Source organism: Xyrauchen texanus, chromosome 11 (genome assembly GCF_025860055.1).
Source record: "Xyrauchen texanus isolate HMW12.3.18 chromosome 11, RBS_HiC_50CHRs, whole genome shotgun sequence".
Classification (NCBI taxonomy): Eukaryota; Metazoa; Chordata; class Actinopteri; order Cypriniformes; family Catostomidae; genus Xyrauchen; species Xyrauchen texanus.
The window spans coordinates 33,789,706-33,861,794 of record NC_068286.1 but is presented as its reverse complement, the minus strand read 5'-3'; the positions used below and the strand labels follow the sequence as shown (position 1 = coordinate 33,861,794).

Below are 72,089 nucleotides of genomic sequence, written 5' to 3'. Positions count from 1 at the left end.
GATTACAATCATTAATATTAATTGTACATTCCCCAAACCTAAACCAAGAAACCCTACAACGTGTTCTACTGATCCTTCTTGACCACATTTACCATTCTCGTGATTCCCTATTCTGTACAAACACTTATTTAATGCTCAATGTCCAATACACATTCTAGAAACATCCTTGTAACGGGGGTAATGGACAGGAGGAGGCGAGAACCAGCTTGACAATAAATAATATTCTAATTATAAACTTAACCAAAAGACTCAAACATATGACGGACAGCTGCCCGTAAATGCTCTCTCTCACCGTCTGCAGTCTGCCTTTATCCCTCTCGGAGGCTTAATTAGCCTGATAAGGGGCCGGGTGTGTAGAATCACGACCCGGCCCGACCTCCGCCCTGTCACATTCCTCCCTCATTCTCACAGGCTGGGGAGCCCCTGGCATGACTTTTCCTGGGAGAGGGTGTGCTGGCAGGTCATCCCTGCCTTCCTGAATCTGGGAGGAGACAGGGGGAGGGAAACAATAATGATTAAAATAGGGGGTACTTCCTGAAACAGTATAGTACCCCCAACAAAAAAACACTGTAAAATTTAAAAGAGAGGGGAAAGGCCAACGCGGAGCGGCAGTGGGAGAGAGAGAGAGGAGAGAAAAAGAAACACTTACTCGCCGGTTCTCCGATACACCATAGCTTGGTCCTCGGCCTCTCCTCCACCCTCTAACGGACGATAGCCACACCTTCCTGGGCGCTTTGGAGGCAGTCCTCCGGCCCCTGGCGGACAGTCTCCTGCTCCTGGCGGTCAGCCAAGAGCCCCTCCCAGCTCGTGGTCAGCGGTTCTCTCTTAACCCTGCCGCATTTATCGGCTGGTAGGGGTCTCTCCCCGCACCTGGCAGCGGCCCTGACCGCTCCAGGCAGTCGGCTAGGAGCCCTTTCTCCCCTCGCAGTCAGCGGACATTCCTCCGCTTCCAGGCGGCCGGGCTCCTCCTCTGTCCCCTAGCAGATGGCTGCGGCTGCTCCATTGGGGTGGATGGTAGTGGCGAGAACTCCACTATGCCTGGATCCTCCTTCCTGGATTTCAGCACCAGTGTAAAGAGGGAAATGGAAAGGAGGTGGCGAGAACCAGCTTGACAATAACTAATATTTTAATTATAAACTTAACCAAAGACACAAACACATGACAGACAGCTCTCTCTCTGTCGCATCACCATCCGCAGTCAGCCTTTATCCCTCACGGGGGCTTGATTAGCCTGATAAGGGGCCAGGTGTGTAGAATCACAACCCAGCCCGCCCTACACTCTATCACAATCCTCTTTCCTGTTTCCAAATGTTTTTTCTTTCTAGACAAACTTTTTCTTGAATCTGATGCAAGTGTGTAATACTTTAATTCCATTTAATTCTGTTTTACTTAATGACACTTTTATGTAAATGTGTGAATGTTTCAAAGCCTGTTTAGCCAGATGGTCTGCCTCCTCATTACCTTTAATACCCACATATGATGGTGCCCACAAAAAGTTAACAATAAATCCAGATTGTCTTATTCTAAATAGACTCTGCGCTTCATATATCAAATCTTGTCTTGCTACAGATATTCCACTTGACAAGCTATTGATATCTGAAAGCGAGCCTGTACATATCACTGACCTTGTAGGGTGTACTTCTTCTAGCAATTGAAGTGCTAGGAATATTGCTACTAATTCTGTAGTAAATACAGAATACAAATAAATTCTTTGAAATTTTTACTTTAAAAAGATGGAAGCTACTGCTGCTGCTGTAAATCCAGAATCTGGATCCTTTAAGCCATCAAATATTTGCACTGCGCTATAGTATGTTTGATCTATTGTTGTAGGCCTACTGCTAAACTTTCTAACACATAGAAATCATATAAATTATATCTTCATATAATTGAATGTCCACTAGAGGCATAGTGAAAAGCTAAGGAGGTCTTGCTGACATAGCCACAGAGGGGGGACGCACACGATTACACACAGATTTCAGTTATTACTCCCAGTCCCCAGGCAATTCTCTCTTACGCTGAGTCATGGCAGTGACTGACAGCTGTGCTAAGCCCCGCCATTCCAACGCTCATATGTACCAAGGGTGCCAATATATTTGGCAACTACTGTATTTGTAGAACAAGTCATGGTTAATATTAGTAATGTAAGTAAATGTTATGTGCCAATGTTTAAACAAAATGACGATGTATGAACTGTAAGATTAGTGATCAAGTCTTTTAAGTCCATCTTGTATTAACTTTGGAAGTGCACGTATATGCAGTGTCCTTGATCTTTTATTATGCGAATTGAGCGGGGGACAAAAATAAAAACCCATAAATACAAAATACAGGCTTGCTGACTTTGGTTATGTGGTTTGACTTCCCCTAAAGTGCTTTAAAGTAAATAATTGTCTGTAGATTTTAAATGGGTTGTTTAAGTTTTGTGCTCTCTGCAGCGATATTGAGTGAAGGATGGATGATTCAAAACTGTCAATTCAAAACTGTGTGCACTGGTGTGCTGAGGCCTGTACAATGTAGGTCTTCTTCTTCTTTTGGCATTTTAAGGCAATTGGCAAACAAACGATAGGTGTATTCCCGCCACCTAATGGGCTGGAGGGTGGACCATTGATGGACAATTTAAAAAGTTCTACCTTTCTTAAGTATCTCATTAATGCATTATATATTTTGATTTAAGTCATAAAGCAGCAGTGTTTTAAGAGTAAGACTTCCCATCCCCATTTCTCTTATTTCTTCCAACAGAAATACTCTTTCAATTTCATAAGCAGTACAATATATTAGTATATGCTCAATAGTTTCTGCTGATCCACATAAACAATATTTCCCAGACTCATGTTTGTTTATTCAATATAGGGAATAATTTAGAGCTGTGTGCCCAAGGCGACGTCTGGTAATGATTCTTCTCTTCTACTACCAAACTGCCTATTTCACCTCCTACTTGATTTTGAATATGATAAAGATATCTTCCTCTTCCCTCCTCATTTCAAAGTTCTTGCCATTTCTCTTTTATAGCTGTTCTGATTTTGGCCTTAACTTCATTTCTATTAAATGATATTCATTTATTTATGTGATAATTTCAGTGCCTGCTTTGCTAAATGTACAAACACCTCTTTTCCATCCACTCCCACGTGTGCTGGAACCCACAGGAAACACATCTTAAATCCTAACGTATTAACTCTATACATCCTTAAAATAATTTCACCAAATATCTTGTCTTGAGAATCTCCCACGAATAAGGTTTGATAAAGCAGAGAAGGAATCTGAGCACCACATTCATTGTCCGAGTGTCCACCATCCACCTGATAGCAAATAATATCGCTACCATCTCTGTTGAATAAACTCCTACTTTGTCAGATACTCTTTTACCAGTTTTAACTTGAAAATGTGGGACATATTCAATTGCAGAAGCTTGACCTGTTTCAGGATCTTTAGATTTATCATTGAAATTTGTAAACATTGAGTAGTAATTCTGCTCTTGATACTGATTAACCATTGCATCCTTTGCTATTACTCTATTTTTAGCATTACCATTAGTAGATCTTAATCTGCAAGAAATGATTAAAGGGAATAGCCAAGGAGAAATAGGTGACACTACTACTCTGGGGCTCACTTCTACATTTATTATTCCACATGATTGGGCTTCTTCTTCTGCAATCCATCCAAAACTTCTTAGATTGGCTGACTCATATTCCCAGCATTTTACCAATACTTTTTAATTGGATGAGTTTCATAGTGTCCTTTTACTGTACTCCAGTAAGTCAATATTAACTTTAGTCTTCTAATATCAATAGGCAGTTCACTCGTTTCTACCTGTGAGGCAGGAATAGAAGAACTGAGAGCACCACAACATATACGTAATGCCTGTGACTGAATTAATTCTTCTTTCTGCCGCAGTTTTAGACGCAGACCCATATGCTATACATCCACAATCTATATAGTTAACCTAATTAATGTACAACATATTCTCGAAAATGATCAAACAATGTCGCTGCAGATCGCTGAACAAACTCAGGGTTTCAGGATTGGTTTCAGGTTGACAAATTCAAACCAATCCAATCAGGCTTAATTGGTACCATGATGCAGCTCATCAACTTTGTCAAATCAGGCTTTTTTTTTTTTAAATATTCCCATAGTTTTTTATTCAGTGACATCATTCGCAATGCTTTATTGGATTGTAGTTCGTGTCCTCGTGAAACATATATATATATATATATATATATATATATATATATATATATATATATATATATATATATATATATATATTTTTTTTTAATTAAAGGGTAACTACACACCTGCTCAGAGTCTGACTCCACCCACTAGAAATATTTGAAAATGCTGGAAAAGTGGGCAGACCCCGGCGGGGATAGAGGGAACGAACCGAGTGGGGGGTCACCTGAGACTCGTATTGACGGATTAATTGACAGCTGTTGTCAGACTCTATGTTATTATTATTCCTCAAACGGTCGCAAGACGACATGTACATGAATCTGGCGTGGTGAGCTGGAACCTGCTTACCTCATCTGTCACCGCTTACGTCACGAAGTACCGCAAACAGCCAATAGGAAAATTCAACTGCAGTAGCCACCGTTCAACCTGAAGAGGGCAGCACTCAGACGTTTTTACACCATATATTGTAGAATTAAAACACAATACACAAATGTCAAAAAAATTACTTGAATCAATGACCAGTACTAATAAAGCCCCATGCTTACATATCATTAACTAAAAAAGTTGGTTTAGGGTTTAGTTACCCTTTAATGCTTAACACAATACACAAATAAAAACAGATAACAGAATACAAAAACAACACCAAATAAATAAATAAATAAATAAAATAAAATAACAATGGGGGAATGATATAAATTAAACATATTGATACATTATAAGAATTACATGACACTGAAAAAAGGAAAAGAATTACAAACAGATAATGTTTTTAAGGCTTTTTTGTTCACTTAATTGAAAATAGATATTTTTCAAGTTCTTTAACAAATATAAGAAAGAGAGGTTTGGCATTTAGATATTTAGATTTATGAATATGGAATTTTGCTAGTAATAAGATCATATTAATTACGTAAAAATGACCTTTTTTAGATTTATCATAATCAACAAAGCCTAAGACCACATCCTTCCAATACAACACACACTCATTATAGATTTCAGACCTAATAAATCCTAAAACATCTTGCCAAAACATTTTCGTAAATGGACAATACCAAAAAAGATGAACTAGAGTTTCATCAGAGTTGTCACAGAAAGAGCAACTGGAGGAAATATCCTTTTTGAACTTTTTTAGATAGTGATTTGCAGGGTAGCTTTTATGAATTATTTTAAAAGAAATCTCTTTTACTTTATTGGTTAAAAAAAAGAAAATTTATTTAAAATATAAAAGCTTTTGTATTTATTTGAATTGAAAACTTTATATATCATTCAAAAGTATTCCAAATAAATATAGGCTACTATTGATTACAAAACTATTAGAGACTAAAGATTAATATTCTCCATAATTAGATTTTCTTTTATCAAAATCTACCACTTAGTAGTATATCAAAATGTTTAGTTTTTTAGAAAAGGGAATAAACTACTTTGTAAATATACATGGGATAATAGGAAACCTAAAATTATTCTTAAAATTCTTAAGTTGTCAAAAAGGCTCAGAGGACTAGAATTCTCAAATATAATAAATTATAAAGCTGCCCAAATTCAACCTATATTGAAGAATCTAAAGTGAAATCGAGGAAGATGGAAATTTATCAAATGGGGGAACCAATTCGTATATCATCAAACAAAGCGAAACATTTAAATCAATAGATTATATTTGTATTAATAGTACTTTTAGAATTTGTTTAGAAAAAAAAAAAAGAAAAATAGTACAATTAAAAAAAGATATAGTTAATTTACAAGAAATTGCAAAAGATCCTGATTTCATGTCAATAGATTAGATAATACATTTAGGTTGTGGGTAGACAGAGGTCTGAAAAGATATCACCAACTGTTCCCTGATATAAGAAATGGATACATTTTCAAACTTAGCAAAAAGGTATGAGCTTCAAAATTGTCTCTTATTATTTACAGGTAAGAAGATATTATTAACAGAAGTTTAAGTAAAAGAAATAAAGAGGAAATGAATCCATTAATAAATTATTAAGGCAGGCAAAGAATGGGAATGTAAGTGCAGCTTTAATGAAAAATAAACAAGGCAACTCAGAAGAGAACAAAAACGCAGGAAACCAGGCACTGAGCATAACAACATATGTGTGAACTGACAAACTAACTGGGGGAAACAAGGGCTTAAATATACAAGAGAACAAACAAGGGAATGAGGAACACCTGTGGAAACAATCAGGGGAAAACCAATCATAAAATGAAACTACAAAGGACTACAAAAACTAACAGGAATCAGGAAATAAACAAGAATTTCAACATAAAAGCACAAAAACAAAAGACAACAGGGAAAGTGACAATATAATTGATATATACAATACAACTAATCCAATAATTTTTGGGGGGAATTTTAAAGAGTGCACTTGGAAGAGATATACAGGACACTACGAATAAAAGTATATGTAGGTGGAGGATGAATTAAAAATAAATCAGCAATACTGGGAAGAAATATAATATAATACATTCCATACTACTCAATCCAGTGTTTGGAGGGAATCTGCTTGGAAGATACAAATGAGATTTCTTACAACACCTGCTGTTCAAAGTAAATAGCATGGTAAAAGGGGATTGTTGGAGAAATTGTGGAGAAAAAATAAAGTCTCTACTGATTAATTAAAAAGTGAGCAAAAAAGTTGGTATGCAATAAGATGTACTTTAAAAAAAAAATGTAAGTAAAATACTGTATCTCAAGTCCATGAAAGAAAGAAGTGGTTTGGGTGGTGCTGGGCTAAAGCACATATTTGTTAATCAGAAGGTCACTGGTTCAAGCCCCACAGCCACCACCATTGTGTCCTTGAGCAAGTCACTCAACTCCAAGTTGCTCCGGGGGGATTGTCCCTGTAATAAGTGCACTGTAAGTTGCTTTGGATAAAAGTGTCTGCCAAATGCATAAATGTAAATGTGGGTGGCATTCACCCCTTTCCATACCAATGAGCTTTTATTATTTAAATTATTATTATTATTATAATTTTTTTTGCAGGTATCATATAAATCCATTTTTCTGGCTGTTTTATAGATTGCCTAATATAATATGTTGATATATGTTTTATATATATATATATATTTGCTATGAAAAAGCAATTACATTTTAAATAAAATACAACACTATCTGCTGAAAATCTACATTTAGATTCTCAAATAAAGAAATTATCATGAAGGGTCAATTTTGTGGATTTCTCAGATTATATTTGTAAAGTGCACTTTAAGAGACACTTTAAGCGGACTGACTTGATCAAGAACGAAACCTGCTACGGAGCAGGTTAGTAGTGTAGCGTAAATTACTGTGGATGAACACCGACTTTATGGTACTTAAAATCTGGGGTTGAGGCAAACTAATCTAAAAGTTAGCTAACTAGCCATCGAAACTTGCTTTATGGTACACGCCTCTGGTGGTGTGTTTTGGTGCTTCACGCCAAAAACAAACTTAATTGTGCCACTCAGATGAACGTTTCAGTTGGAAAGCACATTGAGTGCTTATAAAATGTATCTGAGACACATACAATTAGATTTGTCAGGTAACCCTGTCAAACAATACATAAGGGGTGTTAAAGGATTGTTCCGGGTTCAATACAAGTTAAGCTCAATCTGTGGCTTATAAACGTCTCGGTTACGTACGTAACCTCGGTTCCCTGAGACGAAGGGAACGAGACATTGAGTTACTAACACATATGGGGAGTGCCTTCATACACGACCTATTTGAAACCTCTCTACAATAACGCCAATATTCTAATATTGGCTATGGTGTTTGAGCCAGCCTGTTTTGGCGCGAAACTGACCGCTCGTTTCGGCGCGAACTGACCGCTATAAAACAGGTGCACAGACACCATTTCCTCAGAATTTCTGACTGAGAACAAGGAGCGCATTGCTCGTGCCTCAAGAACTCTGAGTCTTGTGGTGCGGCTAGCGTTCGCAATGTCTCGTTCCCTTCGTCTCAGGGAATCGAGGTTACGTACGTAACCGAGACGTTCCCTTACGACTTCAGTCCACTTGACATTGCGTTAACGCATATGGGGAACAGAATCCCATCACGCCGCACTACACAACATAACTTTCTAGAGAGGAAACATGGTGGCACAGTCTTATGGGATGGCGACCGACATGTGTATGCCGCAGTGAGTGATCCTCATGATGGCCAGGAGGAGAGCACTCATAATGAATATATGAGCTATAGCCATATAGTATGAATTACTCCTTATGAACCCAGCCGGGAAGGGAGTTTATTTATAATGAAGTGCTTGTGATTTATGGCATTATAACAGCCTGAATGCAGGTGGCTGTGTAAATGATGTGGAGCCCGTATACTTAAAAGGGGCATAAGTATATATATATATATATATATATATATATATATATATATATATATATATATATATATATATATGTATATGGCCAATGAATAGCAAGGACTTGTGAAGGAAGAGATGTTACTTCTAGGTTGTAAAACCTTATGAACGTGTTTTATGAGGACCATCCTGCTGCAAAACATATGTCTTATAAGGACACACCATTCGTCCATGCCCATGAGGAGGCCATGCCTTTATTTGAGTGTGCTTAACACCAATTGGACAAGTCTGAACCTGCGATTCATAAGCCAGGGTAAGAAAGTCTTTGCTTGGAGAAGGACATCCCTTTTGCACATCCTCCATAGCATACAAAGATCTGATCAGACAGTCTGCACTGGCAAGTATGCTCAACGTATGTATGTAGCGCCCGCTCAGGGCATAACAAATGCAATGATTTTTCCTCATCAGAATTAAATGGAGGAGGGGAGAAGGCCTGAAGATGAACCACCTGCGGTTTGAAGGGTGTGGTCAGGATCTTGGGTAAATAGCCTTTCCTGGGTTTGACAGTGGCTCTTAAAAGACCAGGCCAAACTCCAGACATGAATTGTCGACTGATAATGCATGTAGGTCAACGACCCGTTTTTCTGAGTCCAGAGCCAGCAGTAGTGTGGTCTTAATAGAGAGCATACGCAAATCAACAGAGTCCAAAGGCACGAAGGGGGGGGCCCTGCGTGAGCATTTAGGACTAAAGTTAAATCCCAAGTCGGGACTGTAGCCTGCCGAGATGGGTTTAATCGTCTTGCTCCTTTAAGGAACTTTATGATTAAATCACACTTGCCTATAGAGGTGCCGGTTTCATGTGCGTGATACGCAGATCTAGTTGCCACATACACTTTGAGCTTTGACGGGGTGAGTCCTGCGTCTAATCACTCTTGAAGAAATATTACAATTTCATGTATGGAGCAGTTTACCGGGTCCTTGCTGTGTGAGAGACACCAATCAGCGAACACCTTCCATTTTAGTGCATAGAGGCGTCTAGTGGACGGTGCTCTGGCTTGTAAAACAGTGTTTATGACTGAACACGTCAGTTCTGGTGCATTTAGTATGCTCCATTCAGGAGCCACACATGCAGGTTCCACAGCTGGGGCTGGGGATGCCAAATTGTGTGCCTGAGAGAGGAGATCCCTCCTCAGTGGTATTTCCTATGGTGAGCTGTACAGCATCTCCATCATTTCCAGAAACCATGGCTGGTTGGCCATTTCGGTGCAACTAATAGAATGTTTCCTTGTCCTCTCAGACTTTGCATATGGCAGAGTGGATCAGGTATACTGGAGGAAACGCATATTTGTTTTTCACCGGCCATTTGTGTGCCATTGCATCCCTTCCCAGCAGGGCTTGAGACTTCGAAGAACAGAGGGGATAGTGGGCATTCTCAACTAAGGCAAATAGATTGATTTCTGCTTTGCTGAATATTTCCCAAATCCTCAGTATAGTTTGAGGATGAAGTCTCCATTCGCCCGGTATTGCCCCTTAGCGTAACAGTAGATGTGCACAGTAATTCAGGCAGCCTGGGACATATGTCACTCTCAGGGAGAGATGATGCTCGCTCCATAGGAGGGGGTGACGCGTCATTCTCGACAGTGGCGGTGAATGAATTCCGCCTTGGTTGTTTGTATATACCACAACTGTCATGTTGACTGAGCAAACCAGGACATGACAGCTCACTATTTCAGACTGAAAGCCTTTAAGGCTAGAATTACAGCCAATAGCCCTAAGCGGTTGATGTGCCACGCCCTCCTCACACCTGTCCAGGTGCCAAAAGTTGGGTGTCCATTGCACACCGCCCCCCCAACCTGTGTTGGAAGCATCCGTGGTCACCTCTTTTCGCCTGACAACTTGGGACTTCGAGTACCAGAGGGGACAGTGAGTATTCTCCACTGAGGCAAATAGATAGATTTCTGCTTTGCTAGATATTTCCCAAATCCTCAATACAGTTTGAGGGTGAAGTCTCCTGAATTCTGTCTTGGCGGTTTATATATGCCACAACTGTCATGTTGTCTGAGCTAACCAGGACATGACAGTTTGATATATCTGACTGAAAGCCTTTAAGGCTAGGAATACAGCCGATGGCTTTAGGCACCGCGTGACACTTGCCCCAGCGCGACACCTCGCTGGTAAAATGCAAGAGGATCTGTCCGTGGTGCTGAACAGAGGCTGGATATAGTGATGCGCATGCGTCATTGGCGCTAAGCACGTCGCGCCACACGGTGCTTCAGCCAGCACTCAAGAGGTCTCATGTGTAAGAGAACTAATGGAATGACGGATGCCGCCGCCACAAATCCCAGTGCTTTCTGAAACAAGTTTCAGTGGAAATGTTCTCCCCAGTTTTAACTGAGATGGACACTGTAAAATGGCTGAAGCAGTAAAACTGTGCTGGCATAAAAAATCTCTGATTGTGGCAGTAACAGCCAATTGTCGAGGTAGTTTAGGATGCATGCCGCTCAGTCTCAGAGGGGCGACAACTGCATCAATGCACTTTGTGAATGTGCGAGGAGCCAAAGACTGTCCGAAGGGCACACTGTAAAAAGTGATTCTGAGTTTTAGTCAGGTGGACAAATACAATCATGTCCTGTCAACTTGCAGTGGCTCACTACACAATATGATAAGTTATAACAACCTCAACTTGAAGGGAAATGGAAAACTTAAAATAACGTGTTCACATAACAACAAAACCTAGGTTCTCTCAATTTTCTGCCTCATGCGCATGTGCCAGAAACACTATGTCATGATGACGTACTATATTAACGAATTTGAACAAGACGCGCCATCGCCATTTTCTCCACGAGAACACGACACAAATTGCTGATGCGAGAAAAAGACGAAGGAGCTGTTATTTCACCAACTACAGATGGATTTTTATAGTAAGTATACCCTGATTTGTTCTTTCATGTAAAATGTGGCTTGTTTCGTTTGATTATTAGTTTTATTTTTGCTAGCTATACAGTGTGTTAGACACCGAGACGTGAGCAGAAAGATAAATCGTCTTTGACTAGTATAAGTTAATGTTGGTAAATAGATAAAAAAAACTGTACATTTAAGTTACTTTTTAGCGTCTTCTTGATCGGATCATCTTACTATCGTTAGAAACACAGAATGACCAGTAAGTTAACGTTAATATCTGAATTTTTTTCAAATGACATACCATACCATAATGTTTTTGAGCATGTGCAAACGGTGCGTCTTTTGTAGGCTTAATTATGTAACTTACCATGATTTTGTATTAATATAATGTCAACTTTTTGTAGTTCATATTCATAATCACTTGATTAAACTTTTATGTCAATTGTGTTACCTGTGAAGCCCTGAAGAATCATGAATTTCAGGATTATGTTATTTATATAAAACATTTTCACATAATAAAAGCTATATTTACAGCACTGCTCAATTTTATATTGTCAGCAACATCATTAGAGTAACATAAAATGCATCACCAGAAATATAAATGTTTCTATTAGATAGAAAAAGTTTTTTTCCTCATAATTGGTATTTGTGAAGTACGATGTTTTAGGGCTGCACGATTATGACAAAAATCACAGTATCTACTAGCACAGTATAACCACTGACAGGTGAGAGACTTTTTATTTCAGCATGCACTTAACATCACTGGTAGTTCCTATTTTGCTGCGTTCTTGTTTGAACAATTACGTTACCGTGGCATCCGCAATTATATATTTGAAAAGTTGTGCAGCCCTATGTTCAGTGAATATTTCTGTATGTAACATGTATATGTGTACTTGGATTGAGTTTTATTTTTATATTTTTTTTTTTTTTTTTTGCAGGATCAGTATAGTGGAAGCAGAAATCGATGAGGTGGTGTTGCAAGATTTGCAGATTTTCCTCGCCCAACCAGCGTGCCCTAATCACACACTACAAGCTTAAACACGGTCATCAGGCAAGTCATTGTCCACTCCCATGCATCTATAAGGATTGTGTATGCACATTTAGGAGTGAACTGTCTCTGAAGAAGCATTCTGTCGAACTCTGGTGCGTTTGTGTGCATGTTATGTCATTGCAAACATGCACGGCGCATGATAGAATACAACAGGGGTCAATATATTGTGTTCTTTATTAATTCGGTGCTATTATGCGCAGCTGAGTAAACAACACAGGTTTACTGTGTGTGTGTGTGTAATGCATAAGGTGGTTTTCCGCTGCTTGCAAACAAACTCTTTTGAGGAGACAGTGAATTTCCAAATTTGTTGTCCTGATTCCACACGCTATGCACGAAAACACTGCAGGCTCACTCTCGCTCATATCCAAGGTAAATCATCAACACTATCATCCTTTACATGTATTATATTTAACTAAATAAATCAAAATAAGCTAAAATGCATGCGCAGGTCACATTACTTCCTGAACAAGTGAGCACCCGAGTCCGTGTTGCTTTCATATTCATCCGAACCGCGGCACGGTTCGAGTGTAACCGAACAAAGACCACTTCCTCCAGGTAGTCTTGGCTTCGGTACCCCAGTGCACAGCCGAGTCCACATGACAAAATCATAATGTGAACGCTTTATGATTTTGTCCTGTGGACTCGGGTGCGCACTTGTTCAGGAAGTAATATGTTTTAGCTTATTGTGATGTATTTAGTTAAATATAATACATTTACGGGATGATAGTGTTGATGATTTACTTTGGATATGAGCGAGAGTGAGCCTGCAGTGTTTTCGCGCTTAGCGTGTGGAATCAGGACAACAAATTTGTAAATCCACTGTGTCCTCAAGAGTTAGTTTGCAAGCAGCAGAAGCCCACATTATACGACACAAACACACACACCGTAAACCTGTGTTGTTCACTCAGCTGGACATAATGGCACAGAATTAAAAAAAAACAACTATAGATTGACCCGCATTCTGTTTTCTATCATGCGTCAGGCACGTTTGTGATGAAAAATCCACTCCATAACACTCCAGGGTTCAATAGAATCCAGTTGAGTGTGAAACCAGACCAAAGCTGCGGAGGTAGCTGGGAACAATCACGCTCGGGCTCGGAGTCTAGACCGTAGCAAACGAGCCCAGTGTGAAAGCACCCTTAGACACTCCTGGTTTAAGTGACATGAGCTGGTTACATTCACTATTAAATCTTATTTTGGTGCTGAACAAAAAGGTAACAAATGACTGTTGTTGTTGTACCATATCACTGGTGATTTATTTACAACAAGTGTACATATTTGAAATGAATGTTTTTATTTTTCAAGACAGAGGGAGGGGGTGAAAGTGTAAATGAAAAGAAAAACAAAGGATTGAATCAATAAAGCAGGTACTTAAACCATCCTATATTTTACAGACAACAAACCAAAGGATGCGGACTGCAGCATTGCTTGGCCTGCCGTGGTACATGCGAGAGACTCCTTCTAAATTCATTAAGATATGCGAGGTAAGCAAAACAAGGGAAAACTGAACGTTGGATCTCTTATTTTGCAGGGGTCTGGGGACTTTAAATTTGGTTTTAAGTAATACCTTAATTTTGTTTTCATTCTACAAAGCCCAGTGACCGTGAAGAGGATGTGATCAAGGGTGTGCTGATCGGAATCCTAGTGGTTGTGGAAAATGTGATGGAACCTCTCCCAGAAGTCTACAATGACGTTGCCCTGGTGATTGAGGAAGAAGTGGTGATGCGTCACCTGAGTGACATACCAAATGCTTTTCTGAACCTGATGGGCCTGGTGTAAGCATTAAACCTTAACTACTAGGAATTAAAATTCACTTTTGAAGTGATACAGCGCCTGTTCATTGGAGTTGGATCAGACTCCTGCACCGCAAGAGTTCACTCTTTGAAGAGCAAGTTGCTGAGATAAGATAAACTATTTTATCCTTCTTGCTACTATTAGCACTTACGCTGTTACACTGTTTTAAAGTTTAAGACCATTGTTATTTTAGATCTCATTGTTTTAAGTGTAACATTGGTATTCTTGAATATTTTTCTAACAGACTGTTTTCTTGTTACCTTGTCCTGCTTCCTCTTTCCTTGTCATGTTAAACGTTTGATTGGGAATGGAAGAGACTGTTTTATTTGAAGTTGTTTAACACAGCTAATTGTGAATTCTTCAAGGGTTAGTTCACCCAAAAATTAAAATGATGTCATTAATGACAGAACCGCAACACAATACAATGCTGAATAAAGTCCTAGTTTTTGTTATTTTTGGACCAAAATGTATTTTCGATGCTTCAAAACATTCTAACTAACCCACTGATGTCACATGGACTGATCTATTTTATTTCCTTTCTGGACAAGGACAGTATATCATACATTTCCAATGGAGGGACAGAAAACTCTTTAAAAAAATGTAAATAATAAGTTAAATAAGTTTAATATCTTAAACTGTTCTGAAGATGAACGGAGGTCTTACGGGCTTGGGACGAGATGAGGGAGAGTCATTAATGACATCATTTTCATTTTTGGTTGAACTAACCCTTTCATGTACACTTGTTCCTGTAAGGAAAATATCTGATAATGACAATGAGTTATTTGTACTATTTTGGCTCTAAAATGGGTCTGTGCATAGAGAAGTCTGCACGTATTTCTGTGAGCTGTATATTTTTTTACATTGGTATTCTAGAATCTTTTTTTCAAACAGACTGTTTTCTTGTTACCTTGTCCTGCTTCTCTTGATCAGGTTTTATTGGGAATTGAAGACATTGTTTTATTTGAAGTTGTTAAACACAGGTTATTGTGAATTCTTCATGTAAACCTGTTCCTGCCCTGAAAATATCTGATAGTGACAAAAGAGTTATTTGTACTATTCTCTAAGAATGGGTCTGTGCATAAAGAAGTTTGCACGTGCTTGTGTGAGCCGAATATATGTGAGGGTTTTCTTGTGATGTGAAGCTAATTATTTTTGGCTGTTTTTGGGGTGCAGTGCATCTGTTTAAAAAATAAATGCTGAGAATGCTGACAATTTTGTGGTTGTGTTGATTTCATAAAAAAATCTGCTTCCAGGTAGATATCTAGAACTTCTTGTCAAAGCAAGCAATGAAGTCTAGTAAACTCAAAAAGTTAAGTTGTGATGTTGAGGAAAAATTACCATTTTATGTCAATTAGACTTGGTTAATGGGTGTGAAAACATGAAAAATTAACTTCAACCAATATGCTTTTAAGTTGACTTAACAAAAAAATCTAAATCCTTATTAATTGATACAGTGCGTTGGCTCAATTTACTGCAAGTTATTTCAACAAATACATATAAGTTGAGTTAACTTAACTCCTAATGTTGGCTAAACTTAACTGAGTCATTGCAACAAGATGACTTGACCAAGTCAAGTTGTGTCAACAAATCATTTTTTACAGTGCACTATGAATTGATACGCTGTTCCCTCGAACGCGAATCTCAAAAACATCCTGTGATGTCGTACAATTTGGATATGACAGAACGCATCCTTCAGATCTATCAACGCAAACCAATCATGTGGGCGTACATGCGATAAGATCCTTTTCTGAATAATCATTTTGAATAGGCGCTTACAAATGCGCGATTAAAATGTCTCAGATGCAGGATTGGCCGAAGCCCGCCGTCTTTCTTTGGAACAAGAAAATAATGGCTGTAAAACCATTTTGTGCTTGACAATTTGGCACAATCTCGATCGCATTTTTCACGATGAGAGGTGTATTTCGGCTCGTAACACTGGCGCGTCATCGGACGGAACCGTGGAAGACAGAACGCCGTTGAAACAGGGTGGCCGGTGTGCAAATAAAGATCGTATATCCTTGTTCGATCGTTTTTGCACCCATTCTGAAATACCCGTTAGGGATCGCCACGCATCCGCATAGTGGGACAGAGGGCAGTTTGGTTTGCTCACTGTATGATATGATGCGACGCTCACTCTAGGGAAGCAGTTGCGCATAATGTGTGTGCTTTGAAGAGGAAAAGGGGGCTCTTTATTGAGAATGTGTGAGCATCTCGTGCATTTGCAATGAATGCTGTATTCTTTTTTGCACTTATTGCATTTTTATTTTTGCATTTATTTGAGTGCAAGACACAGAAACAACATTTTGAATAACAATATCCCTTTCCCGACCAACAAAAGAGGGGAGATGGGGAACAGTGTTTTGTGTCTCTCCAATCGAGCCTTTTTTGGAGCAGACCCAGAGGGAATCGCGGGCTCTGCTTTCCGCTTCAAATGCTATTGCCCGTCAGGAGCGCTTTGCTGCGCGTAATGATACGAAGGTGCCTGTGAGGCTTTTAGTCGAGCGCTGACTCGAAACAGAGCGAGGGCGAACCGGCTGTGATATACTTCATGTGGGCATAAAGTGTCTCATAGCCTGTGACTGCTGCTGAATCGCGACATAACGCTCAGCAAACTCATAGACATTCATAGAGCTGCCAAAAAGGCCGGCTGGAGACACAAGAGCATCTCAAATAGTGGCTTTTTCTTTATCACTCATTTCTGCCCTGGAGCGCCGCCATTGTGTGGAGTGCTGAGCTTGTTCTGCTGCTGAGTAAGCTTTTCCCGCCAGTGCGGACGTTTGTCGACACGGTTTGGAAGGATGTACATGTTACTCGCTGGGCAGAGGTGTGCTGCTACCGCCTCCTCCACAGGGGGGTAATTGGGCATATAACCGTTTTCTTTCCCAAAGAAATGATCCACATTAAAGAGGATGGCGTCACTGTGCGAGCGTGCCATATAAGGTCGCGTGCCAGGATTTGAATAGTTTTCATTATGAACTTCAGGGAAGAAATGTGCAGGATGCTGCCGTTTAACGGCACCCACACTGCTGGAACCATTCATCGAGGCGAGACGGTTCCTCTGAGGGAGACCAGTCAGGGTGAAGCTCTTCGACTGCCCTTGAAAGGACGCGGAGCATCTCCCTGTCAGTGGCGCGTGCACGTTCCTTGCCCTCGCTGGGGGAGGGGCGGCAGCATTATCCACTGACCGTTTGCCTGATGTGGCGAGAGACATGACATCGTCATCATCCCCAGCGTCAGATCCACCAAACGAGACGAGGCCGCACGCTCATCAGAGGGCCGGAGCTCGTCTCGCACATAGCGTATGGGGATATATGCGCTTCGTGGAGATTGAGGGGCTCGTGGGGCGTGTGCCGGCACAAAATCCACCTCAAGTTCGTCCTGCTCGGCCTCGCGGCCCCGCCGTGCCTCCTCGTGTGAACCCTCGGGAATCACAGAAGAGGCTGGTGGGAGGGCGCAAGAGGCTGAATCGTCCCTCAGAACGAGGGCGATTCGTGAGCGAGGCGACTTGAGACTCATGTCCTCACAGTGAGGACAGTCTGTCTCCATGAGAGCTGACTCTGCGTGGGCGCGGCCCAGACAGAAAACACAGCTCTCATGCTTGTCTGACGGCGGGATGTGTCTCTCGCACAAGGAACACTTACGGAACAACATCTTGAAAAAGACGTGAACACGTAAGTGGTTCTTCTAGATATATAAATATAAATATAGATTTATATTTATATAACTTATATAACTTACATTTATACACACAAGTACAATTTTGCTTTAAAAGGATACTCTACACCTGCCGACGCGCTGCGGAGAATCAGGATGCTGAGGTCCGTTCACCAGCGAGGCGGAGTGATGTTCGCCGGAGCACTGCAGGGGAGCGGAGAGTGTTCTCGCTGCCGTGAAGAATCCGTTCGCTGACTATTGTGAATCGACGGCGAAGGGCTTCGAGACAAGAGGTAATCGCTGTCTTGAAGGAAGAAATTCTGAGGAAATGGTGTTTGTGCACCTGTTTTATAGCGGTCAGTTCGCGCCGAAACGAGCGGTCAGTTTCGCGCCAAAACAGGCTGGCTCAAACACCATAGCCAATATTAGAATATTGGCGTTATTGTAGAGAGGTTTCAAATATTTTGTGTATGAAGGCACTCCCCATATGCGTTAGTAACGCAAAGTCAAGTGGACTGAAGTCGTAAGGGAAACATAATTTCTACTCCTCCCTTCTTTTCTTTAAAAACGAACACAAATTGAGACATGTAGCCTGCAATGGAAGTGATTAAAGCAGAAATGTGAGGCTAATAATTTTATAAAAGTACTTACATTAATTTTCCCATTATTGAGCAGTAAAGTTGTTTCTAATATCATTTTTAAATTTTTCATTCAGGGGTTTGTTGACATTACATTGTCATGGCAACAAATTGTAAAATTGGCTAGAACTAAACAGAAAGGGTTAGCAAGTGATTGTATCACATCAGTCAATCATAGGTGCATCACAGTAACCCAGCTTTTTGAATTTTTAAAGGAGGGACGAGTCTAAATAATTTTTTTGTGGTAATCAACTATTGTGCCACAAATGTGCTGTCGATTGAGCTTATCTCGTATAGAACCCGGAATATACCTTTTACTTGTGGGGTCTGGGACATGCACACAATAAAAACATTTAAATGTCTATTCTTTTTTTTTTCTCGCCCTGTTATTTTGCACACTGTATAGGCTACTGTTCTAATGATTTGTTAAACAACGAAGCCGTGCCACCTGGAAGAAACGAAACCTTATCGTAATTTTCAGGAAATGAAACTTACGTTCACTTAGGCTATGTATTAGTCTTCTATTCTAGGAGACGCACACTGCACTGAACAGAATCACTCTAAGAAAACCGGTGTTTTACGAATTGCAAAGTTTAAGATTCAAGAGAGTCAATAAATCTGATTTAGGAGATTACTTATTTTCGCTATTTAGAAGTTTTGTCGTTTTATTGAGAGGATGAGTTACACATTCAGTCAGCAATATGAGGAAAAAATCCGCCCTTGCATCGATACGATCGACAAATTACGTTCTTTGGGAGTCGAAAAGGATTTGGCGCTCCCTGCCATCGCCGTTATTGGGGACCAAAGCTCAGGAAAAAGTTCTGTTCTGGAGGCACTGTCAGGAGTCGCGTTGCCCAGGGGTAGTGGTAAGTATTCTGGCTTGCCATCAACAAGCAGGCGGAGCAGCATAAGGGTGCTTTTTTCTTTTCCTTTTATTTTATTTATTTAACTTTGAACACTTTTGGCTCTGTACATTTCTGATTTATGTCTTCCGATTTCCCTATTGGTTTACATTTTCACAGTTAAAAAAAAAAAAATACCATTCACATTTTAATTATGCATTTTCAAAGTTTAAGTTTGAAAGTCTGGATCTGGGACAAGGGTGCAATAATCAAATCTATACATGATGGGATTTGTGAAGTGCAAAATATATTTGCTGAGTGCATGGTAAAGTGATAAAAAAAAGGAAGGAAAAAAAAAACTGCCCATAGCTGAATAAACACCTATTAAATTAATTAAATTAAAAAAGGTGCTGTGGTGATATCATGGCTTCAGATGGTAAAACTATGGTACTTAAATATTGTACTGTATTAGAATACCATAGTCATTTGAAATACCAAGGAATTGTTCAATAATAGTCCAAGGTATTTTAACTTTTTCGCATGTGAGTTTCTCCTGATGCACCCCCAAGTGTGAGTTCTGTAATAAAACAAAGTCTTACCTTACACTTCACAGCAGATGCACTGGAGGACAGATTATATATTATCGAGCATATAATGTGTTTTTTAGATGTTTATAATGACTGATAATAATAGATAAGATGCGATCGCGAATGCGCGTGCCAGCTATGTGTGACATGGGACTTTGAGTTTATGAAAGCTGGTTCCAAAAACATATCACTTCCACTTTCCCAGCACCGGAAGTGGTTAGAATTAGTGACAGATGGAATGGGAGAAGGCTCGAGTGGACTGACTAGTTTGTATATTCTTTGTTTGACATTAGAAAACATGGACACAGCCAGAGGTGTAGATTCCATGGGGGATGGGGGGAGGTAACCCAATAATAAAAACAAGCAAGTACAAATGTCGCCTAATGTTCAAGCCAAATCTACGCCCTTGGCGACAGCGTTGCATCAAAACATGTGGGCGTAGATTTGGCTTGAACATTAGGTGACATTTGTACTTGCTTGTGCGCTCCAACTGTAGTGACTTTAATCTTTATTTAGTGATTGTTTGAATGTTTGTAACATATAAAAAATAAATATATTGTGAAGTTGAAAAGACTATTTGAGCAACTGGTTCATTATGACAACCGCTTCAGTCCCTTTTTGCTGGTAAACAGCAGCACTAATGCAGATCACACCGGTTTGATCATACGCATCCGAGTCCAATCAGGGTAATCACACCAGTTTGATCTTACATGCAAAAGGGTTTTTAAATTAAAGTCATTTTTATTTATATAGCACCTTTCCCAACACATCGTTTCAAAGCAGCTTTACAGAAAATTAAACAGTAATATCTATAATGTCTAAAGAGTCATAAATGAGCAGTTTGATAAAATACAGTTGTGAAATGTGTCTAAAACTAAGTAATTCAAAAATAATTATATTTAAAAACCAAGTGATCAAGCTGAAGGCGACTGTGGCAATGAACACAAATCTCCATAAGATGTTTGTTAATGGAGAAAAATAACCTTAGGAGAAACCAGGCTCACTGTGGGGGCCAGTTCCCCTCTGGCTAACATCATGAATATAATGGCAATACTTAATTATGTATAGTGCATTATAAGAGTGTAGTCCATCATTAGACCAAGGTAATGCAGGCAGAGTTCAGTGAGGTGTATCGCAGTTCAACAGTTAAAGAATGCTATGGTAACAAAAACAAATGGTAATTACTTATTGATAACTCACTTAAAATAAAACCATTGAATAGTAAAAGAACAAATCTTCAGTTTTTTGTTTTTTTTGTTTTTTACTACGTTTATTACAGGAATTGTTACACGATGCCCTCTTGTGCTCAAGATGATCAGAACTAAGGAGGAAGATGGATGGCATGGGAAAATCAGTTACCAGGAACATGTGGAAGACATTGATGACCCAGCAGATGTTGAGAAAAAGATTCGTGAAGGTAAATAAAGCTTAGAAAACATTTCATGTGATCTCTCAAATATGTGCAATCCTTTGACATAAAATATTTACAAATAAGTCTAATTACACTTGTAGCCCAGGATGAGATTGCTGGAACTGGGGTTGGTATAAGTGAAGAACTTATCAGTTTGCAGATCACTTCTGCAAATGTCCCTGACCTCACGCTTATTGACCTCCCCGGTATCGCACGAGTGGCAGTCAAGGGTCAAGCTGAGAATATTGGAGAGCAGGTAATATATTCTCTAAACGTCCTTTAGAAAAATGTACTATGACAGTACCAAGGTACTTTGACATGACAGGAGATGAAAAATTTGATTCACGAGCCAGGTTAGTAAGTGATTATATCGCACACTATTTAGCAAGTTAGCATCTATAATGCTTAAACCTGAAGTTTGTAATTTCTGTGCCACTAGCGTCACCAAACGGAACTGCAAAAATAAACTTAGAATAAAAGAATATGCCATCCATCTGCTGTTGCTCAAGCAAACACATAATCCCGCCCCAAAATTCACACCATTGGTTGAGTCAATGTTGTTGTGTCAGGCTGGACCGGTCACTTAAATTTAACAAAAAATGTATTTCTCCCATCATTTACTCAACCTCATGCCATCCTGGATGTGTATGGCTTTCTTTCTTGTGCTGTATGCAAACAAAGATTTTTAGAAAATATTTCAGCTCTGCAGGAGTGCAAATCAACCAGGTCAAAAACTTTAAAGCTCAAAAGGCATAAAAAGGCAGCATAAAAGTAATACACATGACTCCACTGTTTAAATCCATGTCCTCAGAAGCGATATGATAGGTGTGAGTGAGAAAGAGATCAATATTTAAGTTATTTTTTTATTATTATCTGCACTTTCAAACAGCCCTCCTAAGCGCTCTTCTCTCCTAGTTCTTCTTTTGTTTTTGGCGATTTTATAGCAAAAATGGGCCTAAATATTGATCAGTTTCTCACCCAAACCAATCATATCAATTTCGATCATATGGATAACTTTTATACTGCCTTTATATGCTTTTTGGAGTGTCAAAATGTTGGCACCCATTCCCTTGCATTGTATGGGGCCTACAGAGCTGAAATATTTATATAAAAATCATAATTTGTGTTCTGCAGAAAAAAGAATGGTCTGGGATGGTACAAGGGTGAGTAAATGATGAGAGAATGATGAATGATGAAATGATGAATGAGGTGAATTATTCCTTTAAGTTAGCATTTTGAAATGTTTACTAAATTTACAATAAATGTGATTTTTCTTGTTTTTACAAACTGATGGATGAGACTAAATTATTTTCATTCGTAATCGACATAAAACGTGGTTTGCTTAAAGACACAGGAACATCAATCAAATGCATTCATTTCAGATTAAGAGACTGATCAGGAAGTTTGTTACCAAGCAAGAAACAATCAACCTTGTAGTGGTGCCATGTAATGTTGACATTGCGACCACAGAAGCATTAAAGATGGCTCAGGAAGAGGACCCTGAAGGCGAAAGGACTTTAGGTGCGCAGTACCTATGCACAGTATTCACTGCATACATGCAAACTAACCTTCAAAATAGATTAGTAAAATCATACGTTTTCTGTTCTGATTGTATCGTATGTCTACTATAGGCATCCTAACAAAGCCGGACCTGGTGGATAAGGGCACTGAAGGGACTGTGGTAGACATTGTGCACAATGAGGTCGTTCCGCTTTCTAAAGGTTACATGATTGTCAGGTGCAGGGGACAGAAAGAGATCACGGAGCGGGTCACTCTTCATGAGGCCACAGAGACAGAGAAGATCTTTTTCAATGACCATCCTCAGTTCAGGTGGGTACATGGTCACATTTAAACATGATCGCACAGGAAATTGACATCTACCATGTACATATATTGTTCCGGAACCCATATAAACCCCATTCTGCCAAATTACAGTGGCATCTCCTATAGAAAATCTTTGCATTAGTTCTCAAGTGTTTCCCTTTCCAGTGGCGCTATGCTTATAGCACCTTGCGGAAACAACCCCAGAGATATGGGTTCTACTCCCATGGAAACCAGGAAGTAATCATGTTTTCAAGTTTTGATACTTGCATCTACCCTCTGTGATTAAATTATTACTCTACTGTATGTAGGTTTATGGTTGAGTTTGGGTTGGGCCATATGGTTAATAAAATATGAATTCCTGTTTACTGTTTTACATCATATACATCTAAATTAAAGCTGACTAGCTTTTGGCGTCACTCTGTGGATGGTTCACCTGGAAACTGGAGCTCACACTTTCCAATACGTTCAACAACACTTCCAGCTTTGGCTGTGTAAGCACAGATCGATTTCAGCAGCAGAACATTAAACAATTTACCAAGCTGAAAGAGTGCTATAACATAAACTTTTGGTGTGATTTAGGCTGCATTTCATTCTACAGATATTATTTTTAACTAGTTGTTAAAAAGCTCTTACATTTTTCCACTTAGAACACTCTACGAAGAAGGCTTTGCTACTATTCCCAAGTTGGCTGAGAAACTAACAATTGAGTTGGTTCATCACATTCAGGTGAACCAATTTCTAGTGAAAGAGACTGGCAAAATTATTTGACTCATAATAAACACAACTAATTTTCCTATGGACAATATGTTATGTAGAAATCACTGCCACGGTTAGAGGAGCAAATCGAGACAAAGCTTGAAGAGACACAAAAGGAACTGCAGGCATATGGCACTGGACCACCAACAGACCCTGCAGAAAGACTTAGCTTTCTCATTGATGTGAGTACAGCCATGAAGTCTACACATGCCAGTGATCCAACTTAAATGCACAGAAGATTCTAGACTAAACAATATCTCCTTGCACACTCACTGAGACTACTGCTAGTTGCTTACCAGAACCAGACAAAACTATAAAACTTGTGCTTAAGTTTTCATTTTAGTAAAGAGCTTAAACATCCAGATCACTAATATCTTCCACAATGGTAAATAATCATACCTCCTACTAAGCAGGAAAATAGCCTCATAAATATGCAGCCTCATAAAGAAAAGAAAAAAGAAACACATTTAAATTGATTTAATGAGAACTAATCTTTTCTCTTTTTGTCTCAATTGCTGAATTCAGAAAGTTACAGCTTTCACTCAGGATACTTTCAACCTGACCACTGGGGAGGTGCTTAAAGCTGCTTCAGATCTATTGATTTTTCCAGAACTCCGCAAAGAATTTGCAAAATGGAAGTACATCTTGGATCGTTCAGGAGAATCCTGTGAGTCAAGTATATATGAGAAATGGAGAGATTTTTTTTTAATTAGACTTGAATAATAGTACTTTTCACACAATTGAACTGAATGAACTGCAAATGTGTGTAAAAACAGTACATGTGCACACAATGTGCAGTAATGTGCTTGTTTCATACTGAGATCTTGCTTTAACAAAAGTCAACCGACCTGCTTGAAACATTGTTTTTGACGATACTGAATATCTGATTATTCATGATGTATAATAATATCAGGTCTGGAGACAGAATAAAACTTCCACAACTCAAATCCAATTTTTCTGACAATATTCTAAAATATTTCAGTCAACAGGAAGCTTCAGAGAGAAGTTGATATTTATGAAACCAAGTATCGGGGCAGAGAGCTTCCAGGCTTCATCAATTACAAGACCTTTGAGGGTCTTGTCAGGGAACAGATCAGGCAGTTAGAGGAACCTGCAATAAAGACACTGAAGACCATCTCAGGTAAGGCTTTTTTATATTTCAAATTTTCAAAACTCTGTGCATAGCCTGCCTTCAACAAAATGTTGTCTCAAAGGTGGAAACATAGGGTCGGATCCCTAACCTAGTGAGCTGCCTCATTGCCTCCAGCCTACATAGGCAGCTGTATTCTATGTGGAATAGAAGTGACTTTCCTTTTGAAAGTCAGGACATCAGCATTTCCGTTGTTCCAATACCATACCATCACTTGCATAGACTAACATAAAAGAAAAAGTGATTTTGAAAATTTGGTATATTTACAAATACAAAAAATGACAGAAGATGAGAATGAACGTGAGAGCAGGAGGTAGCCTACAGTAATCATTAGCTACCAGGAGCAAAAATTAATTGTGGAAATAAAAATTCTTGTGGCCTGAAAAATTACAAACTTTTCCATTCACATTAGGGAAAATAAAAAAGGTGGGTTATAGTATGTCTTTCTCCTCTTTTAGATTAGTAACCTAGGCCATGCAAAATTTCTAAAATTCATATAGGCTGATAATAAATCAAGCTTGCAAATTCCCTATGGATAATGCACAAACACAACATAGATTTCTATAATTCTATCCTACTGTATCTGCTGATTTAGATTAAAACGTCCCATAAATACATAACAATATAAATTGTTCTAACAATTTGTATTTTAAAATAAAATTGAAGTGATGTGAATCTTAACTAAAGAAGTTTATGGACGTTTAAAGTAAATTTATTAAAAGTAAAATAGTAATTAAAATAAAGTTGTAATGAAAATGTATGATAAATATAAAGGGAAAATTTTCATATTTATTAATTTATTAATGCTTTCATATTGCTGAAGTGTTACACTTTTCTCCAAGTATTTTCTGCATATTTATTTATTAAAACTTTTCATATAAAATGAAAAGATGTCACACTGAATGTTGTAGATTGGTGATTTTGCCCTATGAAAACAAAAATACTTTTGGAATTCCCAAAATTTGTCTCGGAGTGTACCAGGCTTTAGATTTATTTTTCACCAATTGCCTTCACTGGGAAGGATATATATATATGATACTGCTTTAGATGTTAGACAAAATATTTTAGGAGGCAGCAAAATTACGGTAAATAACCTTTGGAACAGCCTGCATGTTGGGAGTGCGCTTATGATGCCTTCGAATGCTGCTTCTGGAGGTAGCTTGCTAGGTATTGGAAAAGATGCATAGAATTCTCAAGAAAACTATTTGTACCACGAACAAGGAAATCCAGATGGATTGACCATGCTCTAAGTGTACATTACTTAAGATGCGTTGAATAAAAGGTGGCTAATCAGTAATTCATTTGCCAAAACCAGATTCACGAGGTTATCAGGTCTGCAGGTAACAGGTGTGTTTGTGTTCCCATAGATGTGGTAAGAAAGAAGTTTATCCAGTTGGCCCAGTGTAGCTTCACTGGATTCCCCACTCTGCTTAAAATAGCTAAGGTAGGTTTTTTGCATTTATAAGAATGTTTGTGGCAATACATATATACAAAGTATGCATATCTAGCTTACACGTTTTACACACTTTCTTAGACTAAGATTGAAGGCATCAAGCAAGAAAAAGAATTACTGTCAGAGTCTATGCTGAGGACCCAATTTAAGATGGAGCTCATTGTTTATAGTCAAGATGGCACATACAGCCAGAGCCTACATGATGCAAAGGAAAAACTGGAAGAAGAAGATGAAATTGAACGTAATCCTAAAAAAAAAAGTGTTTATGTTATGCCAGAAATCACTGGCAATCATGCCACTCTGCGGGAGATGAGGCTGCACCTTGAGTCCTACTACTCAGTAAGTGTGTTCACCAGAGTTCAGTCATGATAACTCAAAATTATTTGGAATGCTAAAGTGAGTATAGCTGCATTCCAAATGATACACTATACACAATGCATTTAAAATATACACTATGCACTCAGCTATGAAGTGTATATATTACATACGAAGTGTGGTATTGTCCCAAATAAAACAAAAATTTTTTTACTACATGGAAGCATTTGCTGTTTAATAGCTGACAGATGTGACATTTCAAACACATATGTAATATGTTGCTGCTAGCTTTAACACTTTAGCCAACTACAGTTAAACACTGGTATCTCAAGCAATGTACAGTACATACTCACACAGCATGGCGTGATGGAAAAGGATTCGGCACTTTAGTTGGCACCTTACAAAAGTAAGTCGAATGCTTTTCCATCACCCCATGCTGTGTGAGTATGTACATTGCTTGAGAAGTTTCATTAGTTGTTATATTCTCCATTATTTACAATTTACTTTTCAGACCACCAATGCAGCCAGGTAGCTCCGCCCTTTCCGCTACATACAGCATGCCGTGAGGACTGAGTGTATTACGTGTCTAATATTGCACTATCCATTTTTACGGTTGAAGAAGTACATAATCTGGATACTCATAGTTCACTTCTTTTTGTTGCAATTTTAGTGTTAAGATACTATTTGTACTACAAAATAACATAGAATAGTGCTAAAGGGTGGGACAACCTGTCGTGGCCAATGCATTTTAAATCTAGGCCTTCAGTGCAAATCATGCCATTAAGAAAACACAGAAAACACAGTCGCTGTATGCCCATCATACATTACGTGGCAGTCAACTAATAATACCAACTGACATTTTCAAAAAACGTCCATGCACGAAAGCCACAACCAAAGATGTCTAATACCAAGAAATAGCTCTCTAATAATATTTGCGATTTAAAATTAGCTTGCAATAAATTTTGTTTCCTCAGGGTACACGTTACTTTTCAAAACTTGATCTGACACTGAATGCTCAAGCAGCCTAATTTTGCTACAACAATGCAAAAAGCACTTACCAATTTGCTTGAACATTGTAAATCCATAAGGATCTCTTTCTCAACGCCAGCAGTGATGACAGCTGATTCATCAGCATCTCGTGCTCTTCGCTTTCAAATTACGTATATCACTTAAAGGGTGATTGAGTCACTCAACTCTAGCTAGAAGGGCTGGACTGGGACATATCCTAAAGACCACACCCACCCATAATTTGATATAAATCAATCTGATTGGCTGATGAATCTGACAATCTGACTTCGATACCTATTCACTGCATTTTTTTTAGGGATTCTGTTGAAATTCTGAAGGCCTTACAGGCTGGACCTCAGACTCACGCGCTGCTTCGGTGAAGGAGCATGGCTTCGGGCATATAAGCGTTGCACTTTGCTTGTAAGCGTTGAGGAATAAATTCTGATTGGATATTTTTCTTTTTTTTTTCTTTTTGCTATTCGGTTGTAGATTAATTAGGAGTTGAAAGTGATTGAAACTACATATGCAAAAAGGTCAATGAGAATGAAAGGATGAAAAAATATGTATTTATTAGGCATGTTACGCCAACAGAGAAGGCTTTGCTGGCCCTGAGAATTTACCACTGGACACACCCTATGACATATTGATAGGATTTGGTCTTGGTGGACTAGATCTACTATGCTGCTGCAGATAAAGTACAAAGACTTTCTACTGCTAGAACATACACAGGCATACTGTGTTAGAATGTGGACATGCTGCTGCACAATTAGATAAACACAAGACATGCTGCATCGAGCATGTATGACATGCAATCTTACATACAATGTAGCAGATCTAGACAAATGGACCCAAGGAGAAGGAGGGTTTCAGAGAAAACACTCTTGCAGTGCACTGCAGTGAAACCAGCATTGTGGCTTATTCCGTTGCATTGTAGCTTATTCTAGCCAGGAACCACATATACACAATATATATAAGGGGAATACCAGCACTTATTTTTTTCCACTTTTAGCACTGAACAGAAGAAGCACAAATTGCATGATCTGATACGCAGCTTAATGTATTTCACCAGATTGCAAGCAAGCGTCTAGCTGACCAGATCCCAATGGTGATCCGCTACCAGCTGCTCCAGGAGGCTGCTGTGGAACTGCAGAGAAACATGCTGCAATTACTGCAAGAGAAACATGCTATAGACGACCTGCTAAAAGAGGACTGTGACATTGGCCAAAAGCGGGATAACTTACTGTGCCGGCAAAAACGTCTGATGCAAGCACGGAGTGCCTTGATTGTCTTTTAGAATTCAGTTAATATTGACATTTGCAACAGTTTTAAATGCAACAAAATCATACAGTGGTAGTGAAATAAAATGAAGTATATATTTTATGCATTTATATTTTATCTTTTGGCTAATCATTTTATTTTAGTGTTGTTGTTTTCTTTTGTGTGTGTGTGTATGTGTGCTGTTAAATCTGCACACAGTCATTTTTGTGTTTTTGTTGTCTGGGGCTTACTCTCACACCTAGGGGCCCTGGATGCAGCATCATTCAAAATCAATAGTTTTAGTAACATATGTCATTGTAGAAATTAACTATTCACAATCAGCCATCATTAAACTATTCCATGCGTGAAAGTGTTCAACAACTGGCTGGTTATTGACATTAAGTGAGTAGTATTCGGCTGGTCGTGTGATCTTTACATGGTAGCCTCCATGTAGAATAATACAGCTTTTAGCAAAGAATATTAGGAATGTTATTGTTACCCAGCCTTAAATACAGATGTTTAAAAACCTTTTGAGCTCTGAAGTTTAGAGCTGTGATAGTCCTCTTTATGCAATATACATATAAATGCAATTGTCCAATATGTTTCTATAATGTCCAAGAGGTACTGAAAAAGCTTCTTGTACAATTGCAGGATTTTGTGCAGTAGTACCCTGCCAGTGTCTGACAGATTCATGCTTTCAATTAACTTGAAATAGACCTAATACTGTGTCTGGCACAGGATTGGCCTGATCTACTCCAAAGACCATTGCTATCTTTCTTTTGGTTGCCATTGTCCTCTCATCCATGTAAGATTCTGATATGGTCAGTTAAAGTTTTTTCTTTTTAACCATACGTTTCATAAACAAATATGCGTTATGAAGCTGTTGATTGGTTATAATGGGAAATTAGAGTAAATATTGTAGAGGTGACATCGATACATTTTAAAGCATGAATAATGAAAATATAACACAGCCTTAGCATTGACCATGTCACTATGGAAGCATGTTTAAATATCCTTTGGACCAAAAACTGTTATAGCAAAATTAAATAATTTGACTATTTTGATAAAAATATAAGTGAACCGTAATGACCATCCTAAATTGTTAATCATTTTTTCTTTAAGGTTAATTCTGCTTCTAAAACCAGACAAATTGCAAACATGGACAGAAAATTAAAATACTCCTCAGATCTACAAAGTGATACCACAATTCTCATTTATTAGTGACTTTATAAACTACATTGTCTTCTATCATTGTTATGAATGATACTTAAGGAATCGTCAACATCTGGACAACCACATTCTTTCTCTGAATAAACAACTAAACTAAGGCCAAGGGGTCAGTGTGGCACATATGTTTGAATTTCAGCTAGGGCAAAGAACTCCTACAATATTGTACAGTGATATAGATTATGCAAAAGTTTCTGTTATGGTTTGCACCTTACACAGGAAGGCATTTTTAACCACACATAAGCTAAAAATAAAGAAGCTACAATAAAAAGATGCTTTGGAGCATAAACATTCATTACATATATACATTTGTACAATGTTCATCAAACAAGGAGACAAAAGGACAGATTTCTCATTGTCAAAAGGCAAGCTTTTGTAAGCAGGTACAATCATGCTACTGATCATTCTGGGATTTAAGCTTCCTCTCCCAAAGTTTCTGATGGTCTGAGAATCCCTGCTTTCCTTTGTTGAAGGAATTGGGTCCAGCTGATGTGGGCGTCTCCCTGAAAATCAAGACAAATTGTGATTTTGATGTTAACAGTGCTGTAAAGTCTTATTTTTCATTCAGAGTGGATTGTGTCAGTTATGTATTGGAGCACATTATAAGTTTCTTGATACTAATGAAATGCAAAGGGAGATGTTAAGTAGAATATCCTCAGAGCTACTCTTTTCCATACACGTGATGTGGATGAAAATGTAAACTGCCAAGCTCTAAAAAGGAAAGCTTTGTGTGAGGAACAGACCAAGCTCTGAAATCTCATGTTTTGCATATTTTCAAACATGCGGTCACATGACACCCCAACAACGTCAAACCTGCCTTGACTCGACCATTGTAAGGTAACATCTCTTTTTGCATTTCGTTGAAAAAAGATAACAGGGTTGGAATGACATTTAAGAGTGAGTATATATTTTTTGGGTGGACAAAAAATTTAAGATGCATGTACAATAAATGTGAAATAATCTTAAATTAAACCCAACCTTCCAATATTCTTCATCCTCATCTTTGCTTCAGGTGGCATTTCCTCAGGTTCGCTCTGAAATTTTAAATATTGTGAAATGTATTAACTTTTAACATGTAATGCAATTTTGTCAATCTGGTAAATACATAAAAGAAACGACAATTTAGTGCAGGCAAATCTGTTCACAGCATCAATTATTAAACAAGTACACAAACAGAGATTGCATCAGATATCAAGCTCCATATCGGAGAATAGCACACACATCATCATCCTCATCGAAGACCGATGCAAGTCCAGTTTTCTTGGTAGGTAAAGCAGGTGTGGGTTCTTTTGGTTTCTGAAAGAGAAAAGGGAGGAATACACTACTTAAGTGTTTTACATTTAAATCTATCTATAAATACGCAGCATGTTTACTAATCAAATAGCTTGCATTTTCTTAAACTGTGACAGAGTACAATGTTGGATACGCACACTAGCTCCCAGCTTGATTGAGATGGGGTTGGGTTTCTTCACTGCCTGTGCCGTCATACTAAACCCAGTATTAAGCAATTTAGAAGGCTTGCTTTTAGACTCATCTTCTGGGCTGATCTCACAAGCAGGGCGCTTTCTCAGGCTGTCCCCTGATGCCATGCTGGAAGAGACAGTCTTAGATTTCACACTGCTTCCCTTCTCTTCCGGTCCTGCTGGAGGCGAAACAACTTACCAAGGTGAGCGACTGTTGCCTTGGAGACCAAAGGTGAGCTACAGTTACCTGAAAGATGAGGGATGCCAGGAGGACCTGCTCAGAGAGCCGCTGTTGAGCCTAAAATCTGAATTCAAACTGGTCTGCAAATAATAGCACACAAGCTCCAACAATTTGACTTTGAGTAGTCTTAAAGGGATAGTTCACCCAAAAATTAAAACTCTGTCATCATTTACTCGGCATTGTCCCTAACACCTCCTTTTGTGCCCTGTAGAAGAAATTTTAATTTTGGGGCAAATCATCCATTTAATTGTCTGTATCCTGGCAAATTAAAGGTATGACATGGTAATGCCAAAGTACTTTTTATATTTACCATGATACTGAAATATTATCATAATCATGTACCAAAGCATTTGAATGGAACTTAAAAAAATTAAAATAATAATAAGACATGGTGTAACCACGGTAAAGTAAAAAAAACAAATAAATAGTAATAACATGTCGATATTTTATGTTAGTGCAAGGATTAAAGGCTTGTTTTGGATTAATTTGTATGCAATTTCCGTATTTAGTGTTATTGTTATACATAGTTAAATGTGATATATCTATTTTTAGTACCCTGCATGGAGAAAACCATCTCGTCATACTGCTAATGCGGCTAACTCGCAAAACTCCCAACTCTAAAACTTTATTTTATCCATGCACTCAAAAACGAACGTGTTACAACTATTCTCGAAAACCTTCTGTTGTACAATAATTGTAAGACAAAACAGTTTTGACAGTTTCACCTCCTTCGCTAGAGGGGCCTTCGCTGCTGCACTTCACATTCGCCATTGTATGAAATTTTTGAACAAGTACGGCTACCAGATAGGACAAAATACCTCTGTTTTCGCCGCAGTTTTTCAGCTTACGACCTCATCCGATGGAAGCAGAGCAACAGTGCCATCTAGCGTACACAATGAGCAAATTATCCTTCAGAATACACGCACATTTCAAACAAAGGATTTTAGGTTAATTAATTACCTGTCAAACGCGTGGACACACCTACTCATGCTTTATTATCAGTCACCTATGTTCCACAACATCTTTTAATTTTCAATTTAAGTGCTGTTGTTACATTTAAAGTGTACACCCTACTTTTTAATCTTACTTTCTTATTTGCCATACTACATATGTGCTTTTCTGAATTGCACTTCATTTGGATGAAATTGGCTCTGTGTGTGTGTGTGTGTGTGTGTGTGTGTGTGTGTGTGTGTGTGTGTGTGTGTGTGTGTGTGTGTATATATAGCCTGGAAATTGGGCTGGCCATGACTGGGTCTTGATTCGGTGGTCATCCATCCACACCTTGATTGACCTGGCTATGTTGCATGGAAGATTGTGGCTGCTGGAAGAAACATTGTCAGAGCAGACGGAATCTTGTACATGTCTTGATACAAGCTTCCTTCACAAAAACGAATCTGCCTGGTTCCAGCCTTACTGAAGCACCCCCAGATCATCACCAATCCTCCACCTGGTCATCTAATGGTTTGACAGAGACCTGGAGAGGAATATAAGCCACAATGTCTCACACCCACTGTAAAATTTGGTGGAGGATCAGTGATGATCTGGAGGTGCTTCAGAAAGGCTGAAACCAGGCAGATTCGTTTTTTGTGAAGGACGCATGAATCAAGCCACGTACAAGGTTATCCTGGAAGAAAACTTACTTCCTTCTGCTCTGACAATGTTCCCCAACTCTGAGGATTGGTTTTCCTAACAGGACAATGCTCCATGCCACACAACCAGGTCAATCAAGATGTGGATGGAGGAACACGAGGATCAAGACCCAGTCATGGCCAGCGCAATTTCCAGACCTGATCCACATTGAAAACCTCTGCAATGTGATCAAGAGGAAGATGGATGGCCACAAGCCATCAAATAAAGCTGAGCTGAGCTGCCTGAATTTTTGCACCAGGAGTGGCATAAAGTCACTCAACAGCAATAAGAAAGACTGGTAGAGAGCATGCCAAGATGCATGAAAGCTGTGAATGAAAATCAGGGTTTTTCCACCAAATATAAATTTCTGAACTCTTCCTAAGTTAAAACATGAGTATTGTGTTGTTTAAAAATTAATATGAACTCGTTTTCTTTGCATTATTCGAGGGTCTGAAAATACGGCATCTTTTTTGTCATTTCACCAGTTGTCATTTTCAGCAAATAAATGCTCTAAATGACTAGAATATTTTTATTCAGAATATGGGAGAATTTATGACTGTACTTCATAGAATAATAATAAAAAAAAAATCTATTAAAAAGTGGTCTCTTACTTTTTTCCAGAGTTGTATATATGACCTGTAGTGTGTGTGTGTGTGTGTGTGTACATATATATATATATCACATGGCAGTTGCTTCAATGCATTTAGGGGTGTGGTCCTGGTCAAGACAATCTCCTGAACTCCAAACTGAATGTCAGAATGGGAAAGAAAGGTGATTTAAGCCATTTTGAGCGTGGCATGGTTGTTGGTGCCAGACGGGCCGGTCTGAGTATTTCACAATCTGCTCAGTTACTGAGATTTTCACACACAACCATTTCTAGGGTTTACAAAGAATGGTGTGAAAAGGGAAAAACATCCAGTATCGCGGCAGTCCTGTGGGCTGAAAATGCCTTGTTGATTCTAGAGGTCAGAGGAGAATGGGCCGACTGATTCAAGCTGATAGAAGAGCAACTTTGCCTGAAATAACCACTCGTTACAACCGAGGTATGCAGCAAAGCATTTGTGAAGCCACAACACGCACAACCTTGAGGCGGATGGGCTACAACAGCAGAAGACCCCACCGGGTACCACTCATCTCCACTACAAATAGGAAAAAGAGGCTACAATTTGCAAGAGCTCACCAAAATTGGACAGTTGAAGACTGGAAAAATGTTGCCTGGTCTGATGAGACTCGATTTCTGTTGAGACATTCAGATGGTAGAGTCAGAATTTGGCGTAAACAGAATGAGAACATGGATCCATCATGCCTTGTTACCACTGTGCAGGCTGGTGGTGGTGGTGTAATGGTGTGGGGGATGTTTTCTTGGCACACTTTAGGCCCCTTAGTGCCAGTTGGTATCGTTTAAATGCCACGGCCTACCTGAGCATTGTTTCTGACCATGTCCATCCCTTTATGGCCACCATGTACCCATCCTCTGATGGCTACTTCCAGCACGATAATGCACCATGTCACAAAGCTCGAATCATTTCAAATTGGTTTCTTGAACATGACAATGAGTTCACTGTACTAAAATGGCCCCCACAGTCACCAGATCTCAACCCAATAGAGCATCTTTGGGATGTGGTGGAACGGGAGCTTTGTGCCCTGGATGTGCATCCCACAAATCTCCATCAACTGCAAGATGCTATCCTATCAATATGGGCCAACATTTCTAAAGAATGCTTTCAGCACCTTGTTGAATCAATGCCACGTAGAATTAAGGCAGTTCTGAAGGCGAAAGGGGGTCAAACACAGTATTAGTATGGTGTTCCTAATAATCCTTTAGGTGAGTGTGTATATATATATAAAATTATTATTATTTTTAAATATACTAAAAGCTGCAAGTAAGACTCAGGCAGATTTTATGGCTCAATTAGTCAGTTATAGGGGCCCCTTGTGGCCCATGAGGGAAGGGAGAGTGGGGGGTGGCGAGGGCGTAGGATTTTGCTCACAACCCCCATATACACATTTATACAAAAATAAATAAAAACTAAATATATAATTTTTTATATAATTTGATTTTGTTACAGATCACACAATTTCAATTGAATGGAATTTTGTTCTAAAACTTAAATGTCAAAATATTTTTTAATGGTATCCAGCTAAATACCCTTATGATGATTATGAGGTGTTGCTATACATTCCTAATACAAAACTGACCATCATGCAAAGTTTCAGTAGGCTTATAGCCAGTGTAAATTAATCTTCAGTCTAACCTAAGCAAATATATATTTTTTAAAGATGCATATGAATAAGCATGCTAAGATTTTCTTCTTCTTCATCTTATTATTATTTACGTTTATTTTTGGCCCCACTTTGGAGTTTTGGGATCAAGAATGCAGAAAACCAGAATCAAACTCACAGCGTTATTGCTCTAACTTTTACTACTATTATAATATAGTTGCATAATGTCTACCTGAATTTTTTTTTTTTAAATCAAGATTTAAATATATAGGAAAAGTATATATTTTAGGTCTTATAAGTAAATATAATATATATTTATTTTCAATTGTTCATTTTAATTGACCTTATAGTGTCGCAAATTAATCTTTAAAATGAAAAATGTTCTATGTAGTCTCTTAATTAATATGGGGTCATAAAAGCTGCATAAATACTTCTAAAATAACTAGTTAAATTCTGTTTAAAATAGTTTTACATGGAGTATAGCATGTCATATGTCACACGTCAACTTCTCAAGCGTATTTGATGTCACCTATCCTTAAACCTTTAGGTTAATGAAATAGTTAACCAAAAAAAATGCAATTGTGTCATCATTAAACTTGTTGTTCCCAACCAGTATCATTAAAGAGATGTTTAGTTAGACAATGTACGAATAAAAGATGCAAAGAAAGTGAATGGTGGCTGAGAATAACATTCTCTCCTTTTATGTTGCACAGAAGAAAGAAAGTCATGTAGTTTTGGAACAACATGAGTGTGAGTTAATGATTTGTTGTTAACACAAAGGAAAAATTCTGTGTACTTTTGGAAAAAAGTTTATTGTGAAATGACTGTGTGAAAATCGGGGCAGGGGGAATATTGGCGGATTGGCCACAGCAGTGCCATGTGCCTTTAACACACAGCATGTGGTGTTGTTGTGACCCTGGATGGGTGGAGAAAGAGGAAACAAGCCCTCACTTAATGAGCGGCCATTTCCTTCTTCCCCGTGCTCCATCCCACTGTGGACAATCGCCCCGGGCGGAACAAGAAGGCAAGGAGGATCAGCTGCATGAGAGGAGGATGTAACTTCCAAAATGAGGGAGGGAAAGGAAAAAAAAGATGTGGACAAAAAGGAATGAACCAGAATGGTTTAGCAGTGACATCCCATAGTCCTTTTTTTATTGGTCTTCAAATCCGATTGGATGTCCTGACACCATAGGACAGATATAGTTCAGCCTTCCTCACCACTCCCACATGGGTGGCCTCTTAAACAGACATGACGTGCTTGACGAAATCTGTAAGGTGAGAAGAAGACATGCTTAAGGAGATCATCCAGCCCGGCTCACCATACAAGGCTTGAGGTGGCTTTCTAAAAATAGTGATTCAATGTTAGGTGAGCTTATTATATCATTCCAATTAGTGGCATAAGGCCTAAAATTGAAAAAGACTTTTACTGCATGCTCTGTTATGTAACATGTCTTTATAGAAGTTACAAGGGAAGGGAATTCTTTGGGACTTGTCTAAACATGTACCCTCATAATGGATGGTGCCATTCTCATCCTCCTGTCCCAGCATGAGAGCGTCAATCTCGGGCTCAGACATCTTCTCACCTGTTGATGCGATGAAAGGTATCGATTAGGAAAATCTTTCAGAGACAATTACAAGTGCCATGGAACATATTTTTGCTTCTTCAGATATCTCTGTTTTTGAAGGGATCCCCCAGGTTTAAAAAAAATAAGTTCAATTGACAGCATTGGTTGCATAATGTTGATTACAACAAACATTTCAAATTATTTTTATAATCATCTCTTGATTATTTAAAACAAGTAAAAATCGCATTTACAATGGAAGTAAATGGGGCCAGTCAATAAACGTTCAAATACACAGTGTTTCAAAAGTATTGCCACAAAATGTAATCATTATTAGTGTAAACATGATTTGAATGTGATAAAATCAAGGATTTACTGGCATTACAACTTTAAAATATTACAGTGTATTCCAACCATATTTCCTATAATTATTTAATCATCGCTCACCCAGTGTTGACAGCACAATGCGCAGCTCAGCGCCCATAACTGTGCCATTTCCCTCTTTGTCGAAGACGCGCAGACCCTCAACGTAGTCATCAACTGTACCCTTCTGTATGGTGTCAACAGTCTTCAGCATTGGCAGGAAGGCTTCAAAGTCAATTCTTTTGTTGGCCATATCTATGGTTGCACACATTGGACACTATGATTGGACACATTACCAATCAGTGTAAACCATTTAGGATTTGCACAGAGAATGGAACTACAATAATAAGTTTGCAACAATACTCATTCTATATCTATACCTTTATATATATATTTATAGTATTTACTTTTATATATAGTCCATATCTATATCTGTAATATATACGGTAGCATTTCATAATAATGCTGCATTTGTTAACATTAGTTTTAGCAAAATATATTATTTATCTTAGTTCATATTGCATTAAGTAATGCAACTTTTAATGTTAAACTGTGTTAGTCTATGTTGACATTAGCATTAACCAAGACTAATAAATGCTGTAAACACACTGTTCATTGTTAATTCATGTTAAGTAATGTAGTTAACTAATGTTAATTAATACATATTTATTGTAAAGTGTCTATATTGTTAACTTATATATATATATATATATATATATATAGTAACACTTTACAATAAAGTTTTAACATTAGTGTGTTAACATTAGTTAACTGCTGTACATTATTACAGGGTAAAGGTCTTACCATCAGCGGATGGGTCACCCAGGATCTTCTTCACATCCTTGTTGGTGGGGTTCTGACCCAGAGCACGCATGATGTCAGCAACCTGGTTGAAAGCAACCTTGCTGTCACCAACCCTGTCGAAGAGACCAAAAGCCTCTTTGAAGTCTGTAAAGGAGGGATAAAAGTGTCATCTTTCAGTTATTGTCTGAATGTAAATAGATATTCAGACTATTATTATTAAAGTATTATTATACAGTTATTATCACAAAAACAAAAAGAAAAAACACAACAGGGTGAATTGGACCCCATCTTATGTCTCCCCGAAGGGTTTTATTGTGTGATAATGACACTTTGACTGAACATTATCCTGATTATTACACAGCTATACCAAATAAAAAAAAAATAAAAAAAAGAAAGAGACCACAGTGTGTTACAAAAGACATGAAACTAGCACAGCTATATAGGAAATCTTGCTTCGTTCCAAGGTTTCTTCATTTCGTTAGGGGTTTGTTAGGCACTATACTTTTTAAAGCTGCTTTGGAACAATATGTGTTGTAAAAGTGCTATACACACTTGAATTCAATTCAGTTTAATTGGTGGTCGTTATATGAAAATATCTGACCTTAGAATGCCTCAATTGACCAATCAGAATCAAGTATTCCAGAGACCCGGTTGATAATTTATATTAATTCATAATATCAAAATAGAGACAAATGTATAAAATAGGCAACATACAAATAAATTAGTCGCTATTATTTTTTATAAGATCATAAATGTTTGCCGACATTTTTGTTGTTTGTTTCTCCTTTTTAAAGGAAAGGTCAAGTAAAGTAATTGTACTAATGCCCTCTTCACCCCCTGTATTATCCTGCCATCTGTTCATGCAACAAAGAAAGAAGGAAGCTAAATTTAAAAAGGCTTAGCAACTGCATTTTCACAGGCTGTGTGAAGCTGAAAGTGATCCACTGAGAGAAAAATAGCATCTTACGACTTCTGTGCACCAGCAGCTGTGCCCCTCTGATTCATGGATGTGGCATTTAATGCACTGTGTGACAGTTGATGCCCTCTGAGAAAGTAGCCCTTGCCATACATGGATATGACGGTCTTTGGCTGACTTAAGATGAATGCAAGAATGCTGACAGCAGTGTAACCAACACCCACGACCAACCACATGCTTTTTGCACCTATAATTGAGCAAGATATGCCCTGGAGGCTTGGTTATGATGGATTCTTTCTCTTCAGTATTTAAGATGTAGAAGTAAATTTTGGCCTCATCTTTGGACATATTTGACAGCTAAATCTCAAAAGAGAACAGTGACTAATTCTCACTTTACATGCACAAAAACAACTGATTACTCTGAATTTACAAGTTAAATGACACATTAATGTTGACGTATCCTATTTTCCATGTTGCAAAAATCACATCTATAACATATTCTTGTTATATTCTTGTGATCATTCTTTGCTTAAGTTATGAAGGGTTTGATGGCATGAATTTGCTGAGGACCCAACAGTATACAGATTCCTCCCCTCTTTTGGTTTTATACCAGCAAAACTCAACACTGGGAATAAGCATGATTATAAACCCTTAAGGTCTGTCATGAAATACAATGCAGCATTATTATTGCCTGGAAATGTTGGTACCCTTAGCTCAAACTGCAAGTGTTAAAAACACTTAATGCATTTTGACAAGAAACAGCGTCAACCCACATCTCAGAATAGCATTCTGAGATGCTATTCTTCTCACCACAATTGTACAGAGCAATTATCTGAGTTAATTCTAGAGACTGTTGTGCGTGAAAATCCCAGTAGATCTGCAGTTACAGAAATTCCAAAAATCATGCCATGGTCCAAATCAATGAGATCACATTTTTTGTGAACATTAACTGAAGCTCCTAACCCATATCTGCATGATTGTATGCACTGCACTTCTGCCACATGATTGGCTGATTAGATAATTGTTGGTGTCATATGGGCTGGTTTGTGTAACTGCTGATATCCCAGGATTTTCACACACAACAGTCTCTAGAATTTACACAGAATGGTGCCAAAAACAAAAAACATCCAGTGAGCGGCAGTTCTGTGGATGGAAATGCCTTGATGATGAAAGAGATCAGCAGAGAATGGCCAGACTGGTTCGAACTGACAAAGTCAACAGTAACTCAAATTACCGCTCTGTACAATTGTGGTAAAAAGAATATCTCAGAATTGCAGCTGTTTTTGTGGCACAAGGGGAACCTACAAAATATTAGGCAGGTGGTTTTAATTTTGTGGCTGATTGGTGTACATATAATTTTCTACTATTTTAGTAATATATTTATATACACTAACGGTCAAAAGTTTTGAAACACTTGACTGAAAAGATTCTCATGATCTTAAAAATCTTTTGATCTGAAGGCGTTATGCTTAAATGTTTGAAATGAGTTTTGTAGACAAAAATAAAAAAAGTTTTTTAGACATAGATGGGAACTCCTTCAATACTGTTTAAAAAGCATCCCAGGGTGATACCTCAAGATGTTGGTTGAGAAATTGTCAAGAGAACATGTCTGCAATTTCTAAGCAAAGGGTGACTACTTTGAAGATGCTAAAATATAACACAGTTTTGATTTATTTTGGATTTTGTTTAGCCACACCATAATTCCCATAGTTCCATTTATGTTATTCCATAGTTTTGATGACTTTACTATTGTCCTAAAATGTGAAGAAAACAAATTATAATAAAAAAGTGTTTCAAAACCTTTGACCAGTAGTGTGTGTGTGTATATATATATATATATATATATATATATATATATATATATATATATATATATATATTATTGTTAATTTCCAGCATACCCTACATTTGTAACAAAGATAAGAGGACTATGGGCATAGTAAAAGTAACTATAAATCGTTATGATAAAAGCATGATCAAATCTGATGTACAGGTACTGAACACTCACCCTCAATCTGGTCAGCAGAGAATTCTCCAGCCTGTCAGAAAGACAACAATAGTATGAATTCCATTGACACAATTGCCAACATCTCACAAAATACAATGGTGTGAATTAAGGCGTATATTAAAACATATTTGTAAAGCACATTCCTTCTATAGACACCAGCAAAATTACTGTTTGAACTAATATGACACAAGTGTGCAAACAATTGTATGTGCCAACAGAATGAAAAAACGTATTTTTAACAGTGGCACAAACTTGACTACAAAAATAGAAAATGTATCTAAATTTATTTCAGTGTGCTTATTGCCAGGTTTTCAGCAAAAAGAACATGAAAAAAGTACGAGAGTAATCCAAGTACACACCATGATGCTGTTTTGAGGGTGGAGGAGCTGAGAGGGAGAAGTCAAGATGCCAGAGTCCCAGGAGAGTGGTCCTGAGCCATGGTCAAACTCCTTCTTATTTATGCTATGCTCATGATGTCACAGGGCGGATCTTGTGACGCTGTGGAACTTCTTTAACTTTCTTAGGTCAAGCTGGGAGGAAGGCTGCTGCTTTCTCCAGTGCACAAGGGGAGGCGGTATTTTTAGATTATGCCTCAGGCTAGGACTCATTGGTTTTGGTCAGCAGTTTAATTTAATTTATTACATTTTTCATGTATATATATATACACTCATGATTTCTGCAAACAGCAAAGATAGAATGTCAGTTCTGATCACAGGTCTGTTATCAGATCTGTGCATGAGTAGAAGGCAACACAACCTCTCAAGGAGGCTTGATTACAGTGTCGATATTTTTAACTATCAAATGGTGGTCTTGGCCACTTATGGTTATTTGGGAGACCTGAAAAATCTCTCCTCAAAGCATGTTTTCACTGCAAATGTTCTAGATGATTAGAAGGGTGCAATTAATTTGTATTTGGGGTGCTTTTTTCTTAAAAACTGTACCCATTTAAAAAACTAAATAAGATTGTAAAATGTTACTGGAGAAAATGGCACTGAATCAGAATCTGATAAGGCAGAATTAGCTCCTAAAGATATCGACTGATACTTTCACTTTTAACAGAGTAGTATGGGCCCTAATGGGTATTCCAGTTGTATGCTAGAGATACTCATTACCCTAAGGTAAAGAGTTACTAAAGTACAAGTCTACTTAAGTTAATTTAGGAATCTTTTTATTGATACTGACTGTATTTAGGTAAGTAAAATAGCTTGGTAACAGTGATCATGTTGTGTGACACTGTTACGTTATTTTAACTGCCACCATCAAATTCACTTTTTATTCCCTCATAGTAAAAAAAAAATATATATATATATATATATATATATATATATATATATATATATATATATATATATATATTTTTTTTGTGAATAATGGAAGCAATTGCAGTATTTTGTTGGAGCTATCCATGGTGCTAATAGCTGCAACACTCAAAGTGGAACCAATAAAAAAAAAACCTACAGTATGTTCAGAATGGAATACCAATGTGGTGCTTACTGCATACTGCCCAGTATACTATGCATATTGCCTACATACTAAACACTGCAGAAACAGTACTTGTAGTAGCCTATGCTATTTCGACACCCCTGGCACAAAGAAGATTATAAGTTCCTGAAGATATGTAAAGGCATAGAGTTATGGCATACTTTATTAATAGATAAAGTAATGTGTTAAACACACATAGAATACAGATTTTGGTAAGTTTTTGGTACAAAGTACAATTCCTTTTTTTTTTTAAAAGGCTATGTACGAACACACACACAATCAGCAACATGACAATGGGATAACACATGGGCCCGTAAGTATTTGAACACTTAAGCCACACTTAAATATATTTACCTGCATAAATGTTGATTATTAGATATTATTAGATAACAGAAAGTTGGATTGATTTTTAAAGAAAGATATTACAAGCACACTTTTTGACAAAACATTTCAAGTTTGTTTCAACTAGTTTAAAATGAAATGTAGAGTACAAAATTGTGTGGTGGTCAATAGTTAGTGGGACATGTCCACGGTTAATATAGCATACTATAATCACTACATCACTTGCATTTCAGTGACAGTGGGTCGAAAGTTCTGCTGCAGAAATTGCTCTGTACCTCCCGTTATTCAAATCATTGCTCCCCAGTTGCCAAAGCTGGAAACGTTGTGAAAGTATGGCCATGTGTGAGCTCATTTCTGGGTGAAATGTCCACATGGTGGCACCAAACGCGAGTTGCATTTTTAGTTGCATATAATATAATACAGGAATACATATTTTCAATATATATTACATCATTTATTAACTCTAATCCCCCTAAATCCAACCCCCAACCTAACCATCAGTGGAGTAAAAATGTGATTTTAGAGCGAAAAACCAACTTCAATATCACGTTCACCGTTGTTTGTGATAGCGATTTCATCCTATTTCCCATGGGACCAGAACCCATGTCTCTGAGGTAGAGTCTCTGCACGTGTAACTTGCTATCAGTAGCATCAGAGAAAAGCAAACACATTTGAGTCGATGCAAAAATGTCCGATCAGGTATGCCGCTTGTCAGTAACTCAGCAGAATGGGGAAGATTTCAGTGTATATGAACATTTGGAAGCAACGTGACTGCATTTTACTTTTTTGATAGAAGCTGAAATAATTTGAGCAATCTTTTCAATTTGCTCAATCTATACATTTAAAAACAAGCGTATAAAGTTTGAATATTATGTTCACTAAATTGTTTCTGTACTCTTTTAAGCTAAGGAATATGCACTATATCATAATATAACAATGTTTATTGTAGTTCCCTGCTGTGTCAATGGTGTTTTTTTTTTCCAGGCTGTCCTTCAGTTGATTACACATTTTACTACAGACCAACAGTATGGCAATTGAAAAGACATTTCATTGTTTCCCCGAGACATTCACTCTTCCTTTTGAATGCTGTAGAAGTCATGCGGCCAAAGCTGCTCCCCTGAGTAGATGAGCTCTAAATTTAGGTGTTCCTTTTGGGGGTGTCGGGTTTCTCTGAAGTTACTGTGAGAGGGATAGTAGCACCTCAAAGGTCATTGACATGTCTTCGCCATTTCCAACAAGTTAGCAAAGTCTAGAGCATAAAGATGCTTAGCAGTTGCCTAAGTTAATTGCTTCTGTTCTGATATAGGTTCAGTTTGGTAAATGTTTGGAACTGCTGGTGCAATTACCTACCACAAAGCAAGACTGACTTCAGATCAGGTGAAAGGGGCATTAAGGAGAACAAAGTTTAAAAAAGCTGACCCATGGGCCAAGCATTGTCCATCAGCCCTTGAGAAATCAGCCCTTATTTGGATTTGAAATACAGTTTCAAGTGAGAGTAAAAGAATCCTCAACTCAGACTTTTCTAAGGCCATTCTAATACATATTTTAGCAAATCACCAAGACAAAATGAACATTTTTTTGTATGTAATAAACAGTAGGGTCTAAAATCTATGACCAATATCGAAAATGCTTCTATTTTGCATTCTTTTCAAACTTTTCTATTTTTTAAGGGGTTACACAGGAATGCTAGGCTCACATCCTCTGAGCTTGTGACATGGATAAAAGTGAAAATATTGACAGTAATGTAACTTAGAAATATTCTGTTCTTTGATTGTGCAGAAGATTTTACACCAGTCAAATAAAATGTAACTGATAAATTAAACTACATGTACTGTATGCATGCAGTTTTCACATTCTAGCCAAGTCTCATAAACTGAACTTGAGACTTGTATTTTTGACCAAAAAAAAACCAAAAACATTTTCTTATTGAAAAGCATCATTTGGCACATATTTAGGACAGCATTATGCTGACTGATTACCATTTCCTATGAACCAAGCATATCAGCATCTTTATAAATTTGAAACGATATGCAGATGTTTCCAAAAACTCTATAACTGTGGATAATTGAAAAACGTTATGTTTTATCTTAAGGTCTTGCAACCCTTACTTGTGATTATATTTTGTTTGGATGGATGCGCTAGCAAGGAGCAATCTATGCAATATTATCCACATACTGTAATAATCTAAATAGCAGGTACAAATTCTTGAAGTTTCATTTACTGGTTTGGTATTAAAAGCAGGCATAATTCTCAAAGGCATGGCAGAATTCCATAGCACTATCTAGTAGAGAAAAAAATGGTTACGGACACTATAAATTGCAACCCTATTGTTAAAGCTTACGCATATACCTTTGGACAAGACAAAAGTGAATGTGAACAGACCACTGCCAGAAAAGTATACCTTTTTCCTCATTTTTTTATTGGTGTAGATGAAAATGAACAAATTATGACTTTTATGTTGGTTTTTTTTGCAAATGAAAATGGAAACAAATTCTACCATCTAACATACAGTATGTTTGTTTTGCAGTAAGGTACAACAGGGCTCTTTTAATTTTATTTTCTCCCAAAAAAACTGAAAAGCAACAAAACATTTAGTAAACACCAGTTTGTCACTATAAACTACAACAATTTCCTGTTCCATGAGATCACTGTGTGTAATGTCTTAAGTATGATTTTAAGGCAATTTGATTCATATTTCATATTTTTAAATGTATGTAGCTAATGAATATCCTGGACATTTTCACACTTATTTTGAAACAAAAAGACTTATTTGTCATTTTCAAATTTGGTTTAAGATTATATATATATATATATATATAAATTGAATTGCTATCCAATAAGTGAAAGGATTTTTGGGGTAAGAAAATTACCCCCCAATCACAAAGGAGATTAATTCGTTTATACATGAGATGAACTATCAATATATGTTTGAAATTAACAAGAAAATATGCACCCTTTTCTGCTGTGGTTATTTTGAATAAGTATATCTTAATTAAAAAAAATAATAATATTTTGCTTTCTTAGTTATTTGCATAAGTTGACAAATTGCACACTACAATAATATATAACCAATGGAGGCCTTTTATTCCAAGTGAAGGGACCATTTACCCCAGGTGTAAAAATAAAAACAAAAAAAGAATTTTATTCATAACAACCTTCTGTTATTTATCCTCATGTAAATTATGCTGCTTCATCAATATAGAATAAAAATAAATGTATTTCTTGAATCTTGATACACTTTGTTTGCCAGAAAAAAAGTAAAATTTCCTTAAGGTGTGCCTTTAGCTCCGTTATATGCTACATACTCTCATTTCACTACCAGTATTATCAAGAGATTAAAAAGGAAAAAACATGTTTTGTATATATGGATGTTTTGTATGTATATATGTAATGCATATACCAAGGACATAAATCTTACTGAAAGCATTTGAACACTGTCAAAAGTGTCTTTTGAGTGTAACGTTAAAGAAGTCGACTCTGTGTATGTAAGCACTTTTACTTAAATTTACAGGGATGGAAAACTTAACATTGCTGTGTTGAAATCATGTCAGAATACATTCTAACAAATACATCAAAATAATGAGTCAGTGAAAACTGCCCTAGTAACATTTAGAAATATTTCACAAAGTAAATCAGTGTAATCTGGTAAGCATATGCCTTTATAGTCATATGCATTTATCCTTTATAGTCTCGAAAATACAATCCCATTCACCTTTAATTAGATTAGAGTAAACAGCATCTCTCTGGTGTCATGTTTCCCACATGTAAAGCAACTCTCATACGACTTTGAGAGAATTTGGCAGACTTGAGATATGCAGACATACATGCAGTGACAGTTCTATCCCACTGTCAGAGGATGCGTTCTTACAGCTCTACGAAGCTCAAGCGAAGAACCTCAGCCGTCTGAAACAGTCTGGAATGATGTATTTAAAAGTTATAGTTTATTTGGACAATTCAATTATGAATTTCCAAACATTCATAAAGAGGCATAGTTACCTTTACACTTCAAATGCAGGGAACTTCGCTCTAGCTGGTTGCAGCAAATCAGCCAGGAAATAAATAGTGCCTGCCATGCCTTCATTAGAAAATACGATAAACCAGGAGGTAATAAATTAGTACAGCAACTTGTAATTCAAACCACAATTAATTTCCCCCATGCAATAAAAATAACTTTTGTGGTGTGTTGTATGGCTAGATAATATATACTGAATAATTACAAAATATTTGCAATGATTTTGATGACAATGTAAAATTGTGAATATCAATTATTTTAAAGCATTTTATTTTTTATGTTTTCTTAAGATTTCACAATCAATCTTTTTTGCAGCTTGCAATAATGAGAGTGTTTAGACCAGTGTAAGAAATGTACTTTTATATTATGGGGCAATATTTGCCACTGGATATAATATTCACAGCCATTTATTTTTATTTTTTGGGGGGAAATTTTTTTCCCTTACCATTTAAAACAAACTCTCTCTCATCCATTTACGCAAAATACTTCCAATTTTATAATTCAAAACTAAACATTTTCTGAAGAATGTGAATTTATTTATGAACAAACTCATCTTTAATGCAAAAATATTTTAAGAACTAAGTTATTTTTGTCCCCAAATTTTGAATTTTTGTGACTTTTAAAGTCCCCTTTAAATTCTGCCCCTAGATGTTTTAATATAGTCTTTGATTTAAAGTATAAGTTTAGTGAAAAACTGTGAGGAAAAAATGCCATATATATATATATATACAGTGAGGAAAATAAGTATTTGAACACCCTGCTATTTTGCAAGTTCTCCCACTTAGAAAACATGGAGGGGTCTGAAATTGTCATCGTAGGTGCATGTCCACTGTGAGAGACATAATCTAAAAAAAAAAAATCCAGAAATCACAATGTATGATTTTTTAACTATTTATTTGTATGATACAGCTGCAAATAAGTATTTGAACACCTGTCTATCAGCTAGAATTCTGACCCTCAAAGACCTGTTAGTCTGCCTTTAAAATGTCCACCTCCACTCCATTTATTATCCTAAATTAGATGCACCTGTTTGAGGTCGTTAGCTGCATAAAGACACCTGTCCACCCCATACAATCAGTAAGAATCCAACTACTAACATGGCCAAGACCAAAGAGCTGTCCAAAGACACTAGAGACAAAATTGCACACCTCCACAAGGCTGGAAAGGGCTACGGGAAATTGCCAAGCAGCTTGGTAAAAAAGGTCCACTGTTGGAGCAATCATTAGAAAATGGAAGAAGCTAAACATGACTGTCAATCTCCCTCGGACTGGGGCTCCATGCAAGATCTCACCTCGTGGGGTCTCAATGATCCTAAGAAAGGTGAGAAATCAGCCCAGAACTACAGGGGAGGAGCTGGTCAATGACCTGAAAAGAGCTGTGACCACCGTTTCCAAGGTTACTGTTGGTAATACACTAAGACGTCATGGTTTGAAATCATGCATGGCACGGAAGGTTCCCCTGCTTAAACCAGCACATGTCTTAAGTTTGCCAGTGACCATTTGGATGATCCAGAGGAGTCATGGGAGAAAGTCATGTGGTCAGATGAGACCAAAATAGAACTTTTTGGTCATAATTCCACTAACCGTGTTTGGAGGAAGAAGAATGATGAGTACATCCCAAGAACACCATCCCTACTGTGAAGCATGGGGGTGGTAGCATCATGCTTTGGGGGTGTTTTTCTGCACATGGGACAGGGCGACTGCACTGTATTAAGAAGAGGATGGGCCATGTATTGCAAGATTTTGGGGAACAACCTCCTTCCCTCAGTTAGAGCATTGAAGATGGGTCGAGGCTGGGTCTTCCAACATGACAATGACCCGAAGCACACAGCCAGGATAACCAAGGAGTGGCTCTGTAAGAAGCATATCAAGGTTCTGGCATGGCCTAGCCAGTCTCCAGACCTAAACCCAATAGAGAATCTTTGGAGGGAGCTCAAACTCCGTGTTTCTCAGCGACAGCCCAGAAACCTGACTGATCTAGAGAAGATCTGTGTGGAGGAGTGGGCCAAAATCCCTCCTGCAGTGTGTGCAAACCTGGTGAAAACTACAGGAAACGTTTGACCTCTGTAATTGCAAACAAAGGCTACTGTACCAAATATTAACATTGATTTTCTCAGGTGTTCAAATACTTATTTGCAGCTGTATCATACAAATAAATAGTTAAAAAATCATACATTGTGATTTCTGGATTTTTTTTTAGATTATGTCTCTCACAGTGGACATGCACCTACTGATGACAATTTCAGACCCCTCCATGATTTCTAAGTGGGAGAACTTGCAAAATAGCAGGGTGTTCAAATACTTATTTTCCTCACTGTATATATATATATATATATATATATATATATATATATATAATTTTTTTATCATACATCTTGGATTTAACATTTTGATGCTACTTTGCAACAATGGCTGCTTGGTCGAAATGAAGGTTCAAAGCTAATTTGAATGTAAATCAATAAAAAGCAAAAAAAAAAAAAAGTAAATATTTATGTGTATGTTTTAGGCCGTACAAATTTTGATTTTTACAAACAAATAAAAAACAATTCCTACCTCTTTATTAAAAAAATATATACCTATCTGGACAATATACAAAAATATCAATGTATAACTCTTACTCTACCTTCAAACAGAGAGAATGGAGTGTCTGGAGTCCGGCAGCCATGTTTTCCATAATTCATGCACCAGTCTGCAAACTACATAAGAGAAGACATCAAATCCCATCATGCCTCGGTAAACATAGCAGAAAATGACAGCATCTCTCCTGACAGCAAAATGATTTATAGCAGCTTTCAGCAGTTCCACGAAATATGCATAAATGAACCCGACGACAATGTGTCATTTCATTGAAGTCTTTTGAGAAATACTGGACAGACTTCACACAAGAAAATTAAAAGCGTTGCTTCATAAAACTTTACATAAGGAGCCAGGAACTTGGTGTCATAGAAATACATTTCAAACTACAAATTACTTAATATTAAACCACATCTGACAACACCCTATCATAGTGACAGCCATGAAACAATCATTACTATAAGCTCAAATGTGGCTAATGCTTCTGAAGCAATCCAATCGGTTTTGGGTGAGGACAGACCAAAATGTAACTCCTTTTTCACTGTACATACAGTCTCTAGGCACGATATTGATCTCATGCACGATTACACTTCCTACTGCTTGATGCTTGTTCAGAGTGCTAGATGTAAAGTGAAAAAGGAGTTACATTTTGGTCTGTTCTCACCCAAAACCAATTGGACTGCTTCAGAAGACATGGATTTAACCACTGGAGCCTTTTTGATAAATTTTATGCAGCTATTATGTGCTTTTTGGTCACCATTCACTTGCATTGTATCGACCTACAGAGATAAGATATTCTTGTAAAAATCTTCATTTGTGTTATGCATAAGAAAGAAAGACATACACGTCTGGGATGGTATGAGGGTGAGTAAATGATAAGAACATTTTCATGTTTGGGTGAACTATTGCTTTAAAAGTAGTTCACCCAAAAAATTTAATTCTTTCATTATTTACCCATCCTCATGATATCCCATCTGTGTATGATTTTCTTTCTTCACCAGAACATATTTGAAGAAAAAGAGAAATATATCTTAGCTCAGTAGGTCCTTAAAAAGCAAGTGAATGGATATTTCTCTTTTGAAGGTCCAAAAATTACAGTCAGCAAAAATTACAGTCATCCATACGACACCACCTGTTAAACTAATGTCTTGTAAATCGACACGATCGCTTTTGGTGAGAAAAATATTTTTTAGTACTTTTTTTTAAACTCTAAATCATGCTTCAGGTTAAGAGCAGTACGTGCGTGATGTAATCACATTGGCATTTGAAACACATGAGAAATGAGGCACATCCGTCTCAGCCGGAAGATCAGTGCTGTTTACAAGTGAGAAGCAGGAACGCTGTACAGTAGCTTGGCTGATTTTAGTTTAGATCTGTATTTATCTGATTATTTACTCACAATGGTACATTGATGCGCTCATCCTTGATTCCTCAACCTTGATGCCTCAACCGTGTTACATCTGTATCCATGACAGCGCGAATACGTCACACAAGAGACTGCTTGGACACACCCTCTCGTGAAGCGTTGGTTTATCGTTAAAAAGTATTAAATATTTTTATTTTTTGCACCAAAAGTGATTGTATTGCTTTAGAAGACATTCATTTAACAGCTGGTTTTGTGTGGATGACGTTTATGCTGACTGTCTGTGATTTTTGGAGCCTCAAAAGAGAAATCCCCATTCAGTTGCATTTTAAGGAGCTACTGAGCAAAGATATTTTTCTTCAAATGTTTTCTGGTGAAGAAAGAAAGTCATACACATCTGGGATATCATGAGGGTGAGAAAATAATGAGATCATTTTCATTTTTGGGAACTGTCCCTTTAAGAGTTTGTTATCATTTCAATTGAGTTGGTACTCGCTTATCTAGTCCAAGTCTTTTTGCATTAGGAATGGAGCTTTAAGTGATGAAAGTTTGAGTATATTTATCAAACTTTTATATCAAAAGCTTAAGAAAAAACTCAAGGGATTTTTTTTTTTTCATTATATGACCCCTTTAATTTAACAGAAGTATAATCCCAGTTTCAGATGAGCCAGACTCACCACACAGGCTCTGTAGAGGTGTTTGGGATCTTGCGTGATTTTGTAAAGGGCCAGGAAACCATACCCATTTCCAGCAGCTCCATGGCAAAGTCCATAGCCCTTTTTCAGAAGACCCCTCTGCCAGATCACTTCCCCACACTGCAGCGCATCCTCCAAATACTGCTTTACACCAAACACCTGGAGAGAAAAATAGCTGATGCAGTCCTTCTATACTAGCTCCAAACAATCTTACTGTATTTTACTTCCATCAATACATCTTACAGTAGTCAAAAAATGCAACCACCCAAAAATTATTCAGAGGTATAATCTTTTTAGCTATTTGAATATGAACTACAATATATGTAATCTAATAATTTCACTTTGTAAGCCCTCTACATGTGCATTGTATATTGAGATGAATGTGTATACAGTATGTGCTCAGTTTGAAGTGTAAATCCATTTCTAATTCAGTACATTTTTGGGTGTACGTGAAAATATTGATATGTAAAACTCCAAATGCACATGTGACTAAAAAGATAAAAACCACTGGCATGGAGATTTATACCTTGAAAGCCTGTATCAACATGTAGATAATTCCTGGAGCGCCGTGACACCAGTGCACCAGAAGATCTCGAGAATCCCCCACATATGGAGGATAATTCCCTGATGGAAACTTCAGCTGGCACATGTACTTCACGCTGGGTTTGACCAGAGAGGAAAGCCTGTCCTCTCCAGCAACAAAACCAGGCTAAAGTGAGACAGATAGAATTACCAATAAAAAATCTTGTTTATTGAGGATGAGTTCCATTCATGGTTAAACATTTTATGGAGATTAAATCTAATTTACATGAGGAGGAAGATTGCATTTACATTTAAATGGTAATTAATGTACACAGAACAGAACACAAAATATAATCTGCAAAAAATAACCTTATTAGATCATATGGATTCAGTCAGATTTACTGACAAAAAGTCAATTCGTGTGTAACTTTTTGCAAGTCCGACGGACGTTTTTTTATTTGACATTGCTTCATAAAAGCCTATTTTGCAAACGGTTGTGTAGATAAATAGGTTAAGAGCGCATTCCAATGTGTTTTTGCTGAGTTCAGTGTGTCCAGCGTGGAAACAAAGAACAAAAAAAGATACACATCTGGGATGGCAGGAGAGTAAATGTTGAAAACATTTTCATTTTTGGGTGAACTATTCTTTAAAAAAAAAAACGATTAATTAAACTGACACATTTGACAAAAACAGATGAGACACGCCTCGTTTTAAATAGTTAAAAAAAAACATTTAAAGGTTTATAAAGGTAAAAAATTCCTTTGAAAATGAAATCCAGGTGCAAACATTGTAAACTTACATTTCTGACACTGTCTCATATGCTTATTGGAATTCCAAGGTGAAAAAAATAATTCTGAATGGCATTCATAGAGACAGAAACTTTTCATAAAGTACAATGATTGTGTTCACCTGCATGAGGTAGTAGTAGATCCCAGACAGTCCATGGGCGGCACCCACATACTCCTCCTGATACCACTCGTACATTAGGGGGGTTTGTTCCTGAATCCTGTTTTTCTGAGACAGACTCTGTCCAGACAACAGCACAGCATCACAGACCTGAAATAAACACGCAGATTTGTTAAAGGGTTGAAAATCATGATGTAAAGTGAAAAAGGAGTTACATTTTGGTCTGTTCTCACCCAAAACCAATTGGATCGCTTCAGAGGACATGTATTAATCCACCGGAGTCGTGAGGATTACTTTTATGCTGCCGTTATGTGCTTTTTGGAGCTTCAAAGCTTTGGTCACCAATCACTTGCATTGAATGGACCTACAGAGCTGAGATATTCTTCTAAAAATCTTTGTTTGTGTTCAGCAGAAGAAAGAAAGTCATACACATCTGGGATGGCATGAGGGTAAGTATATGACGAGAGCATTTTTAGTTTGGGTGTACTATCCCTTTAAAGGGTTAGTTCAGCCAAAAATGAAAATTCTCTCATGATGTACTTACCTTTAAGCCATCCCAGATGTGCATGACTTTACTTCTTCAGCAGAACCAAAATGAAGATTTAAAAAAGCCCATTTCAGTTCTGTTTGTCCATAAAAGTAAACGTGTGCCATCAGGCTGTTGGCTGTTTGACATTCCAAAAGGCATATTTTGGCAGCATAAAAGTAATCCGAATGACTGCAGCCATCAATTAATGTCTTCTGAAGCAAATCGATTGGTTTGTGTAAGAATCAAATTGATAATTTAATCATTTAACTTTAAATCGTTACTTCCGGCCAGCGCTGGATTGCTGTTTGAAATGAACTAACTCTCCTGTGAAGTTCATTCATTTGTTGTAAACAAAGCGCTAGTTTCAGACTTCTCGCGTGAACGTGCCATTTCTCATACGTCACGTGACGGTAACATGATGCGTCGACTGCAGGCAGGAAGCGATTTTAAAAAGTTAATAAATATTTTTTTTTATTAGCGATATTATTTTTACAAAAACGGATCGATTCGGTTCAGATTGATCGACTAGAGTTTTGTGGATCACTTTCATGATACCTAAATATGCCTTCTGGACCGTCAAACAGCCAGCAACCTGATAGCACACGTTACTTGCATTGTATGGACAAACAGAGCTGAAATGGGCTTCTATTCTCTTTATAAAAATCTTCAATACGGTTCTCCTGAAGAAGGAAAGTCATACACATCTTGGATGGGTATTTACTAAAGGAAAGTAAATCATGAGAAAAGTTTGATTTTAGGGTGAACTAACCCTTTATGTCAAACGAAGAATCCAATGAATAAAAGACAACATGAATTGGCTTTTGCAAGTGTGCAATATTTTCTCCAATCCCAAATTAAAATACAGCCAGACACAACTATAAGTAAGCCATTCGTATTCGAAGAAGCTTGCTGATAGGATGATATTTGGCCATTTACACATTTTAGGCATTGAAAAAGATATTATGTTTTGTTCAAAAACTATGGAAAACAAAATTGTAAATAAAAACAGGAACATTAATAATATAAATTGTTAATTGCACTTATTATTTTATAATAAAACAACCAAAAACCTTTTTTATCTCTGTCTTCTGCACTGGCTTCTATACAACTCCAGCTACTCGGAGGACTTGTCAGCGCAATACAGAAGATTTTGTTGACTTTTGCATGACAAATTGCTTGCTATGTTCCTCATTTTAAGTTAAGTAAATATAAATTGGGTCGGGTTTGATTTCATGTTGTCTTTTAAGTTCAATCCATACACAAGACTAATTTGTATTACCCTGAACCCTTTGTTCAATAATTAGGTTATGCTCTTTTGTACAAGTTTGATGCCTAATCAATGGTGACTGACCTGTTGAATGTATTGAATGGGGATAATCTCCTGCTGAAATTGCCGATTGATGAAGATGAGTGAATAAAGATACCCCACTCTGCCATACAGCAGCTCATCAGGAAGTCTGCCATTCCCCTGCACTACACACTGGTGAAACTGTAGCAGCCTAGAAACATGAGCAAATAGTTGACAATTAGATCCCCTTGTGAAAAGAATCCCAGTCAGAACTGAAAAAGAGAAACAGGATGGAGAAAGAAATGCTGCCCCTTTCTTTCACAATTCACCCTCGTCTTGGAATCTTAGCATGATAATTTTTAATGAAAGGCAATCCATTACAATACTGACAATCCAGCAATACAATGGTTATTATGACAAGATATTTAACATGCAGAGCTACCAACAAATATTGTACAATATTTTGAGTTATTAAATCAACATAACTCTTTTAGACAAAAGCGAATGATATTCAACTCATTCATTAGGTTTTAAATGGTCAATATTCACAATGTTGATCAAGCTTGCATGGGTCATTGACAAAAAAGTATATCCGAGATGATTAAAAATGAGAAATATGCTTCTTAGAAATGTAATCTGTGTATTCATGTTAATTTCATACAATTTTGCAAAACGTTCAAATGTGGTGTAACCAGGTAATAAAATATTATTCTACACCTTGAATATATGCGTGTACACATCTTGATCATTACTTTCAAACATTATTTAATATAAGGTAAAAACATTATTTAATAATATCATGAATATTTCAGAAAAAGGTCCAAATATCTGATATCATTAGTAGAAAACAAGGGTCAAGGGTCTAAAGTGGTTCCTGTTGTCAACATAACCTGTTGGTTATGCCATTTTCTTTCCCCCAAATAGGATTTTTTTTTAACTTTTTCATTCCCAAACTTTTTTTTTTTTAAAGAAATATTCATAAGGCACTATGCCAAACTTCTCTTTTCAAGAATTTCAGCCTATTGAATGGAAATCTTTTTGTTGTTACAATCTCAGGACAGTTAAATCACTACGATATTTCTGACTTTATACTAGGGATGGGCATTTCGAGTGATTTTGTAGTTGAGTACTCAAACACATAAGGACACGAGTAATCGATTACTAGAAATGTTGAATTTAAGTATAACTTCAACCTTTGAAATTTTTCTAATTTAAAAATAAGCACTCTTACACAAAAACCTGCATTCCAAGTCTTCTAAAGTGATGAGATCACTTTAAATAATGACAGAATTTTCATTTTGGGTGAACTATTCCTTTAACAATGTCATGCATCAAAACCGCCAAACAATGCATTGAATTGTAATGGCAAGATATGGGTGAGAGAAGCGGTTTCAATGCTGCACACAGAAAGGCACATAGAAAAATCTAATGACAATATTCAAGTAGTGTTTTTATTAGTCGAATATATAAAGTTGAATGAGTACTCGATTAATCGAAAACTCATGAACATCCCTAATTTAAATCCCGCAAAAACATCAAAAAGAGTTTTCATAAAAAATAGAAAGCATTTTTATCATAGAAGAGGTGTATTCAATCATTGTCTATATGAATTGCATTTTAAATGTATTATTGAATGTAGATGGAGATAGAGGAAGGTCAAACAACACCAGACCTGTTCACACACTCCTCAGCCTCATGAGGTTTCTGGAGGCGATGATAGACCACTGCAGCTATAGCCAGCGGCCCAGCATCTCCACACAGGAAGGTCACCCAGCGTTGGGTTAAACTCCTCAGACTGAGACTGACATAGTCCAGAGCCCTCTGCAGGTAAGAGGGGTCTCCAAACACACTGTGGAGATGCAGATATAGAAGGGAAATTCCTGCAATTGGATGAGAATGAGATAAGGATGATAATGATATTACATTTTTTATCATTCAAAGCATATACTTGATCTAGGCCAGGTTACAAAAGTACAGTGTTTCCATAGCCTATATGCATTCAGAAGAGGCACAGAATATTAATGGTTCATTAATATTCTTGACGTAATGTAACACTTGCTAGGTCTGTTCGGAGCAGTGTTGGGTGTAATGCAATACTAAGTCATTAATTACTTTAATTAAATACATTTTTAATTGAAAAAAGTAAAGGGATTACTCTTAATTTTTCAATACTTTAATTACAGTTACTTCTGATGAAATTGTGTTAAATACTATGTAGATTATAGAACAATTCTATATAAAACAATAGTGAATTTAAATTCAAAATTAAAACGTCAATGTTAAAATGTATGTTTTCAAATTTAATGCAGCCCCCTTAAATTCTTTGGCCAGCTCATTAATAATTTATTTGATTTTATATTATTTATTTGAAAGAATTAAAAGAACAATTTCATGTCTATTTTTCATCTGGTCGAGGTTGATAAGGGTTTTAGAAAGTAATTAGTAATAAGTAATGCAATTACTTTTCAGACAGATTAATTAGTACAGTAATATGTTCTCTGTACACTGTAGAAGATGTAATTAGTAGTTAGTAATTAATTACTTTTTTAGAGTAACTTACCCAACTGGTTCGGAGAGGGTCAAGGACAGCAGGGAAAGAACAATGCCATGGTTCTCCCTCCATTGAAAAATGTTCTAAGCAAATTTAATGATAATTTTGAGTTCTACACTTTAAACACCCTAAATATGCTTCTCATCTGCAACGTAGTATTTTTACTGAGTGATTAAAGTCTGCTTTTAAAGACCTCTCTCGATAATGCGGGGCAGACCACAAAACAAATGCAGCCCATTTGAATTCTAGTGAGAATTTTCTAGTTTAAAGTGTTATAGAGGAAGTTTATGCTAAAAGCACTGAGGAGGAAAAGAGCAATACTGTGGTATCTGAAAATAATATCTATATATATATCTATATATATATCTATATATATATATATATATATATATATATATATTTTTTTTTGTAATATATATATTTTTTATCTGTGATAACATTAACTGTGATATTTTGACAAAAATTTAATAGTTTTAAATTATATGGTATCGCACTTTATATTTAAGGGCAAGTACTATTTAATTAAGTATTAATTTCTGGACTTTAGAGATTTATGGGCAAATTATGGACAAAGTTTTCCGCCTGTGTAATATAGGTTCTGTCAGAACTATTTTTGATATCAGGATATAAACAGGATAATAAATATAATGGGCTTATATACTTTTAAATAGGGGAAGATAAAACTTCCTGTATCTTTTGTTGTTGACATAAAAAAAAAAAAAAAATGGCACTTGATATATGCACTAACTATACTTGAAAACCATGAACAAAACTATACAAGATCAAAGAAAATTTGACCCAGGCTACATTAAATACAGGTTACATTTTTTCCACTGTGTAACGATGTTTAAGGTAAAATCCGGGTCCTGAAGCAAAACCAGTTGATATCCACTGGTGTAGTAATTCAGTAGTGTTGATGGTTGGTATATGTGTTTGTTGTGATAAATAGGTTTATATTATCTATTTGTATGTTTAATAAAAATAATGCAAGTCATTTTCTGAGGTATTTCATTATTTGACAGTTATTACTACAGCTATCTGGGCTTCCAGAGCCCTTCAAGTGTCAAAAGCTCCCAGTATATAAACACACATAACAAGGCAAACACAAATAACTCATCTATAATGATTCCAAGTTAATTTTAAGCTTCCTTCACAGATATGTAAATTCAGGTCTGGCATTGCAGGCTTGTGGCACATTATCACTGCGCAAATTAGCACAGCAGCTGAGAAAATCCCCAGGCAACCTTAAAAGTCTCACAAACTATCAATAGCTATCAGCTATCATGTTGGTAATCTGCTATAATTTGTTTGTTGATGCATCCCTGATTTAAACAAATGCATATAGTCTGATATCAATGCTTGTTTGTTTTGACAATTAGAAAATAATTAATAATGAAGTTTCATAAATATATGAGTTCAATCACACCTGCCCAGCCAGTGTAGCATGTACAGTCCCTGGGATCGGCATTCTTCAGTCCATTCTCCATGATGGCCAGAAGCTCACCTATCTTTCTGCTTACATGACTGGCAAATTGATGGGTCATCTGCATAGAGTAGAAAATGAGATTCAAAAATATGAGAACACAGATGTAAAAAGAGTGTAAGCAAATGCATTTTGTTATATTGTTAAGTGGGGGTGGCAGACACTACTACTCACATTGCCCTGCATGTCAAACATGTCTTGTGTACATCCAGGCCCTGTATAATCTGCATAGGGATTCTTTAAGGCTCGTTGTTCAGACATTTTTCAGAAGTGATCTAAAAATAAAACACAGAAAAGGAGGTTAATATAACAAAATTGAGGACAGATGGCTGACGATGCACTACATGTCAGCTGTCACAAAATCTATTAAGATGCCTACTTTAATGGACATAATAGGTGTTCAGACACTTTAAGGGATCAAAGGTGCATTCAAAAGTTTAAATCGAAATTTTTTGGCATCATAGGCGCATTCAAACTTATTAATTTAACATTTCTGTTCATGAAAGACATGTTCGAATGAATAATTCACAGTATCGATGCATTTGAATCAAACATTTTTGCTTATCATAGGGAAGAACGTGGCCATGGGTGGGCAGGACCCAGGCCCTCCTATAATATTTGATATTATTCTCTGACTGCAAATATTTATTTTCATAATGTAAAAAAATACATAAAATACATTCAGATTTTAAAGTCTTTTCTCAAACATATTGTAAAAAATTAGCAAAACTGAGAAAAAAATAATAATTTAACAAACAAATGGCAATGTGATCTAACTGGCTGCATCGTTGTCGCATCGTTGTCAATCAAGTCCTCTAGAAATGACATTAGCACAGCAGTTGGCTGTCAGTAAGTGACAGTGCGAGCAAATATGTTACCCTCAATTGTGTGGGAAAATATGTGGGAAATGTTTAAATCGCTAATGTTTTAAAATGGTTTGCAGTATAGATCATGTGAAAGAAACACTAGACCGTATCATCTGGATATAGATTACAATTGTTCTTTTTGTAATTCTGAAAAATAAACTATTGTTAATTTATTTTTTGATTGTCCCTCTTGAACTTCCTTTTTGGCATGAGAGGTCGCAATTTCAGAGTTTGAAAATGTATTTAGTCCTCAATATCTCAAATAAAACTCTGAGTTTTACTTAACGCAAATAAATACAACATTTAAAAATATTATTGATTTGATTTTTTTTATTAGGAAAACATTATATTCAGTGGAGTGATTTAAAACCCAATTTTACTCATTTCCAATCAGCCTTTGACATTTATTTTGAGTCTTTAAAATTTTCAAAAAGTAAAAGAGCCATAAAAAAATTTATTTAATATACGTTTGTGATGCCTTTTCTATTTCTTTCATTTTATTTCTTTGTTTAGTCTGTATTTGGACTGTTTGTGTTAAAAGTCAGAATTGTTTTGTATATTTGAAATGTTTCATAAAAATAAAAATAAGTAAAAAAAACAATGTAAAAAAAAAAAGTGAGCGCGAGCACGGCAAACAGGCAAAGCAAACAATTGTTTATTCAAAGGACAACATTTGTCCACCCATTTTTTTGGGGCCCACCCAAAATCATTTTCTGGCTACGCCACTGATCATGGGTGCATTCGAACGTTCAAATAAAACATTGCAGGGAATAATATGCGTATTCAAAAGTTTAAATCGAACATTTCTGGTATCATAGGCGCATTCGAAAATATTAATACAAAAATTAAGCATGAAAGGCGCGCATTCATATAGAACAAAATATGGCATCAAAGACGCGTTCGAATCAAAATTATTTTAGGGTATCAAACGGTAGCTGCGTGTGAATAAACATTTTTGGTCATCATAAGGCGCGCTGAAAAGTTCGAATCGAACCTTTTTGGGCATCATAGGTGCGTTCGAACGTCCTTCTTCCACATAGATATCGTATGCCGCAAAATTCTGTCTAGATAGACAGCTAACAAAGTTTTGAAACACAATCACAAAATTAAGGCCTTTAGCATGTACGCAGGAAGGCCTAGTCTCGTTGTATGTCACTGAAGTGGAAATTATCAATGTCTACCCACTGCTTAATTATACATTATATATAATTACATCAATTCATTTGTGATCACTGCTTTGACAAAAAAAAACTATGGTCCAGAAATATACGTTCCCCTTACAGCACTCTCATGTGCATGAGCAATGCCCCTCATGTCAACTCATGCCTAACATTTATACTACAAAATACAAATTCATGGACTATTAAGGTGCCATTAAATGCTTTCTATCGATGCATGCTTGCTGATAAGTTTAAAAGAATTAAAGTTTGTTATATAAGAGCTGAACATACCGCTAAGACTGCAGCACTGTTAAATCCTTCTTGTCTGCTCATGGGACGCGCTGCTTGTGAATGACGTCATGCCGCCATCTAGTGTAGAGGAGGCATACTAAACCATTTAGCTAAAGATTACAATTTCAGAAATAAAACAAACCTAAATGTATCATTGCAATAAGTTCTCAGGCCAAAGTCCTTTCTAAAATGTGCTTTTAAAAAGTTGATATTAATTTATGTTCACAAATTAATCAGACAATAGTATGACTTAAAGGCAACCTAAAATGAAAAAGTGTTAACAAAATGTAAATTATAATTGTCAAAGATGTAGGCCTACTTGTTTTTTGTACTCTAACTGCCTAAAATGAAAATAATTAGTTTTAAGCAGTTAAATAGGAAAAAAAAAATCATTAAAAATAGTACATCTTTGACAACAAAAAAAGCATTTTCAACATTCAGCCTTGCATCTAACACTTATAAGCAGAGACGTAAATATAAAGTTCAGATGCTTAAGAACAGCATGACATTTAACAACATGAATTAGTCTCTAATAGTTAATTCCGTAAAGAGATTATGTGGGGAATTAAATACATTTTCATTATCTGATTAGTTACAGCTTTCATGAGTGTCCCAGCAGAACTAAAATAACTCATGAGAGACAGAGAATGTGATAGTGATGGATATGGAGACACTGAAGAGCATGGTTATGTTGCTGCCATGGCGATGGAGCTCTGATATTACTTTAAAAAAAAAAATGGGACAGTAATCAGTAACATGCATATTTCATGGTATCAAATTGTGGTAGCAATATGTATGTCTTTATAGGCCTACACCAAAAACCTGTTGTTTTGATGGTTCTTTCTCTTAGCATCAATCAAACTAGATAACACTATAAAGCCAATGAGACCAGAGGCTCCAATATCTGTTATCCAGTTAATTCCAGTCATTTTGTGATACTGGATTAAAAAAAAAAAAAAAAGATCATGGAATGTATTTATATATAAATTCAAATACACTATATGGAGTTTTATAAACAAGGTTTGGGAGGAGCAAGGTAATTTAATTTGACCAATCACATCGGTAGAGAAAGCATATATAAACAGCCACTTACCTCTACATGACGTCGAGTCTTTCGGTATTCGGCCTGCTCATTGCCCACGAATAGACCCATGTAGTGACTCGGATGCAACTTCACTTCAAAGCATTCACCTTCACCAGAGAAGCTCTTCCACCCAAACAAGCTCATTATTCAAAATAAGCTGCAAAACAGCTAATTTGTTTTTTTGCAGTATTGATTGCCACCACGTTAAGTGTTATATTTTTCCTCCATCTTTCTTTCTATGCTCCATTCGCCGAAGCAGTTTATATTGTGAAGTTGCTTTGGCAAACTGGCTGCTTCAGCACAGTATACATGCCAAACAGCTCTCTAGGATTGCTCATATGTTCTCTTATCTTAACTTTCCACCCTGAGCATTCCATCGCGTAACACTGACTTCATGAATGGGCGCTGCTCCGGCTCATGCCACTCGAGTTCTATCCCAGCTTCATTTGAACGAGAGGGAAACAAAATATTAACTATTTAATTCAATCATCATTCCAACGATCCCCAGCATTTCAGTCTGTTTCTTCCACACAGCTGATTCCTGTCAGCCTCATCACCTCGCCGCGCAGCTCATTTAGGGCATGATCCATTCAGCGATTGTGTTCGTTATCTTCTAACAAGAAAATCACAATTGTTCTCCTTTCAAAGTGTCCTTTGGAGTGTGATTTATTCTATTCAGAACACAAGGGTAGTCATGCAACAGCGAACTCCAATCGACCAATAGTCTAATTACAACTTCTTTTTAAACCAACGCAGACATTTTAACGTGTTTTTGCTGCAGCGCAGCACTCGCTCTGACAATTCCACAGCACACTGCAGTTATACACAGCCTCTGTCTGAGAAGACACAAGCTGAATTTGGCTCTGCACGAGGCAGATCACACACCTTGTCCCAACTCTTTCATAATCATTCCACAAACTCGTCTCGCCTCTCCACATTCAAGCTCGCCTTGCCGTGCAGCCCCGATAACACGAAACAAGTGCTGCTACAAACTTCCACTCATTTCTACACTATAACATGACTTTCCCCCCTCCCGTCAGGACAAAAGTTTCATGCAGGTAAAATCAGTTATTTTATTTTAAAGACAGTCTTCTCTACTTTTGCCAGAATCATTGGATTACAAATGTTTATTTACAAGTTTGACCATAATTAAATTGATGCCAAATGATTCATCTTGGCACCTTGCTTTATACTCTAATATTTCAGTTTGCTATAGAATTTATTACAAGTCATCAATATAAACAAGTGGTTTTATCCACCACACTATCCGCAAACAGGGCGCTTATATTATCTATTCAATCTAACCCTCAGGCACAAACTCCTACGATTTCAAACGTCCTCATCAAAACTATACAAGTCACCCCATGCCAATAATACAAAGTTATGAAATGATTATGTTGAAAAACAATCTACAAGCTCCAAACCATATGGTTAAGAGATAAACAAGAGACTTCGATATTCGCCTTCTAATTTAATGACAAACCAACTTTTAATGATGCCGTTTGTATGCACACACAAGCATGTTTCCTGACATTGTTTCTCTTATGTTCTCAACATTTAATCTAGCAAACAATTACATTCAGGCATCCGCAGATGCAACTTTTACCACATTACCATGTTTTATATTTGCTCAACACATCCCTAAGCCGCACAAACTTTCTGCAACTGTGGCGTCTTTCGGCCGTGCTGCTAAACCTCCCACTACACTGCAAACAGCACAAATACGCTGGCCAAGTGCTGCAACCGTGGCATCTTTAGGGCAATGTGAAAAACTCCCACTACATGGCAAACAGCTCAAATGTGCCGTCCAAGCACTGCAACTGTTCACATGCCACAACCATGGGACGTCTTTCAGACCATGCGTCTCAGCATCCATTGCTCCATTACCCATATTTTATCAAATGAACCATCACATATCATCTATCAAATGACAACAATAGGGCTGTTTCAGGTCTTACCTAAACAGTTCACCATAAGCCTTCCTGTTAAACACCACGTGAGTCTGCGTTCGCGGATTTAACCCATTCATGCAGGCCCACGCCTGCGAATCTAGCCACTTGCAGCTTCGAGCAAGCTCAGTAAATTCAGCATAAACATTCTCACAAGAATCACATGCTCTCCCATTGAACGCTTTGTACATACTGTATGTTCTAGACACCTTAGTTTTTCCATGCAACCTATTTTCTCTGCCAACATCCATCCCTCTACTCCTTCCTATCAATGGGCCAATAGAGCGGATTCCCATGTGAGGCTGCCTCCGCTGGAGAACCCCGCTCCAGAGCCATTCCCCTCTTCACTATATTCCCCTCCCTTCTACCATTTGAATCTCTCTTACTCCGGAACTGTTCCATGCACAAGGCTGCCTCTGCAAGAGAACTTTGTCATAAATCTCTAAATAAAAGCAGAACACATTCCAAGCTAAAAAAACATATAGTTTTTTTCTTTCAGAGATCCGGAGCCCAGCGAACCCGACATCATCCCATGTTCAGAACTGAAATTCCTATAAATCACCCTTCCAGACTTCTCCTCCATGCCCGCCAGGCTCTATTCTACTCCATTATTCCAGCCATTTCCCCCCAAACCCTACAAACATATCAGACAGCTTAGAAATGCTTAAAAGATTTCCACCTAAATTACAATCTGCCATTTGCTGATTTTTCTCTCCTTCCCATTTTCTCCTCCACCTCACTCAACAAAACCAAAAACTTCCACCCTGGTACTATTAAAGGGTATCTATATGGCATCCATTTCTTCCACAAATTATTTTTTTGGAAGAAATTCCCCCACAATAAGCCAATCCCAGATCTCAATCCTCGTCAACAGCATTCACAAATCCCAACCCACCAGAATCGATACCAGAAAACTACTTACTATCGATCTACTAACTCGTTGCCTAAATCTGTCAGGGCTACATTTGTCAAAACACCCCAAAAACACTAAATGACATGTTTATCCTTGACTTCCTCTGTCGCTCCGAACTCACCACCACAACAAAATTCTATCCATGAATCCATCCCAAATTCTACCCATGAAATCACACCGAGCCCTAATTAACTAATCACAAACAGGGCCAGGGGGATACTTGCTTCATCCTCTACTTACAATATGCCTGCCCAACCTTTCGGACACAGCATGGGTCCACCCAAGCCAGTCCGGAAACCTCCTGTCCCACAATGCAGGACGGGCCCACCTTCAGCACTCAGGGGCTCTCCCATTCAAATCGCAGTAGGGGTTCTCCTGCTTGAATTCAGTGTGTGCTAACTCATGTTTCTTTCTCCTCCATTTGATGTGCAGTGAGGACGCCCCTGTTCGAATGCTGTGGGGGCCCCACATTGTCAGGTCGACTTAAGGTCGGTCTGGGCAGCTAGGATTCACACCTTCAGGCATGCGTAATGTTGCACTGTCTCTTCAGCGTTTCCGCCTATTTTCATTCTCCATCACTACCTATTCTACACCTCCCAGTTTGCTATCCCTCGAGCGGTCCCTAGCACGAGGCTGCCTTCACTAGCGGCCCCTGCTCATTCTATCATACTTTGACACCTCTGCCCACCTCTCACAGGGTTCAGCAAGCACCTTCCCCTCCTTAAAATTCATTTTGATCATTTTTAGGGGGTAAAATACTTTGTCTCGTCTCAAATGCAAGGCTCCATAAACAACAGCTTGTATGGTCTCTGACTTGCATTAAAGGGGTCAAGACATCCCTTTTTAAATTATTTTAATATGTTCCTTGATGTTAATCTATAATATTAGTAAAGTTTTTGTACAGAAAACTGTAACATATTATTAAAACATGATCATTTTCCACCCTCATTCTGACCCTCTGTCAGAAAAGCTTGGTCTGTTGCTGCTTCTCCTTAAAGACATGATAGTAAACACCCACTGTTATGATTAGCTCTCTGCTCTTGACTGATCTGCTCTCTCCCTGCCATCTCACTGCTCACTACTTCTTGGCAGGCACCAGAGGTGATAAGGTAAAGTAGGCTTTGATGTGTTGTTGTGGAGGAGGTCTGATGCAAATGTTTGTTGTGATGCAGTTGTCGCTTGTGTGGACTTTTAGGACAGTCCCTTATCACACTTGTGACAGTATTAGGAAGTTTAAGCACAATGTGTGGACATTTTAGATGGTCCCTTTAAGGCAATTAATATAAAGGTTAAATGGTAATAATTTACAATAAGGGTACATGAATAATCATGAATTAATACCTGAATTAATACTTACTTCAGCATGATTTAATGATAAGTTAAGGCATGGACTAATCAAGAACTAATGATGAGCTAACTTTAACTACGACTGGAGTCGTATGGATTCATGCATGAATAATGGACACCATAATTACATGTTAGTACATGTTTGATAGTAAATGCATTACTTAACATTTTATAGTAAACTCACAACATTTTACATCAAATGTTTGTTACATTACATGTTAAATCAAACAGGCTCTATCAGAAAGAATATACAGTACTTCAACCTTGAATTAAACATGCATTATATAATAATTCATAAATTTGCTAACATTTGCTTTCTGCAATTTCGCCACAAACATCATACGATAGCACAGGATTATTATTTTATTGATCCATTATTTACATAGATTGTCCCTTTTCCTTCATATTTACCTTATTTCATATTTACCACATTTACCACTTAGTTCACTAGTCATCCAGACCATATAGGAAAGAGTTCTCTTGTTACTGGATCAATATTTGTTTTTATTATGTGCCATTATTTTTATGGGCCATTATTCTACACATAAGTTTCATCAAAATTGTTGTTGTTGATGATGATGATGTGGACCAACACATGAATGTAAATCAACACAATTTGTTGAACAAATTGAGTGCAGTTAGCAAACTTTCTACAACTACAGTATGTGGAGAGTTTGTTTCTGGTGGGGCAATTATAAGCAATTATATATTTGTGTTGGCTGTTCACCATGCCTCTCTGTTGTAACGGTTGTGAGGAAGGCAGGAGAAGGCAGACGGGGGGTGTGGATCTAAATGCGGTTTTATTTACAAAGATAACTAAAACAAACACAGGAACAAATGAAAAGTCCACAATGGGAAAATTAAACTAACACACTTTGCCCAATTCCCAATGCGCTCCTCATGGTGGTGTAGTGACTCGCCTCAATCCGGATGGCGGAGGAGTAATCTCAGTTGACTCCAAATCTGAGACAGTCAATCTACGCTTCTTATCACGTGGCTTGTTGAGCGCGTTACCGTGGAGACATAGCGCTATTCTCCGTGATAACCACACACAACTATATCTTTACTCGCTCAGCTACCCAGGCCCCCATTATTGACTCAAAATTAACAACACTACTACACTAAGTATTCATGTCAGTTAAATCACATATATTTTATAATCTTTTGGTGGTTTGTCATGAAGATATAGTCATAGCATTCATGTGTATTGTGAGTAAAATCAGTTGTGGGACCAACAGTGGTAGGGTGAGGGAATGGGATGGAGAATCATGCAAAATGGGTTAAGATAAAATTATTTATTAAAATTAATTATTAATATATTTATTTTATTAATACGTTTGATTAGGACGATTCATGTAAATAATGGCAAAATATTCTTGTCATTTTATGATGTTTGTGGAGAAACTGCAGACTGCAAATGTTAGTATAACATTATGAAATATTAAATAATGCATATTTTAAGGTTGAAGAAATGCATATTCTTTCTGATAAAGACTGTTTGATTTAACATGTAATGTAACAAACATTTGATGTAACATTTTGTGAGTTTACTATCAAATGTTAAGTAATGCATTAACTATCAAACATGTACTAACATGTAATTAAGGTGTCCATTATTCATGCATGAATACAGTCGTAGTTAAGTTTAGCTCTTCATTAGTTCTTGATTAGTCCATGCCTTAACTCATAAATAATTTATGCTTAAGTAAGTATTAATTCATGATTATTCATGTACCCTTATTGTAAAGTTTTACCGGTTAAATTGACATTTCGATTTCAGAATGATTTCGCCGTGACGACATCTGACCAGCTTAAAATACGTCAGAAATCGCTTATTTTACAGGACAATCCTGAATTTTATGGGACAGGTAGCAACCCTACCCCAATATACGAGCATGTATACGCAAACATGAATTACAGTTGATATTTCACATGGATATAGTTTATAGTGTATGTGCTTTTCCCACTGCACTCCCAGAAATGTTGAATAATACTTTCTGCTATGTTGACATGTTGGGCTCCATTCTGTGACATTTGTTATATGGTCTGTTCACGCACATGTGCACTCTTCAAACACCCATCAGAACGGTGCTTATGTGTTTACATGAGCACATTTAGCCATGGCCCTGTTCTCTGGGAGAAACATGGGTGTGTTAAACTGCTTTCTCTTAATCCCTTAAGCACTGTAAGGAAATCGGTGTTCTCATTTACATGACATTTCAGAGCGCTGCTATGGGCTGAAATATGTGCCACCAGAAACTGAATTTGAACCATTATATTTGAATTTGAATGGCTAAACTTGAATAATTGCATTGAAAAACTGAATTTGAATCACATCATTTGAAATTGTATTGTTTAATTAAAATTGAATTTATTCAAAAACTGAATCTGAATTGTATCATTTGAAATTGAATTTATTCGTTTGGAACTGAAGTCCAATAAAATTTGATCCTCACTGAAAATTAAACTCTCTATATATCTTCACATTCACTTCTCACAATTCAGATTCAGTTCTCAAATTCAATTTCAAGTTACTGAGACAGACATCCGGGTAGTTGGAGGATGAAGGAAGAGCAATCGAGCGTAGATCGATAGATAGCGTTCATTGGCGCACAGGACTCCTCTTGGGCCAATCAGCACCAATGTTTTGGAGCACAGTACGTTACCCGCCATGAAACTATGGAATTACGATTGTGTCAATAATAATGAATGTAACTTTATAAAACTGAACGTAACTTTTTCAGAAACTATGAAAAATATTCCATTACAAAAGAAGAAAAACACAATTAAAATGAAAAAAATGAACTCAGTTGCACGAATTTAACAGGCTCTTCAAATATGCTTCATTTTTTGTTAATGTTTTTCAAAGATTCGTTTTCACAAATCGTGGATTCTGAATACATTGCCACAGATTTCGCTTACGCTCGCAGTTTTTCGTTTGCTGTTTTGAGACAAACCTCTCGTGGGGTGGGCTTAACAGTGATCTACTCTGATTGGATAGTGAGCTTTTGATGGACAGGTGCTCTCTGACCCGGATGTACAGACGTCACTCAGTGGCGCGCATATTGAAAGCTCTCGCGGTGATTTGTAGTTATGCAATACGTCGTGCTTTGTTGTATTACTTACAAACAATATGTAAATAATATTTGACCTATAATTATATAATTTAATATTATATGAGACCTTCGATCGTCTAATAATCGTCTTCGATCAGTCTGTAAAGATGAGCTTTCAGGAGAGACATGGAGCGGCATCATCTTCCTCCTCTTATTTATTTAAAAAAAAAATATATATATATATATATATTTTTTTAATGCAAAGAACAGGAACATACAAAAGAGAAAGCATACGTACATCACATAATATCAACCAAAACAATAAAGAAGACAAAAATAAATAGAAAAAATAATAATAATTAAAAAAAAAGATAATAATAATAATGTATATAACAATAAAAGAAGAGGTAGGGCATTACATCACACAAAAATGTTCACATGAAGAGATCAAATGCAGTGCAGATTCTAACAGTCCTTATGGCTTTCTTATTAGTAGATACTGAAATCAAATTTAGATAATTTTCTATTTCTTTTAAGAAGACAGAGAAGATAGGTTTACAGTTTAAAAATTTGCATTTGTGAATATAGAATTTGCTTAAGAAAATAATTAAATTAATAACAAAACAGACATTTTCGTTTGTGGGGTCTGAATCAAAATACCCAAATATAATGTTTCTCATATGTATTGAGAAGCCTGGCAAAATCTTACACTTGATAAAAACATCAATATCATTCCAGAGCTTCTGAGTGTAATGACACGACCAAAATAAATGAACCACTGTTTCATCAGAATTCACACAAAAAGAGCATGTTAGCTCAATGTCAGATTTAAATCTTTGTATAAATTTCTTAACAGGATAGAACCTGTGTATCAACTTAAAGGAAATTTCTTTCACTTTATTTGTGAGAATGAATTTCTGCTGTAAAGACCAGATTTTTTTCCAATTAAGGTTACCAAACAAATTATTCCAAAAGGAAATAACAGGTGGAACAGAAATCAAATCCTTAAGAAATAAAGATCTTATAGTTTTTAGCTTTCGACTCTGAAAAACAGATTTGACCAACAGAAGTATCACAAGGTTTAGGAAAGGATGCAGTAGATACTGGGGTGAAGTAATTACGGTTTTTAAAATGCATACATAAACCAGAGGGAATAGCACCCATTACTGTAGCAAATTCTTTTGGGGTTACTGGTATTTGGTATTCAGAAAGAAATTCTGAATATCTGAATAAAAGACCTTGCTTATTAAACAAATGCTCCACTCCTCCTCCTCTTGTCCTTCAAGGCAGCTTGAAGTAAGTTCGTGTTACTGAAGTAACCAATAACATCGATACAATTTTCTAATTTTACAGAAAACACTCTAAATTTCAACACAGTGGTGGAATATTGCATATATTTTATTATATTTATTCACAATGTTTTGATAAACACATATAAAATATCATAATTTTATATATTTTTTAATAATTTTTTATTGTCATTCACAAGTTTGCAATGCACTGATGTCATGTCATGATGTTATGTAGTTTGATTGTTTGCTCTTTTGCACAGTTATTATATTCAAGGACGTGTCAATGTAGACAGTGCAGATATCAAACTGGTCTTCATTCTACAGCAAGGCAGAAATCTTGGTGCAGATGCTGCATCTGCAGCTGTACATAACAACCTTGAAATTCTTAACCAGTCGCTCGGGAATACCAGCACAAGGCAGGGTCAGCAGCAGTCCGTTCAGCAGTCGGGGCAGAGTCAAACAGTGGACCAAGATATGGCCAGGTTTCAGTTTTGCAGTCATGACAAAACAGCAACATTTTATTTAGCATGCATTTACAATACAACAATAAATTTGCAAAATAAAGCCAGAACTGTTGCACACTGTAACGTTACATGAATACAAGTTTTATCGATGTTATTGGTTACTTCAGTAACACGAACTTACTTCAAGCTGCCTTGAAGGACAAGAGGAGGAGGATGCCGCTCCGTGTCTCTCCTGAGAGCTCATCTTTACAGACTGATCGAAGACGATTATTAGACGATCGAAGGTCTCATATAATATTAAATTATATAATTATAGGTCAAATATTATTTACATATTGTTAGTAAGTAATACAACAAAGCACGACGTATTGCATAACTACAAATCACCGCGAGAGCTTTC

The 72,089-nt window shown here is 37.1% G+C and overlaps 4 protein-coding genes across 9 annotated transcripts; 1 reads left to right on the top strand and 3 right to left on the bottom strand.

Annotated features, from left to right (window-relative positions):
- The first annotated feature begins 18,023 nt into the window (after window positions 1-18,023).
- Window positions 18,024-30,156, top strand: LOC127651949 (interferon-induced GTP-binding protein MxA-like). 2 transcript variants are annotated; one of them, XM_052138010.1, is made up of 12 exons: window positions 18,024-18,137; window positions 21,191-21,328; window positions 21,424-21,578; window positions 22,705-22,843; window positions 22,954-23,152; window positions 23,794-23,872; window positions 23,962-24,084; window positions 24,428-24,569; window positions 24,885-25,043; window positions 26,420-26,496; window positions 26,587-26,844; window positions 28,898-30,156. In XM_052138010.1, exons 2-12 carry the CDS (start codon window positions 21,223-21,225, stop codon window positions 29,120-29,122), a joined length of 1,662 nt encoding a protein of 553 aa, XP_051993970.1. In that variant the 5' UTR covers window positions 18,024-18,137; window positions 21,191-21,222; the 3' UTR covers window positions 29,123-30,156. The 2 variants fall into 2 exon arrangements, with proteins under 2 accessions (XP_051993970.1, XP_051993969.1); XM_052138009.1 differs by lacking the exon at window positions 18,024-18,137 and adding an exon at window positions 18,534-19,348.
- A 135-nt stretch (window positions 30,157-30,291) lies between these two features.
- LOC127651955 (PEST proteolytic signal-containing nuclear protein-like) lies at window positions 30,292-32,810 on the bottom strand. 5 transcript variants are annotated; one of them, XM_052138019.1, is made up of 6 exons: window positions 32,742-32,810; window positions 32,023-32,096; window positions 31,743-31,951; window positions 31,534-31,608; window positions 31,291-31,346; window positions 30,296-30,815 (listed from the first exon to the last, which is right to left on the bottom strand). In XM_052138019.1, the coding sequence occupies exons 3-6, from the start codon at window positions 31,899-31,901 to the stop codon at window positions 30,707-30,709; spliced, it is 399 nt and encodes a 132-aa protein (XP_051993979.1). In that variant the 5' UTR covers window positions 31,902-31,951; window positions 32,023-32,096; window positions 32,742-32,810; the 3' UTR covers window positions 30,296-30,706. The 5 variants fall into 5 exon arrangements, with proteins under 5 accessions (XP_051993975.1, XP_051993976.1, XP_051993979.1 ...); XM_052138018.1 differs by having other exon boundaries at window positions 31,743-31,954; window positions 32,742-32,788; XM_052138015.1 differs by lacking the exon at window positions 32,023-32,096 and having other exon boundaries at window positions 30,292-30,815; window positions 31,743-31,954; window positions 32,742-32,796.
- A 3,844-nt stretch (window positions 32,811-36,654) lies between these two features.
- On the bottom strand, window positions 36,655-42,014 carry LOC127651956 (myosin light chain 3, skeletal muscle isoform). The gene is made up of 6 exons (XM_052138020.1): window positions 41,881-42,014; window positions 41,522-41,552; window positions 38,598-38,741; window positions 37,878-38,048; window positions 37,374-37,451; window positions 36,655-37,136 (listed from the first exon to the last, which is right to left on the bottom strand). The coding sequence occupies exons 1-6, from the start codon at window positions 41,881-41,883 to the stop codon at window positions 37,108-37,110; spliced, it is 456 nt and encodes a 151-aa protein (XP_051993980.1). The 5' UTR covers window positions 41,884-42,014; the 3' UTR covers window positions 36,655-37,107.
- Window positions 42,015-45,749: 3,735 nt separating this feature from the next.
- LOC127651950 (glutathione S-transferase LANCL1) lies at window positions 45,750-61,643 on the bottom strand. The gene is made up of 11 exons (XM_052138011.1): window positions 61,585-61,643; window positions 59,442-59,542; window positions 59,211-59,328; window positions 56,906-57,113; window positions 55,297-55,444; window positions 53,420-53,566; window positions 52,515-52,697; window positions 51,971-52,147; window positions 49,980-50,052; window positions 47,342-47,420; window positions 45,750-47,258 (listed from the first exon to the last, which is right to left on the bottom strand). The coding sequence occupies exons 2-10, from the start codon at window positions 59,526-59,528 to the stop codon at window positions 47,344-47,346; spliced, it is 1,218 nt and encodes a 405-aa protein (XP_051993971.1). The 5' UTR covers window positions 59,529-59,542; window positions 61,585-61,643; the 3' UTR covers window positions 45,750-47,258; window positions 47,342-47,343.
- Between the last annotated feature and the right edge of the window lie 10,446 nt (window positions 61,644-72,089).

What these genes read in the sequence shown, in the direction of transcription:
- LOC127651955 (XM_052138015.1), bottom strand. Translation starts at nt 32,787, where the DNA reads ATGGCGAATGTGAAGTGCAGCAGCGAAGGCCCCTCTAGCGAAGGAG. An exon ending in CAATCAAGCTGGGAGCTAGT is followed by an intron (nt 31,609 to 31,742) that starts GTGCGTATCCAA and finishes TTTCTCTTTCAG; the next exon opens with AAACCAAAAGAACCCACACC. An exon ending in AGGATGAAGAATATTGGAAG is followed by an intron (nt 30,816 to 31,290) that starts GTTGGGTTTAAT and finishes CTTGATTTTCAG; the next exon opens with GGAGACGCCCACATCAGCTG.
- LOC127651956 (XM_052138020.1), bottom strand. An exon ending in CTCTGCTGACCAGATTGAGG is followed by an intron (nt 38,742 to 41,521) that starts GTGAGTGTTCAG and finishes CCTCCTTTACAG; the next exon opens with ACTTCAAAGAGGCTTTTGGT. An exon ending in CATTGTGCTGTCAACACTGG is followed by an intron (nt 37,452 to 37,877) that starts GTGAGCGATGAT and finishes TCGCATCAACAG; the next exon opens with GTGAGAAGATGTCTGAGCCC.
- LOC127651950 (XM_052138011.1), bottom strand. Translation starts at nt 59,528, where the DNA reads ATGTCTGAACAACGAGCCTTAAAGAATCCCTATGCAGATTATACAGGG. An exon ending in TGTTGATACAGGCTTTCAAG is followed by an intron (nt 52,148 to 52,514) that starts GTATAAATCTCC and finishes TTTTCTCTCCAG; the next exon opens with GTGTTTGGTGTAAAGCAGTA. An exon ending in TCCATTCTCTCTGTTTGAAG is followed by an intron (nt 47,421 to 49,979) that starts GTAGAGTAAGAG and finishes TTTCTAATGAAG; the next exon opens with GCATGGCAGGCACTATTTAT.
- LOC127651949 (XM_052138009.1), top strand. Translation starts at nt 19,159, where the DNA reads ATGAGTTACACATTCAGTCAGCAATATGAGGAAAAAATCCGCCCTTGC. An exon ending in TGAAGGCGAAAGGACTTTAG is followed by an intron (nt 22,844 to 22,953) that starts GTGCGCAGTACC and finishes TGTCTACTATAG; the next exon opens with GCATCCTAACAAAGCCGGAC. An exon ending in ACCTTGAGTCCTACTACTCA is followed by an intron (nt 26,845 to 28,897) that starts GTAAGTGTGTTC and finishes GTATTTCACCAG; the next exon opens with ATTGCAAGCAAGCGTCTAGC.